Genomic DNA, 72,089 nt, shown 5'->3' with positions numbered 1-72,089 from the left:
CTCTTCTTCACTGCCAAGGTGGATTTCACCAATTAATGGCCAAAAGATGGGCATTGGATTTTGGGATGGAGTGTGTCCAGGGAGGGGAATGGAGCTGGAGAATTCCTGAGGGATCTGGAAGGGCTCAGCCTGGAGAAAAATGGGATCAGGGGGAACTTGTGGCTCTGCACAAGTCCCTGGCAGGAGGGGACATCCGGGGAGATTTGGGATCTTATCCCAGGAACAGGGACAGGAGGAGAGGGAACAGCCTCAGACTGGGCCAGGGCAGGCTCAGGGTGGGTTTTAGGGAAAATTCTCCCCTTAAAAAGATGATCAGGCACAGGCACTGGGCAGTGTGGAGCTGCCATCCCTGGAAGTGCCCCAAAGGCTGGATGTGGCACTTGGGGCTGTGGTTCTGTGGCAGTGCTGGGCTGATGCTTGGACTCGATGACCTTGGAGATGTTTTCCAACCTTTCCAACATTTCCAGTTCCAGCATAGGGGCAGCTGGGCTGCTCATGGACAGCAGCCAGCCTGGGACCTCCTGCACATTCCCTTTAGTATTCCCTGTTTCAGTGCAGGGCAGATTCACCCATCACACCTCTAATTTCTGCACCCCTGCCTCTGCTTTATTGAGTTGGATCAGGTGATGAACGGGCCAAGGCACTGCTGGGTTACCTGGGAAGATGAACTATCAGAATAAATCACACAAGACTACATTTTCTTCATGCAGGAAAAAAAAAAGCCTCTTCTTTATTCACATAACTCATTTCCAATTTTACGGACTCCAGTGGTTCAGAAGCTTTTTTTGCCAATTACTTTATTGGTTAGTAAAAGGTGTTTTATTTGTCTATCAAATCTCTCTATTCTTAAATTGTTTACATATTTTCTTCACGGATAGATTTAAAGTTTATGTAAGTGCTGGTTGTTTTTCAGGAACAGATTGTTATGTTAATGAGCTGCTCACACCAGGATTGCTTTCACATGGGAACTTGCAAAGTGCCACCTTGACAGGCCAGCCACTGATCTAACACAGCAACCCTGATTTTATGAGGCCTTTCTTTTATACTTTTACATAATTTTTTCTACCTTACTGCAACAATGAACCACTCCACAAAAGCCAGGCGTGGAGGATTTCCAGCGTGGTCTGCAAGTTAAAAGCTCCCTTAGAAACCCCTGTGCTCCCAGCAGTAAATGCAGCCCAGACATGCTATTATCTATTTACTTGGCATGTTTTACCAGGTTTTAAAGCCAAAAGAAGTGGATTTAAGAAGAAAATGGCCTTTAGAAGTGCTAGGAATTCAGCATTTCTATTGAACTAGTTAAAAGCAAAGGATTTCTTCCCCGTTGCTTTGCATTTTTGTGGCTTTTTAGACCAAGAGCATCTCAAAGCACCGTGTATAAAATGCTTCAGAATGAAGGTGCTGATGTTTAATTCCTCCTCGTGCTGATGTGAATTATCCTTCAGAGCTAAAGGTGATGAAGTGGCCACCTGTGAATTATAAAGAGAGGAGAAAGCAGAGCTGTTTCCAGCGTGGGTATTACTCCAGGCCAGATTGATGTTGTGTCTGACACTCCTCAGGTTTTTTTGTGCCTCTCCCACAGCACAGATGGGACCTGAGGTACCATGAGCTGAAATGACTTCCCTGATATGACACGAGCAGTCTGGAGCAAAACCAAGAGCTGAACTGAACTGATTTTCCCCTCAGTTTAGTGCCTCAATCCCTAAATCATCCTGTAAAATACGATCCAGGAAAATTGGAAGAATTATTAAATACTTGTTGTTGTTGTTGAAATTATTCGATTTTTGGGAACTAGAAGGAGAAATTGGCCAGAGCAGTTTGTGAATTTTTATTTGCATCCTTCCCAGGGCTCCCTGAGGTCCTGGGTGCATCAAATCCCACGCTCACATGCTCAGTCAGATAATTGAAAGTACAAGCAGGTAATTAAGTTCCAACTTATCCCATTAGTAAGTGCATATCCAGGATCAGATCTATATTCCTGCCTGCCCAAGGCTCAGAGGTTGCCCTGTAGGAATATCTGACTGCATCACACACTAAATAAAGCTTCTGCCACAGCTTTTGCCAACATTTAACTTCCCACTCTCTGTTTGAACCACAACTCTACAGGGCAGCAAAAAATATTGTACATTAATGCCACAGAAATCCATGCCAAAATATTATCTCTATTATATATGTAAATACATGCATTTAAGTGACCCTTTAGAGCAATAGCACTTAAAAGAAATCATGTTTAAAATGCTCCCAAATGGAGACATTAATATTTCTATCCTCCTTGTGCTGCTGATTTCCCCTTCAGCACTGATACTAATGATGAATTAACCCATGAAGAGTGAGTAGGATGGAAGCAGAAAACCTCTTTTCACTGCTTGTGTTTTTTCTATTTTAAAGTTAAAATTCTGGCTAAAAATAGAAATCCCAGATCTGTCATTTTTTTATGCTGAAGGAAGGAGCTGTAGCCAGAAGTAAAAATGCTTGAAGTTCATAGTTCATTGGAACAGGCTCAATCAATTATCCTATTTTAATGGATGAGCCAACAGGATATTTAAAGTGTCCTAAAGTCATTTTAAGAATTTCTACTGTATATTTTACAGCAGCTACCTATTTCCAAGCCATTCTTTCCCCTTGCTGCACTTTCCTTTGAACTCATCCCAGCTGCTGCCCCCCATCAGGCTTTTCCTCCCAGGGTTATTTCACATTCCCATTCCCACAGGAAGATTCCTTGATTCCTTCCCCATTCTCCCAGGGTGGTGTGCTGGGGTTTTTCACCAACAGGATCCATTTTTTTCACTGCTGGGATCCCTTCCTTGAGCTTGATTGCAGCACCAGCCTCGTCACAGGGTTGAGACAGCAGAAAGATGGCAAAAGCTGACGTGCAGCAGCAGCCAAAGATTTCTTTGTTCCAGAGCATTTTGAGAACTTCCTGGCCAGAAGCAGCCAAAGATTTCTTTGTTCCAGAGCATTTTGAGAACTTCCTGGCCAGCAGCAGCCAAAGGTTTCTTTGTTCCAGAGCATTTTGAGAACTTCCTGGCCAGCAGCAGCCAAAGATTTCTTTGTTCCAGAGCATTTTGAGAACTTCCTGGCCAGCAGCAGCCAAAGATTTCTTTGTTCCAGAGCATTTTGAGAACTTCCTGGCCAGCAGCAGCCAAAGGTTTCTTTGTTCCAGAGCATTTTGAGAACTTCCTGGCCAGCAGCAGCCAAAGATTTCTTTGTTCCAGAGCATTTTGAGAACTTCCTGGCCAGCAGCAGCCAAAGATTTCTTTGTTCCAGAGCATTTTGAGAACTTCCTGGCCAGCAGCAGCCAAAGGTTTCTTTGTTCCAGAGCATTTTGAGAACTTCCTGGCCAGCAGCAGCCAAAGATTTCTTTGTTCCAGAGCATTTTGAGAACTTCCTGGCCAGCAGCACGTTGCTAAAGCTCTCGGGCAGCTGTTCCAGCCAGTCACTAAAGGCACAGGTACACCTGCTGCACACAGAGCTGGTTTGCTCTCTAGAACAATCCACAACACTCCTTTATTGAGCTTAAAACCTTCTCCTATCTTGCTGAGCATGTTTTTCTGCACTCTTAAGGTCTGTCTTAGCCAAACCTAAAACTCAAGGTGTTGTTTCATGTCCTTGCTCACTGTATTAATGTGACTTTTTCTGCTTTCAGACTTTGCAGCTGTAGCTAGTTTTAAGTTTTCTTTCTGTTCCTGGGGTCTGCTTTTACAGCTTTCTGGAGATCTTACCTTTACTATTTCCCACAGGTGGTTCCATGGGATGATCCATGGCTGGTGATCCTTCCAGGCTCAGGGACCTGGGGAGGTGGTGTGGAAACCTCAGAGCAGCATTGGAAGGAGCCTCCAAGGAAGCTGAAGAAGGACTGTGGTGATAAAACAATGAGGGATGGCTTCAAAATGAGTGAAAATGGATTTAGATGGGATTTGGGGTAGGAATTTCCCTAGGAGATCCTGGCACAGATTCCCAGAGGAGCTGTGGCTGCCCCTGGGTTCCTGGAAGTTTCCAAGGCCAGGCTGGACAGGGCTTGGAGCACCCTAGGTTGGTGGAATGTGTCCCCTCTGCTATTTATGCACTCTCATTTCATTGTATTTTATTAAAACAAAAAGATTTTTTTTTAATTTTGTTTTTTTTTTAGAAGGCAGGCTTGGCATAATGGCAAGAAAATTCTGTTCTCCTGGGGGCTTATGAAAGTATTATAAAGTCATATTAAGTTTAAAACTGCTGCTCCAATAGGTCATGCAGTTCAAATTTGAAAACGCAGCTTTAATTGTACAAACAAAATGAGGACCAGGCAGAGAAGAAAAGCTCATTCCTGAGACACTGAAAAACTAACTTGATCTTTTAATGATCTCCTCTGACCTGGGCCAAACTAAGATGATTTAGAGCTCAACTTTTCACCTCTTTTCTGAAAATCTCAGACTTTGGTTTGGCAAAGTTGTCCCATGGTGCTTTCAAAGGCATTAATCACTTCTTTCAATGAGAAAGAAAAGACTTGCATTTTGAAAAAAAAAAAAAAGTATTTTTAAATATTTATTTATTTGCCATGTAGAAAGTGTTACCTGCCCTTGCTCTAGGCTGGCATTTTAATTTATTTGTCTCTCTTTCTTTGTCTTTGGACCTTGTAAAATGGGGTTCTTACCCCAGTTTAACTTTTCTTGCTGTAACACTGAGCAAGTAGTACCTGTTTGGAATTAAAGATACTTTTGAATGAGGCAGAATCTAACTTATAATTAAGACTTACTATGGAGCTTCCAACAATGTGAAAATTAAGAGTAAAAAATAGCTCTGTGCTGGCTCAAAGTCATTTTTGAATGTAGTGTTTGTCAGGTCACAGTGTAAAACATCGCAATGGCAACAAGTAATCTTCATTAATAATGCAAATTTGTGTGTGGTTTTCTGAAATGTTATTAATTCCAGGGAGCAGTTTATGCAACTGTGAGCTAACATGCCATGTTTCTTCCTGTGACATTTGGAAAAACCAGGAATTGAATCCCAAGAACAGCTGTCTCCTGGAAAACAAACAGCTGCTTGGCATGAACAGAGGCTCCAGACCCACCTATTATGGATCATAAATATCCCCATTTGTGCACAACTGGCTCACTCCTGCAATTAGCACTCAGGTGGATAATTGCATTGTCCTCCTTGGGATTGCAACAGGGCCACCAGATGAAAATCCAGCTGCTTCCAATCTTTTTAAGGAGACAAACACAAACCTTCAGCCTCACTCCCACTTCTGCACTTGTGGCCGGGATTCCAGGAGGGGTTTAGCATCCAGAGTGGTAAAAATTCTTTATTTGCTTATTTAACCCAGGGCACCAAGGGATGCTGAGCAGTTCTTCTGACACTGAACCCAAATCCACAATTCCTGGAAAATCCTTTAAAGCTTCCCAAGGTGCTGCCTGAGGATTTGGCTTTTCTCACAGGGAGCTGAACCCAGTTCTAGGTTAAGCCTGGGCACTGAAAAGTTGTGAGAAATTAATCATTGTTTGTAGATTGGATATTAGGGAAAACTTCTTCACTGCAAGGGGTGTAAAACATTGCAAGTGGCTTCCAGAGCAGGGATGGAATCATCATCCCTGGAAATGTTCAAAAAAGGTGTGGATGTGGTGCTTGGGGACATGGTTTGGTGGCTTTCTTGGAAGGCTGTCCTACCTTTAATGATTCCATAATTCTATGGAACAGGGCTGCTTTAGGGTGTGGATTTTGACCCTTTTCCCATATTATTTGGGATCTAACAAGAAGCAGAAATCATTTGATGATGATATTGCATTGAGCACACTGGAAAAAAGGGAAATATTCTGTACTTCCTTCCGTCTGTCCATCCCTTCTTTTTACAGAATATTCCTGAAGTGTTCCCTAAGCAAAATTCAGTGTTCAGTTGCACTGTATTTGAAACTGGAAGGGAATGAGACAGAGGAAAGTGTCTTGGAACCAGCCCTAGGCCAGCCTAGGGGCAAAACAATTTAGGATTTGGGCACCATGGTGTGGAAGAGTCTTCCCTGGGAGATCCTCATCCCGACCTGGGCCCTGGAACAAAGATCCCAGGGTGAGTGGTGAGGTCTGCAGCTGGCACAGCTGGAGCTGGGAAGGGCTTTGAACTGCCCTTGAGCAACTGAAAAGAAATGTCAGGAGAACTCCCAGGGAAGAATTCCTTCCCAGTCTCCCACCCATCCCTGTGGAAGCCATTCCCTGTGTCCTGTTCCTCCATCCCTTTCTCCAAGTCCCTGTCCAGCTCTCCTGGAGCCACTTTAGGATCCAGAAAGGGCTCTGAGCTCTCTCTGGAGCCTTCTCTTCCTCAGGATGACTAACCCAAATATTTTCAGCCTATTTTCAGCCCCCTGCTCATGTTCACAGCCTCTTCTGGCCTCGCTCCAGCAGCTCCTTGTCCTTCTGATCCCTGGGGCTCCGGAGCTGGGCACAGCTGGCCTCTCTCCCCTTGGTCAGTGCCCAGGGTGCCTCTGATGGCTGTGTGAAGGGTGGTGGTGGTGATATGAGCTGAATTAGCAGAAGGGGGTTAAAACCCTTGGCTAGCCCAGCTAGGGTGGGCTAAAACATCTTGGAGAGCCCTGGAAGCACCAGGAGATGCTGGACTGGGGAGGGAGGTGGTGACAGCAGCCCAGCACTGCTGGGCACAGAGTCTGGATAAGAAGCACAAAAGATCAGACAGATCATTCCTCCTTCCCTTTAAAACACATCCCTGTGGCAGCACATTTCTCTCTCTCCCAGGATTTTTCATAGAGGTGCACAGAGAGACAGAAAGAGAAAACAATTTCTATTTCTGCTCCTTGTTTTTTCTCACGTGGAATGTGTTTGGAGAATTGTTTACCTGGGGTGATTTCTTGTTTGGATTCTGGTGAGGATTGTTCGAGCCTAGTGGCCAATCCAACCCACCTGGACTTTTGAGAGAGTTTCACAAGTTGTGTTAATTAGAGATATAGTTAGAACGAGTAGGTTTGTAGGTTTTAGTAGCTTCCTTTATATAGTATATTAATGTATTTTAGCGTAATTATAATAAAGAAGTCATTCAGCCTTCTGAACTGAGTCAGACATCCTCATCTCTTCCCATCACCCGCATTTACAACACATCCCAGACTGAGTTGAATGTCCAGAGCTTTTCTCTCACAGTTCCTGTGATGTTCAGGCAGGGTTTGGTGTCACTTCACCTGTCCACAAGATCTTCTGTCATTAACTGCTGCTCACAGGGATTAAAAACCCATTCCAGAGCCACAGCAGGAGTCTGAAAAGACAAAAACACCACATCAAAACAGCTGCTGGAAAAGGCCAGATAAAAATCTGAGCAGCAGTCATTTAAATAATGACCAAGGTCATTATGTTTGGAAAAAGTCACAGAGCTAATGCAAAGTGCTCCGGGCAGATTGCACATCCCAAGGGTTTGGCTTTATGGAATCTCTCCGTGCAACAACTGTCTGTGCCCACAGGATCTCTTCTGCTGGCACATTTTATGGATGGTGGTATAAAATGGGCCCCTGACATTATTTACACAGGCTGTAGCAAACTACAAATGGGAAAAACATCATGGATGGATTTGCTAATTTTTCACTAGGAAGAAAATAGGGAAAAATTGGAATTTCTATGGAAATGCATGGTATTTTGCTAGAGGAACTGTGACATAAAATAGATCTTGAAGGGATTTTGGGGAAAATTAAACTTTTGGTTGCTCCAAGTAATTTCCAACTTGGCCTTGGACATTTTCTAAGGATGGGGCAGCTTTTCTGGACAACCTCCCCACCCTCACAGGGAACAATTCTCTCCCAATATCCCATCTAAACCTAATCTCTGTCACTGTGGGGCCATCACCCTTTGTCCTGGAATGCAGTGCCTTGGTGAAGATCCCTCTCTGATGGAACCCAGGCCTGGTTCAGGGGTTCCATGTGCTGGAAAAATCTCTCCTCCAACCTGAGTTTCCAAAGAAAGGCTCAGCAGTCTCTGTTGTTTGGTCTCAAGGCAGTTTATTGCAAGTTATCTAAAAGATTTTCTTCTGGAGCTGCTGTGGTTTGCTCAGAGCTCAGGCAGAGGCACACACACACCCTGACATCCTCTCTGACCCCGACTGCTTCTTCTCTCCCCGCCAGGGCTGCTGCTGTCTTTTATATGGTACATTACGTGTTACATGTTTACAGTTTTTCCCAATGCCTATTACCTATATTAAATGGTGATTTTCTATCTTTTATATGGTACATTACGTGTTACATGGTTACAGTTTTTCCCCAATGCCTATTACCTATATTAAATGATGCCTTCCTACTCTAAACCAATCTGTGGGTGCCAACATCACCAAGAACATGGAGGTGAGGAAGGAGAAAGAGGAGGAACAGGGCAGGCCCAAATCCCAAATCCATCTTAAAACCTCTGACCCCATGTACAAAGTAAAACCCCCCCTATACAGGTGTTAAAACCCCCCTGTACAACACTAAAAAAAATTTCCCTCTACTTTGTAACTACTTCTACTCTAATATCTAAACTTTTGTGACTTCTTGTTCTTCCTGCAAGGTTGGTAAATCATCCCATGGCTCAAACCCAAAATCCCAGCTGTTTCCAGCTGCCTGCCAGGGTCTCAAATGCTTCTGACCAGGGCCTGGAACATCCAAAAATGTCTGAGGGACATTTTGAGTTCCAACACCTCTCCAGCTCTCTGGATAAAATGGGAACAATAGAAAAGGCGTCCTTAACCTTGGCTCCTGATGGATTTAAAAGGAAAAATTGTCAGGAGAAAAGGCTGGCAAAGAGCAGGATGGGCTGGGGGAGGAAGGACAAAAGGAAGGGGCTGGTCCAGAGCCCGGAGGGGGTTGAGTGAGGGGTGGGAGCCCTTGATGAGCTCGTTGGGGCCATTCCCTCCTCAGGAGCTCCAGGAGGGAGCTGTGGAGTGCTGTTCCTGAAGGACAGAAGGACAAAATGCACATTCCAAGGGCAGCCAGTGCCAAAGAATCCATGTAGGCTGAGCTGGGGGTCAGCCCCCTCCTGTTTGGGCTTCCTGAGGAATCTGATAGGGTTCTGTGCAGGATTAGTACAAGAACATGAGAAATGCTGAGGGTGAGAGCAGTGGGAACCCCGGTGAAGGTCAGTCCCCTCCTGTTTGGGCTTCCTGAGGAATCTGATAGGGTTCTGTGCAGGATAAGTACAAGAGCAAGAGAAATGCTGAGGGTGGGAGCGGCGCCCTCGCCACATTCTCATTGCAGCCCCTGCCTCTCCCCAGAACGGCGAATAAAAAGAACATTTGTTCATGTGAGAAGGACAAACACGGGGAAAACTCTCCGAGGAGCCTGAGTAGGGAGATGTTCAGGCATTTTCTGGCTGTCTGGGCTCCTTCCCATGCGTGTCGGGCAATGGGCACACAAAAAGCCACCAAAACCCCCCAAACAGGAGGGGCTGGTCCAGGAACTTAACACTGAGCTGCTTTTAGAAACCCCAAAGCACGGAATAAAGCGCTGCAGGATGAAAATGAGCCAGGGATCGTTATTGACGGGGATTGCTCCTGAAGGGGATGCTGATTTCTATGAGCTGCTCGCTAAACGAGAACAAGCTCGCGTTAATATCGAGCTGCCCGAGAGAGGTGATCAGCGGGAGGATAAAATTATCATTAGTGTTCTGCTTAATAATTGGAACTACATCATGCATGAGGGTGTGAAGAGGTAGATGCTGGGCTTGGGCTGAGGTTTCTCCTTTCCCTTGAAACTCAGGAAAATATTGATATTTTACCTTTTTTCTGATGTTTGGTTGCTTATTCTTGTATGTGGTTGGGCTTGTGGAGTTTTTTTTAGATGGGTTTTTGCATTCGTGTTAAAATAATGCCTGGAAGGCAGGTTGGGAAAGTGAATTCCTCAGGGAAAAAGCCTAGATTTCCTTGGGTTTCCTGAGTTTTTGGAGAAATCTAAATCTGCAGTCTGACATGGTGCTGTGTCTGTGTGGCGAGGTAGCAGCTGTAGCTGCAGAGACACCTTTTACTTTTGTGTTTTGTTTGCATCTCCTCCCTCTCAACTTCTGCGTGTTTTCTGTCCTTTTACCAAAGGGGTGGAAATTATGGAATATCCCAAGTTGGAAGGGACCTTTCAGAATTTCTCCCATCCTTTGAAAAATGCTTTGAACTCCTCTTGTCTCTCTTACTTGACTTTTTAAAAAGCAACTTTCCAGACCTTTAAGCGTCACCCCCCCAGACTGTTTGACGCTCAGAAAATGACCTGCATAGACTTTATTTTCCAGAAATTCCCAGGGGATTTCCAGCTTTTTAAAGCACTTTACCAGCTCATTGACTGGGACTCGGGTGCTCAATCTCCTGACCCATCACCTCGGCTTCTGCAGAGAAAAGCAGTGAAGAAATCCCCTGCACTTGGAGCGGGTTTAGCAGCCTAAGGAGGATGTGCAGGGTATTTCTGATGTCCCCCAAATCCTCTTAAGTTCCACAGAGATGTCCTTTGCAAGGCTGATGTGAACAACAGCAAAGCACGGGATATAGGATGAAAGCCCACCTTAGAATAAAAGTGGGTATTTGTATTTTAGAGGCTGGGAGGGTCTGGAGGTTACCTTTAATCTTAACCACTGCTGTTAAAACGTTGTCACAGCGGCAGGATTTTGGCGTTTCTTTATTTTTTTCTTTATTTCTCCTATGTGGAGGCAGACTAATGAGTAAGCTGACAACTTCTCCACTGACAGCTGGCTCTATAAATCTGCCTGAGCTTCTACAGCTCCTTTCCTCGGTTTAAGATTTTTTTTTTTTTTTCCTGTTCTCCTGCAAGGGACAACCTGTGAATTTGAGTACAGTGTTGGAAGAGAGGCTCGAGGCGATCTCGCTGATTTATGGCTGTCCGAGCATATGTGAATGTTGGTATTTCTCTCCTGAGCTGTCGAGATTTCTCCTTTATGCTGCCCCATTTATGCATGAAACCTTTGCTCGGTACATGTGCATGACAAAGCAGCCAGGTGGGCTTCAGAGGAGAGGTTTTTGAGAGGTTTTAGGGTCCCTGTGTGCTGGAATAATTTGGAGTGTTGAACTGAGGGGTTTCAGGAAGGTTGTGGCTGGGAGGTGGTGATAAAGGTCATGGTGTTCTCATCTGCTGACAGGCAGAATTATTTACTCAATTTTAACGATGGTAATTGTGAGGTTAATTATAAATCATAGGTGACTTTAGGATGCTGAGGTTTTCCTTCTTGTAGTTCTGTGCTTCTGAAAGTGAGGAGTGTGAAAAACGCCAATCACGTGGTTTCTAAAATTTTAAAAGTTTAATCATAATAAAATGGTTATAAAAATAATAATACAATTAGAGTAATAAAGTTTAGAGTTAGGACAATTATAAGACAATAAAAAGTAAAGAATTACGGATATCCGGATGCTCTGGGACACTAAATCAGGAAAAGCATCCCTTGTGAACAAAGGAATAACCTTAAACCAATACACTTGTTGCATATTCATACATCCTTCACGGTTATTCATACATTCTATTCTAAACAAGAAACTCTGTCTGTTGTATGTCAACTCTTTCCTTTAATCCCCACGGCCTCTTTGAGTCTGAGCTTCTGATAAGAAGCCATAAATTCCTCTCCTTTGGAAGATTTAGGTGTTCCTTGAAGCGAGTATTTAATTCTTAAAAAAGAACTTCTCCTACACACATATTCTCTATTTTAATATTATGTTGGAACCTAAAATTATATTTAACACACTACTTAAGAGAATGAATTCAGCATAACTTTCTAACATTACACATATAATATTCATTACAATATTTGTGAAAAGCCAATCATAAAATATGCATTTTTCACAAGGAGGGAATTACAAAGCGCTCTTGAGAAACTCAGTGAGTGCTTTACAGTGAAACGGCTGAAATACTCAACAGCCAACAGTGGAAATAATAGGAATAGTTTTGTTTATTTTGAACAGAAGAATGGTTTGGCCTTTCCATATGTCAGCTGTGGAACTTGCTGCCTACTGAGGAGTATAATGATGGGATGCTTTGAGCTCCCGTTGTCTCAAGGTTACGTTCAGGACATATTAACCAGCCATCGGTGTCATAACGTCATCCAATGGACAAACTGTGGTCACTGAAATGCACTGGCTTATGACTGTAAAATAATTCCAGTGCAAGTATCATTTACTTTGGGATGATTGTAAAAACTGGCTGGAAATTTGTGAAAAATGCATATTTTACGATTGGCTTTTCGCAAATATTGCAATGAATATTATATGTGTAATGTTAGGAAGTTATTCTGTATTAATTCTCTTACATAGTGTGTTAAATGTAGCTTTAGGTTACAACATCATGTTAAAATAGAAACTCTGTGATATAGAATTTGTTACAAGCTCAAGCAGGAAGATGAGATAATCAAGAAACTTCACACAGAGATGTCAGCGAAGGGGGCCCATAAAAAGTTACAGCCTCCTTATAAAAAAAGACAAACATTCTTCCACCTTCTCTCTGTCTTTGTGGAACCAACAGGATTAAGGAGAAGAATTTGACAAAAACCAGAAAAGTTTTTAATTTGCAAGGAATTTATGCATCATGTCTGACATATATGAATATGCAACAGGCTATTGCTTTTAAGGTTATTCCTTTGTTCACAAGAGATGCTTTTCATGTCTTACTGTCTGAGAGCATCCGGACCTCTGTAATCCTTCGCTTTTTATTGTCTTGTAATTGTCCTAACTCTAAACTTTATTACTCTAACTGTATTCTTATTTTTATAACCATTTTATTATTATTAAACTTTTAAAATTTTGAAAACCAAGTGATTGGCGTTTTTCACAAATTAAACAAATTAAATTTCCCTCAGTACTGTGAGAGATCCGAATGTGCCACTGCGGCTGTTTGAGGATGGGTGCTGGGAGAAACACAGCCCACTCTTTTTACATTTTCAAGAGTTTAAAAAATTTTAATAAGAGATGGGCACACATAAAGCAAAAGTACAGGTCTGGGTGCCTGTCAAGCCAGCACACAGATTTCCCTAGCAGACAGTCCTTTTATATGTTTATAGTCCCTCATCAGAATGACTTCGCAGATTCTTATTTTAGCTTGTTTTTCCTCTAGATCTTCTGCCCGCCTCATGGTTGTGTGTTTCAGCAGTCTGGGATGGTCTTGTGATGTTTTTCCAAGGCCTCTTTGAGCTTGGTTCTTCTTTTGTGGCTCTTCTGTTCTTCGCTTATGCTGTTTTGATTACACAATTTGCAGTAGCAAGCATATCTTAAAATACCTATCTGCCAGCCAGATTCTACTACAGGCCTTGCTTCCCCATTTCAAGTAGCTGTTACAAATTTTTCCATACTTTAAAACAGTTCAAAACTTAAAAATAATTAATTTCAAACAATCACAATCTTATAACTAAAACAAATAAATTGTAGCAGAGAGCCGACTACTACAATACCTACTTACAACAGGTGGGAGCTCTTCAGAGGGAGCAAAGGGGACTTGCTGTATCCCTGCTATGGAAAATACCACTGGGAAAAGCCAGTGTGTCTGATGCCTCAGGTTTGAGCTTTTCTGTTTTTCACATTCTGTGCTGCTTTAGTGTGTGGGTCTGGGTTTCACATTATGGGATGGTGAGCCCTCCTCACAGAGCAGAGACAAAACAATTCCTGCTCCAGCTGGGCACCAAGGACAAATGATCCAAACCTCAGCCCAGGAGCACAAACAGCGTGGGCTGGAGAGAGAAAAACAAGCAGGGTGGGACTGATGGGCTGGAGCTGGAATGGGACAATGAACTCCAAGGTGCCAATGGAGCAGAACTGATCCCAGGGAGAGCCCCGGGAGTGCTCGTGCATTTTGGGACCATTTTGGGTCATTTGGGTGCAGCCCTGGCTGGGCTCTGGTGCTGCCCGAGGTGGATCCATGGATGAGATCCTTGAATAAATCCCTGCTTTGTTCTGGGACTCTGCCCAGCTCTGCTCCAGAGCAGCCTACACAAGGCATCATAAAGGAGACAGAATCCTGCAGCTACACTGGAATAAAGGGGAGAGAGCTCACCGGGTTTTCTCTGGATGTTTCGGAGGGCAAAGGCTCCTTTTATCCCAAACTTTGGCCTCACGTTTCCCTCCTCCTTTCCCTACTCTGGGATACCAGGGAGGTACAGCCTTCCTGAATCACCTCCCCCATATCCCCTTGAAGGTGGCATTTGACCCCAAATTTATAGGCTCAGGCCTGTGCAGACCTTGTCTGTGTCAGGAGCTGAAGTGTCTGGGCTCTGTCAGGAACCTGCTGTCCTAAGCTTTGATACCCCCTGATCCCCCTTTTCTCCAGGCTGAGCCCCTTCCCAGCTCCCCCAGCCCCTCCTGGAGCTCCAAACCCTTCCCGGCTCCCCCAGCCCCTCCTGGAGCTCCAAACCCTTCCCAGCTCCCTCAGCCCCTCCTGGAGCTCCAAACCCTTCCCTGGTCGTGTTCCAGTCTCTCAGTGTCACTGCAGTGATGTGCCCAGAACTGGACACAGCACTGGAGGTGCCTCACCAGTGCCCAGTAACTCACTCTCAAGAAATAAAGCCCTAAAATATTCTGTTCAATTGTTTTACTGGTGTATTTCTGATTTGAATTCCAGCAAAGGCTTGGTTTGTGTTCCTGCTGTCCCTACCAGCCCTGTGACCCTTGCTCAGGCCAACATCCCTCTGCTCAAACAACATCCCGCTGATTCTCAGCATTGCAGTACCCAAAAAAACCCTGCCCTGCTGTCGCAGGCTGTGCCAGCAGCAATAAAAAGCTCGTGAGCCAGAGTTAGGAAGGAATATTTCAGCTTGTGAGCAGTCATGGAGTGCCTAAGTAGCATTTGGCATATTTACACCAACAGGCAATTTCCTTCATGGCTCGAGCGGGAGCATCTTTGTCCAGCAGCTGCAGCCTTTGGGGAAAACACTTCTTCAGCCAGTCCATCATCCCGTGCTTCCTTTGGACAGGAGGAAAATGTGCTTTGTGGTTTTCCCCCTGCTATTCCCAGCCTATTGTGAAAAATGGGTTTAAATCAATATTGAGGAGAAGGAAATGCACTTTGTACAAATGTTCAATTTCGGGATGATGAGGAGAGGGTTTGAAAACAGGGAAAAAGAGCAAAAAGATGGGAGGGCTGGAGTTCCTCCTCCAGACCTCAGTGCTGCCTGTCATATCATCCCCAAAATGCTTCTGAAAATGGATTGCTGTCGAAGACCACCCTAGGTTGCGGGGTGGCTTCGTGTGGTGGAAAAATTTCTCTTTTAACCCATGCTTTTAAAGAAAGGCTCAGCAGTCTTTTGTTGTTCTCTCTCATGCTTGTTTATTGTAAGTTATCTAAAAGATTTTCTCCTGGAGCTGCTGTGGTTTGCTCACAGCTCAGGCAGAGGCACACACACACCCTGACATCCTCTGTTTGCTGTCTTCTTCTTCTCTCCTCTTGCCTTTGGTTGTTGCTATGTTTTATATGGTACATTATGTGTTATATGTTTATAGTTTTTTTCTAATGCTTACTACTTATATTAAATGGTGCTTTTCTACTCTAAACTGCTTTGTGAATGCTAACATTACTAAAAACATGGAGGTAAGGAAGGAGAGAGAGGAAGGACAGGATTGGCCAAAATCTTTCTATCTTAAAACCTCTGACCCTCATGTCCAAAACTAAAACGTCCTGTATAAGCAGTAAAACCTTCCTGTATAGCGCTAAAAAACCCTTCTCTCTACTTTGTGACTACTTCTACTCTAATATCTAAACTTTTGTGACTTCTTGTTCTTCCTGCAAGGCTGGTAACTCATTCCATGGCTCAAACCCAAAATCACAGCTGTTTGCAGCTGTGCCAGGGTCTCAAATGCTTCTGAGATGGGCTCGGAACATCCAGAAATGTCTGAGGGAGATTTTGAGCTCCCAAAGATTGCAGCCTTTTTCCTGGTTATCCACAGCTCCACAAAGTGGAAGAGGAGTGGGGAAGGTCTGAGCCCCTGCAGTGAGTGCTGACAGCAGAGTGTTCCTCATGCCTGGAAAACTCTCCCAACTTCAGCTGAGCTCCATCCTGTAGCCAGGACTTGAAACAGAGTCAAGTTTGGGAAATAAGATGAAAGAGCACTTCAAAAATAAGGAGTATCTGTCTCAGCACACTTCTTTTTGCCCCCTCAGAAATCACCTTAAGTGCAGTTTTCTTCCCCCCCCCCCCCACCCCCCCCCCCACCTCGTCATTGCTCCAGTGAGTAAGTTTGGAGTGGTTTTACTCCTTAAAATGAAACCAGTGAGTGGTTGGGGGTAGCTGTGGTTCAGAGATGTCACAGATGAATTTTCTTGTAGGTTCTGGTGCTACTGTGGCAACAGAAAACCCTGCAGAAGCGAGCGATAAAGGCTGAGAGGCAGACAGCAGTCTAAAGTGTTTTTTCTTCCCTGGTAACACAGGATAACTCCTAAACTCCATATATTGAATTCTTGAGAGTTTTCCTACAGATAGTTTGAATTTATGTCCATGCAATTTGCCACATTTTCCTCTGAGAAAAAAATAAATGCTGATATCTTTTTTGTGTGTGTGTGTGTTAAAGAATATTTAGACAGGTAGAAAACATCCCTGAGGACTGTGTGTGTGTTTGTGGGTTTTGCTGTTTTCCCCTCACTGTAAATTGTTGTCTTTACTGGAAGAGGAAAGTTTTAATGTGTTTTTGAGACACTCATTAACAACAGAAGTGAAAGGAGATGTTGGATTAACAGGACAACACAATAATAAAGGGTTAGCAGTCCTGACCTGGTGAAATGTTCAGACTGAAGGAGCACCAGAGTCACCAAAAGCAGCTGAAAATTCACATTTTCTCTCCATCAAGTAAGAAAGGAAGCAGAAATCTGTGTATCAGCAGCTCCCACTCTGCCCAGGGACAGAGGGCAGGGGAAGAAGCAGATACCCAGGAGAAAATCCACCTTTTTCTGTTATTTATTTGTTTCATTGTGAACGAGAAATAAAAAATCTGTAAGGGGAAAAAAAAATATGGCAAAGTTAGAACTCCCTCTAGAGTCTGCACTTGTCTTATCCAGCTCTGCAGAGAAGGTTCCCCTCAGTGCAGCTGCAGTTCTGGAGTTCTGCAGCAGTGCAGGAAGTTCTCCCCAGCACCTCTGAGGTGTGACAACCTGCAACCCACAAATCCTGCAGTCAGGCAGGCAATTTTTAGTTGTCTATTTAAATATATTTTTGTCTATGTAGTTGTCTATTTAAATATATTTTTATATTTAAAATATCTTTCTGTTTTCCCTGAAAATAGTTAAATGTAGAAGATTAAATTGCTGGAAGCATAATTCATCTTCCTGAAATATTTGAACTTGTTTGGTATCCTGTGTAGAGAAGAGGGGGAAATATTTCTGTGTTTTTCTCATATTAATTATATTTTTTTTTTTTACTTCACAGATGAAAATGTGTAATTTTTGAATGGTATGACTGAAAGCAGCAGGGACAGTTTTCCAAGTGGTAATGTGACTATTATTTAAAAATGATCATGACTATTATTGAAAAAGTTTTGAATCAGCTTAAATCATAAAAAAATAGTCATGTGAACCTCCAAATACTCAGAACTAATATTTTTTTTTTTAAATCTTTTTGCTTTTAGTATCTCCTTTTCCTCTTTCCTAACATCTTCATGATAAGGCCAAGTTGTTTTCTGGCAGCCTCTGCTGACTTGGGAGAAAAAGGTCACGAAGTTAAACCAGAAAAATGGTGGATTATTGGTGCACAGCCAGGAATAGATTTTTCCAGGCCTGGCCTTGCCCTTGTGAACTTGGTTTACACAAGAAAAGTTCATTGCTTGTTGGAAAAGTACCAGGTAGACAAAAGCAAATCCTGATGCCCAAAATTTTCCAGCTTAGTGAAGTGCAGCTTAGTCCTGCATCCAGCAGAAATTCAAACTCTGGAAAGAATCTGTGGCTTTAACTTCACAGCTCACTTTGCTCCATCGAACTTGGCTTTATTCACAGAAGAGCTGCAACTTTTTATGTTGGTGTGACTTTGTGAGAAGTTCTTTTGCTCTGATTTTTAAAAAAAATAGGATTGGGCAGGTGCAGATAATTTTTCCTGCTGCCTTTGACACCTTTATGACCAAACAGCGAATGCAGAGAAACGCAAAAATGGCAAGTTCCATATATCAGGGTGCAGAATTCAAACCTCTGATGGCAAAAAACTTGGTTGGAAGCAATTTCTAAAAGGTCTGGACTGACAGAATCCCAGCATGGGTCAGGGTGGAAGGGACCCCAGGGGCTCACCTGCATCACAATAAAAAAGGGTGAAGTGTGTGAAACTGTTGAATATTTTTGAAAAAGAAACTTGGAATAAACATGTGGAATCTGTGGTATTGATGATTCTGAGATTGTAAAAGTCTCTGTCTGTCAGCCCCCTGCCAAAGCAGAAGCCATAATTGGTCTGTGCTGGTTTCCAGGTTGTTTATTCTGTTTATCTCTCACATGTTCTGCTGCCCTGCCCAGCTCTGTCCTTCAGGAGCACACAGATAATCACAGGATGTGATTCCATGCAGGTGCTTTTATTGGGAGCTCTGGGAATCAGGGGTACAGACCCAAATCTCAACGTATTTTATATTCTATATTATATAACTTACATATTCATTATTAAATTTACATTGTTTAGGAGCACACAGAATCACGGGATGTGATTATCTGCAGGTGCTTTTATTGAGAGCTCTGGGAATCAGGGGTGCACACCCAAATCTGACTCCGACACCGTTTTTGAGCTGAACGTAATTTATATTATATAATTATATAACTTACATAGTAATTATTAAACTTTTATTGTTCTATTGTATACATTGACATGAGTTTCTTGTGGTCTTTCTTAGGCCCCTGACCACATTTTCTCATGATTATTCTTACAATTAAACAGTAATTATATTTAATTACTAAACAATCATCACATCTAACAATTATATCATTTATCATGTACTAGCTACACAGGTTCTAGCAAAGTACAAGGCCTTCATGTACCTAGGGTATTTATTTTTTTTCAGGGCCTACTAAGCTTAATTTTCCTTTTAACCCTAAATCCCCGTGATTTTAAAACCCTTTTACTATCAACTCAGCTTTGTTTTCCAGCTCAGAATCCCAGCCCAGTGGCCTGAAGGAATGGAGCACAGGTGGGAGCAGTGGTGACCTTGGCCATGAGGTGGTTTTGGGGCACTCTGAGGTTTTTCATCCCCTAATAATCTCTGGGTAGTGTGTTATGTATGAAAAATCAACTTAAAACAAAGCAATCTGTTCAGTCTTAAGGTATAACTTCCTCTGTCTATTCAAATCTGATCTGTCAGAAGTGTTGTTTATATTTTAATTTCTGTATTTCTTTATCAGAGAGCAGATCCTCTCAGTCCAGGCTGGGGATTCCAGCCATTATTTCCTTTTGTTAATTCATAATACTCACAGATAAAATTACTCCTTTAATTGGCTTCATCTCAGGGGCTCACAGATCTCTTTTCCTCTTGGTGTGGCATGTTTTGTGTAGACCTTACTACACTGAGTATCCCAGATGTGCTGCACATAGAATTAAATAACCAGTGGAAGTGGAAAGGAAGGTTTGGGGTTGTTAAAAGCAAGAAAAGATTTCAGGAGAGGTGGAGGGAGAGAGGCTGCAGCTGCATTAAATCAGCACGAGCTGAGGAGAGAAGACTGTCAGCAGAGATTTGCAGTAGGCAAACAGAGAGAGTCAAGAGAAAACTGAATTATGGGCTTTTATCTTGGTGTTCTGCTACCAAAATTCATGCAAGCCCATAAAGAACAACCTGAGGAAGGAAATGGATGCTCAGTGTTTTAAATAAACCCTCTCTGCCCTCATTTGATGTATGTGGAATTTTGCTGAAGTGGACTGATGGGTGAGAGAGGAGAAGAAAATCACAATTACCTTCTGAATTAGGAGAGGTGGTGTGTGAGCCATTTCTGGTTTTATATTTGTGTTTCTTGAATGATGTGTTTGTGTGAAGCAAACTTCTGCTGGCCTGAATGGTTCAGGAATGTCAGGAAAGGACCACCCTCAGCTCAGTCCCCATATAAAATTTGGACATCTTGGATTGCTCCTTGCTGGTGCCTCCTTGGGAGAACAGGACAGGTTTTTTGGGATCAGGTCTCTCCTGACTCGCTGTTGGTGTTTCTGGTGGTTTCCTCCCAGCCTCTTGATGTGCATATTTGTGTGTCTCCCAGCTGAATCTTGGTTAAATTAAACTGGCTGGGGGCTTTTTGGGGAAGCTTCTGGTTTTGGTTGGTGGGTTTAGGTTATTTTTGGCCTGGAATTCTGCACTGCTTGGAATCAGAGCTGGTCAGAGTTAGGAGTGTAATTCTGATCAATATTTTGGCCTCAAGTCACACCAGGGGAGGTTCAGGTTGGATATTAGGAAGAATCTCTTCAGTGAAGGAGTGGTTAAACACTGGAATGGGCAGGTGGAAGTGGAAATGTTTAAAATCATTGCTGGAAGAGTTCAAACAATGTCCAAATTTAGTTTTTTGGGACATGGTTTAGGGGGTTTTGGGGGTATTCAGTTGAATGTTGGACTTGGTGGTCCTGAAGGTCCCTGGAGAACCTTGGAGGGTTCCTGGTCTTGAAGAACCCTGGAGTATTCCGTGATTTGCTGCCACAATCAGCCACAGTTACGTTAAATCCTGTTCTGTGTGCTCTTAGCTTTGACTTTTACTCTTTTTCTTCTATTTTTGCACTAAAAGTGGAGTTGCAGACCCTTTTCCAGCAATCCTTTTCCGGGCTCTATTTATAATTCCAGGCTTTCCTCAGGAATCACTTCAGAAGCCCCATTGTTGTCTTTTGTCTTCTGAGCTTAATGAAAACTTTCTTTTCCGAGGGCAAGAAAAGGAGCTCAGCTCGTGAATTTGTGAGTGGGAAGTGCAGCTCCAGAGGTGCCTCCCCCACTGCTGCTGTGTTGGTAAATAACCCTAATCAAGATTGATGCTCAGGAACCTCTTGTAAAGCTGCTGCTTTGTAAACATTTTGATCAAAGCACGCTCTGAAGAGCGCTTTGAAAGTTGTTTTTTGAAGCCCTGTGTGATCATGGTGTTTTATCACCGTGCTTTACAGATGACAAATCACCTCAGCTGCTCACAAGCGACAGAAATCTGATGCCCTTTTTATTTTTTTTTTATTTTTTTTTTTTTACAGAAAAGTTGTTGGAATGTCGTGGTAGGTTTTTTTTTATTTTAATCACTCATCTGGGAAAGTGCTGTAGAAAAGCCTCATTTGAAGGAGAGCACAAATATCTTTCTGCTGATAGAATAAATATGCACTGATAAAAATCTTTATAGACTGAGAGTATTCCCAGGGGGATCCAAATCCTTCTGGTCACAACTGACCTGAGCTGTTTGATCAAGAAACTCAGCCAAAGCTGCCTCAAACTTGTTGTTTCTCACCTGGACGTGGCAGAAAAGATGCAATTAATGATTGTTTGGTGGTCTCCCCCATCTGTTTCCAGATGATATCCAGATAGGAAGAGGAGGAGGGATTTAGAATAAATTATTGGCTCAGCTGCAATAATTTTAGGGTTGTCTGTTTGCAGGTGCTGAGTGGATTTTGAGTGGATTCAAGTGGATTTCACAGGATCACTGAGGTTGGAAAAGACCTCCAAGATCATCCAAGATCAACCAAGACCTCCAAGATCAAATTCCAAGTCCAACATTTGATCAACACCAGTTCCACCAGACCAGGGTCCAGCATTAGGCATTCCTTGGACAGCTCCAGTGATGGGGACTCCAAAATTCCCTTCCAATGCCTGGCCACGCTTTCTGGGAAGAAATCAATCCAGACTTTTTTCCCAGAAAAGTTGTTTGTTGTAGTGAGAATTCCAAACATCAGAGCTTTACTTTTTGAGACCCTTAAAAAAGGCTGGAAAACTTGGAGGAAGTGAATTACTATTGGTTATTTCAGAAAAAAAATTGAAGTAAAATTGGTACTAATGATATATTTCTCCTAATGATAGAATTAGAAGATCCATGTTCCTTACAGAACTCAGGAATCTCTGCCACGGGGGAAAATAGCATTAAGGAAAACCAAAAAAAGCAGGATTTGCCCCACTTTTTATGAATAATGAAGTCTAAACAAATTATTTTTCTCATTACACATGTGATTAATAATCTTAATTTCAGGAAGTTGATCTGTCTGAAGGAAAACAGAGGTCCTGCATCTCCTCTGGAAATACCCAGCAACATTCTCCCCATCCCTCTGCACTCCCAAGTTACAAAATGGAACAAGGAAACTCTTTTAAATGTGAATAAATAATCAGGGAAGGATTAATGCACTAATTGGAATATGAAATGCAGACTATGTTTCCCTGCAAAGGTGGCTCAGTGGGGGATACAGCTGTAAAAAATCAAAAGCAGGGCACTTCATGTCTTGCTTGTTTTGATCTAATTTTGAAAAGCTCAATGAGTTGGAATTTTTGGAATATTTTCTTTCTATTGAGACTTAGCCTAATTATTTTTTTCTCTTTTTCCAAACCCTCCAATGGGATACTATTTTGGTCTTGTGGTTCCTTCATCTGTGAATTAAGAGGAAGGTGAATATACAGATTTTTATTACAATTCTTTATTTGCATCATAAACCACAAATCAGCTTTCTGGTTTATGTTACCAGGCACTTGTATTTTATTCTATTTTACAAAAATCCACCAACTCCTTTGTTCTCATCACCCCAGTACTCAAACCCTTCCAGAATTTGGAAGAATTTTTCTCTGCAGCTTTTTAAGAATTTGTGGCATCTGAAGAGACATTCCCCAAATGTTTTGCACAGAACAGCTGGGTGTTTATAGAAATTTATCCCCACTCTCCTCCCCTTCTCACCAAAAGCATTTCAGTGATTTTAGAGGGACTTTGTAATTAACTGAAAATTAACTAAAAATTAAGTCCCCTCTCTTATTTTTCTTGTTCTGATTGAATTGGGCTAAGGTTGCTTTATCTGTCAAAATTAAATTATTTTAATGTATTTTTATGTAAATTTTGGGAGTTTTTGGTGACATTTTGGAATTTTTAGTTTCTGTGATTGAGAGCAGGAGGAAGAGGACAAACTTCCTAGAATTCCAGTTTTAGGAATGATGGAAATCCAAGTTCTGCTGCAGGATTGGTAATACTAAAGGAGCTTCATTAATATGGTCACTAATTAAACCCTGCAGATCTTTATTTGCACAACTTTATTAAACCAGAAATTCTATAAGCTCAGCCAAACCAACCACTTTATTTTGGGATGAGTTTGTCAGGAGAGGTGACATTCGTGCTCACACTTGTTAGGTGAGTCAGTCTTGTAATTCAGTTTTTTTATTGGTACCCAAGCAGGAATTAAATGCTGATTTTCCAATCATTTGAAGAGAAATGAACACAATATTAATTTTTGTATTATGTCGCTTTCATGAATATTGAATGTAAAAACTTGAGTTTATTGCATGTAATGATACCAAAGGCTTTGGAGTGAATTAAAGCAGAAAGGAGAATGACTTCCTAGAAAATGTGAGCATCATAAATCGAGTTTTACTTCTATTTTATGTGCTTAAATCAGGTCAGGTTCACCCAGATTGATTCAGGCAAATGTAATTGTTTTTTCCTGTGCTTGCCTAATTATAGAAAAAGGAGCTCCTGTTAAGGACTAGCTCTCAACTCCTCAGCTCTTGTGTTGTTTCACATTTAATTTTCTTTTCTTTGCTTAAAACATTCTTCTGCTGTGCTGTCACCACAGCTTTTGAGAGCACTGTCAAACTGAGACTTTGAGATTGCTTCTTTCCATGTTCTCTTCTAGGACCCAATAAAATCCTGAGGAATTCAGAAACGTTTTTATTCTGGGTGCTGTGTGTTTGGGAGTGCTGTGATCCTGGGTTTGTTTTTTAAAGGTGTTGATGCTGCAGCTCCTTGTGGGAGAGAAAAACTGGTGAATAATTGCTCATCCAGTGGCTGTCACAGAAATACCTTGGTATCTACCAGTAAAAATATTGGGACTTTTGGTAGAGCCAAAGAATCACTGAGGTACAGAAAATTGGATTTTTCCTCAGCAATGCCTCATAAATGACCATTGTTGATGTGTGGGGCTGGGGGGAAATTGTTTCAGAAGCTCTATCAGTAAAATATCTAGGTAATATCAGTGTTTCCCAGTAAAAGTATCTCGATTTGTGAAAAAACCCTGGAATCATTGAGGCACAGGTCATTAAATGGAATTTTTCCACAATGATGCCTCAAAAATGACCCTTGACGAAAGGAGCTGGAGGGGCTCTGTGTCAGGAGATCAGTCCCAAACTTCTGAAGTTTAAAATGTCTTTAGGCCTTTCTTGTTTCCTCAGGAGATGGGAAATCAACTTGGAGGCTGCTGAACTATTGAGGCTGCTGAACGACCAAGTTCCACTTTTCCAAGAGGAAAATTAATTATAAATATATAAACAAATAACAAGCAGTGGCAGTACTGCAGCCTGTGAGGTGCAGTTATTGTTAGTCAAATAACTAATAAGTAAAACTTCAGCATGGTAAGTAAAACCAATTCCAAAATATCTTTAAATGACTTTTCAGAGCAGCGTGATGTGTAAAGGGTGTGTTGAATACATGGCAGACAAGCGTCACTTTCGCAAATTCATTCTTCTTTGTTAAGATAACAATTAACATGTCTGTAATGGGCCTGGAACAAGTTCACCACTCAGAAGAACAAAGCAAATTAGAAAAGTGTGTGAGCTTGTTTGATACTGCCTCAAGCAGCAGGGAGTGATCCACAATTCCTACTGAACTGATATTAAATTAAATTTAAAAAAAAGGAAATCTGTGTGAAGCAGCCAAAGCTGACTCCTGTTTCCAAGGAAGAGGCGAGAACAGAATGGAAAGAATCAAATTTGGTTTTAAAATATTTGGTTTCTTTTGTTCAGTGTTCAGATGGGCTTTTTAAATCTATAGTTGAGTTTTAAATGTCTTAAAAAAAACTCCAGTATCACTGGGAAGGTGGAATTTAATAATAATAATAATAATAATAAAACATGTGGAATTTATTCCAGAAGCAGGAATGGATAGATCTGTACTGGGAGGCTGAGCTGTTCCTCTCCCATCCCTGTGTAAATGGAATTAGGCCTAAAGAAACAAAGGAATCAAATCAATGTTTGCTATTTGTGGTGTCACTCCCTGCAAATGCAGCAATGCTGCTGGAAGAATTCTGTAAAAACCACTATTAAATGTCTTTAAGAGAAGAAGAAGAGTGGGATTGGTAAAATGAACTGGGAATAAACATTGGAAATTTAGTGAAATTATAAAAATTTCAAGTCATTTAACTGAAGCATCAGTATTTACTTGGAAGCAGTAGGGTGGTGCCATGACAAACTGGGACTAAGGGATGCTCATCTGGAAATTTTCTGATTAATTCTCTTAATAAGGTAAAGGATTGGTCACTCGGATTTTTGTGTCTTTGAAAATTCCCAGAATTCAGGCCTGAATATAAACAATAGTAAGAGGATAAGATCATAGTGTAAAAAATGAGATTTAAAAACCCCTATGATCTGGAGGGGAAAATATTCCAAGCATGGTTTGGTTTTCCATATTTGCCTTCTGGTTGCTGTTAACTTAAAGTTCTGACTTCTCAGAGCTTGAGGTGACACAAGCTGGGATGGGAGGACTTAATCCAAACTCTGGAAAGGCGCTGCTGATTCGAACTTGGAGTGTGACTTCTCAGATTAGCCACATTAGGAAAGTACAAGACAAAATTCTGGACATTGCAAGGCTTTCTGGGCTGAACAAAATATGGTTTCCCATTTCTGGGTAGAGCTACGAGGAGCAGTTTCTGTGTGAATTTCAGTAAATTCTGTAGAAGGGTGTCTTGGTTTGAAAAGCCAGGCATCTGCTAAAGAAGGCCGGAGCATTTCTTGAAATGGAAAATGCAAACCACTTCTCTCTGAATTATTATAATTGTGAAATCAAGGGGCTCTCAGGCAAAGATGTGGGAGTAGGAATAACAGTTCTGTACTAGGAAAAAATAAAATTAAAATATATTATAGTAATACAAAAGAGCACTGCCAGAGCCAGAGCAGCCCTGTCGCCTGTGGGTCAGGGAGGTGGCTCAGCCCCATCCCAGGGGGGCTCAGCCCTCCTGCAGTGCCAGCTGTGCTTCTGCTGGAGCAGGATCTGCACAAGGGGGGAGTTTTCCTTGGAGCTCCAGGGCTGGGGGAGATGGGCCTGGGCTCCTCTGGGAATGCAGGGGGAAGAAAGCTGCTCCTCTGGGAATGCAGGGGGAAGAAAGCTGCTCCTCTGGGAATGCAGGGGGCAAAGGCTGCTGTGCTGTTCCCAGGTCAGATTGTATCCAGGTAGGAATGTTTGGCTCCTCCCCTGGGCAGAGCATCTCCCCATGGATGATGGAATTTTCTCAGCCGTGCAGGGACACTCACTAGCCATGAACAGAAGAGAATTAATTATTAATGGCCCATGAATGGAAGATAATTAATAATTAATGGCCCATGAACAGAAGATAATTAATAATGAATGACCCATGAGCAGCAGAGATCTCCTGGAGGGAGGATTGGCTGTGGGAGAGATAAGGAAAAGTGCCCAAAGAACAGCAGAGAACTGCCCCAGCTCTGGCAGGTGGGAAATACAATTCACACATCTCACAACCCAGGACAAAAGGGGCTCTGCAGGGGCTGCTCCCAGTGGAGCCTTGGTCCAGCAGCTCCATAACTGGAAATTTCTGGTGGGAGATTCATGGTTCAAATTTAATAAATGTTTTCTCTTTGTGCATTCAGGGTGAACACTTTGGGCTGCAGCAAAGCAGACGAATCCTAATGTGCTCCTAATCTATTTAAACTGGAAGGCCACGTATGGCCTCCATAGAATTCCTTTTTTGTAAATACATTTGTGCTCCAGTCGAGCATTGCAATTTGCTGACAGCTTTGCTTTCTGCATATTGACTTCAATTATTTTTGTGCCAAATCGCGCTGAAACTCCTCAATAGACACATTTCTTCATCTCACCCTACATCTGTTTCTTATCTTTTATGTCAGGCTCCCAGACTGCAGATATTGAACTATAGATTGGGTTCTGTGTTACAGCACTGAACCTCTTTTTAAAATATCATCTCTTCAGAATGGAGGATGCTGTAAATGAACCGAGGAATGTTTGAAATAAAAACAAACAGACAAACAAAACCCACCCACACTGGATGTATAAACTCAGTTTTCTTGTCTGCAGCTTTTGTACATCTAACACAATATTTAATGGTAATCCCATACCCCCAACCTCCTAAACACCATATGGGAAATCAAATTAAATACTCGTTTTTAAAAATGCTTCTCAGTCAAATGCTCTGCTAAAGAAAGTTTATTGCAGTCAAACAAGCAAATCCTGATTTGTGCAGTTTGCCACAGTTTTGCCTGCACTCCCAGCTCTTTGGTATTGAAGTATTAATGCTAAATCCCCTTGATGTAATATAATATAGAATCCATCTTTGGAGCATATTGGAGCTGAACAAAAAAATTATTTGCTCTAATTCACTTTATGGAACCATCTTAGCATCTTGTGTTGCACAAATTGCAGGAGCTGAGGAGTCTGAGCTTGGAGTTAAAATGCCCCAATTGATTTTTCAAGTCTTTAATAATTTCTCACTGTTCTACATCTCGGTAATGAATGGAAGTGACATGAAGAAGTCTGGTTTTGTGCTGGGAGGGGGAGCGGGGATGTGCACACAGAGCAGGATGGGGGCAGACAAGGACTAGCTGGTTTTACATGGCACAGTGAGGTTAAAATGTCTTTTTAAAGTTGTTCTTCTCCTGCAGACCAGCTGGGGAAATGCTGCCTGGATCTTCTGGAGCCCTTGGAGAGTTTCAGCACCAGGGGGATTTGGAGAGGGCTGGGTAGTGGAATAGAGGTGAGATATTTAAAATTTTGAATTTTTTTTGCCTATTAACACCTACTTGACTCTCACCCTTATTTCCTGGGTTTCAGTTCTAAATTTACCTTCAGTAAAGCATTGAATCGTGTAAGGAATGTGAGAGGAAGAGCTCTTTCAATAGGTTTAGCCAAAGGTTGGCCTTCTCCAGGTCCCTCTGCTCTGCCATATCTGGGTGTTTGGAGCCAGTACCTGAGTGTGGTCCTGTGTCCCCAGGCTGGCAGAAAAACCACCCTGACCTTCCCTTCTGGAATTGTGCATCCAGAATGGGCTTTTTGTCCCCTGGGAAGAGCAAACACTTCTGAGGACCTTCAGTTAACAGAATACCAAAATAACAATATTCAGTGTTCCCTAAACTCACTGATGTTTCATGTCCACAGTACAGTTTGAAGAACCCAGGTCTCATTTTCCACAGGAGCCAATGAAAACTCCACAGAACAGGAAAGACAATGTAATAGGAAGAAATAAAATGCTGTGAAAAATTTGTCTAAATTAAGGCTGTAATTGATGTCCTCAGATGTCATGTCTTGAGTAGCTGGCCAAATTTTCTTGTGCCTTTATTGCTAAATGACTGATTACCAGAGAGATGGAACACAGCAAGCACCATATGCTTGGTTTACCTAAAAGCTCATCAATTCCCTGTCTGTTGGGTCTCGCAAACATGAGCTGTGAGCAGATTCCTTCCAGGAAAACAAAGCCCAAGCACAAAGTCATCAGGTTTGAAGTGTTATCCTTTCAGATGTTTTTCAACCCAATTCGTTCCTTGGCTGTGAACACGAGGCAGATGCAGTCCTGAGTCCTGATTAATTGTTTGTCAGAATGCCTCTAGCTGGGCGTGGAGGGATCGTGGGCATCTTGGGATGAGATTGAACTGCTCCCAACAGTCCAGACAAAGCCTGAGAGTGGAAAAATGCTCAGGGGAGAGCATGACTTGATCAGCTGTTCTCTCATGGGCAGCCATGAACATCTCAGGGGTCAGGGACAAACATTTTATAGAATAATGTTTCTTCTATAAAATTTTATTCATTTTTAAACATTTTATAGAATAATAGAATTATTTATAGAATCTATGAAGTGGAGTGTTTATTTTAAATTGGCTGTTCAAGGGCTAGGAGAGGAGAGCGTGGTCACTGTGCTGCTCGTGCTGGGACATGGGAAGGACTGAATTCCCATTCCAAGGATTTCTGCAGCCTTCTGAGGCAAGTCACCCTGGAGGCAGATAACTTGGAGCATGTACAAGGGCTCCAGGCTGTGTGTCAGGTCACTGACAGAGGGCCATGAATCACTCTCTGGGCTGTTTGGACCAGCAATCTGCCCTGTTTGACATCCTTATTCCCAAGGGAATGGCTGTAATTCCTGGCTGGAGCAGTCACCTCTCCCTCCTCGTGGTGTTTGATGAACTCTGCTGCAAATAAAATGGGATTTTGAATCTTAACTCTGTATTTGGGAGCTGGGGTGTGATTCATATCCCAGAGAAGCAGGGAATGAGCCAAAGGAGCAAATTAAGTCTCCTCTGATTTTATAACCCTCCAGTGCAAAGTGTTAACACCATTCAGAGGAGACAATGTGGGGAATTTTCTCTGTGCCAGGTGGAAATCAGATGAAATCTGACTTTCTGGAGTATTGCAGGATATGATGCTACAACATAAATAAACGTAAAGAGAAGTTTCTACCTCTTTCACAGTCCTGTTTTATATTCGTTAAATTCAAGAGGCAAAAACTGTTGCTGCTTTTTTCCTCATTTCAGTCAATAACTTGGGCAAAGTATCCCTCCATCTCCTTTCTCAGTCTCTCTCTGAGCCCAAACTTTATGAAGGATCCAGTCTGCTCTTAAAAACTCCAGCAAGGGTTTCTGTGCTCAGTGCAGGTGCCACAGTGCCACAGATCTGATGACATCTACAGACTTCATCCCCTCACTGATTTCTGTAGCCATTCTTCTGACCAGAGGATATGGAAGAGGGAATAAAATCCCAAATATTCCACTTGCTGCCCTGTTTGTTGAACAAGTGGCCCTGACTCGTGGCAAAGTGAGATTTCTGCAAGGTTTTAGATGTCCTGCAGGGAAGGCTGGCTCTGTCTGTGGCTCACTGAAACTTTTGCAGCTCTCACTCCCAGCTACTCTTCCCACTGTTCCCGAGGTGGATGAGGTGAAATATCTATTCCTCCCCACCCTTTGAAGCTTTTTTTAGTGACAGCCTTGTATTCCTTCTGAATGAATAACTCACTGCCAGGTCAAGCAGAGTGTGGAGTTTGGTGTGTGTGTGTGTGTGTACACAGATAAATCCCAACCTTGGATCCCTGCTTTCAAATCAGCTCTTCAGGAGTTTGGTTCAGTCCTTGCCGAGCTCAGTGGGAATTCTGCCTGGGGGAAAAACTGAGAACCTTCGCTTTGCCTTTGATTTCATTCAAGCTGCTTTTTGAAAACCACCCAGCTGATCCCCCAGCACTGTGAAAGGCACATCTGGGAGTGCTGAGGGCTGTTTGTTCTGTGTGTGATCACCACAAAACAGCTGGGGAAGATCTGAACAGGAGGGAGGTTGAGCCCTTCATCCCTCTCACTGGAATTAGTGCCGGATTTTGGAGCGCATGCAGAACAACTGATCATTGCTTGCTGCTCTCCGCGGAGTGGAGGGGAAATATCTGGACTGTAAAGTCTGAAAATGATGAGTTCAGCCTTGCAGGTTCTGTGTCAATGAGGAGAGAGGAAGGAATGGCTTAGTGGAATTCAGGGATGGGATCACCATCAACAGATTCCCTGTTTGGGTTAACTCGGGACTCCTGGAAGAACCTTTCCTCCCACTTTCCAGCACTGAGGGAACCTCAGGCAGGATTCCTTGTGTGAATATCCAAGAAGAAGCTGAACGGGCTTGTCCAGAGCTTGTTCTGAAATATAAAATAAATGACTTTGCATCAGCAGCATCATTGTCACTCATTCTGGCCCTTTGATAGATTTGGCTGTGGATGTTGGCTGTGGGAGGAGGGGCTCTGCAGGCTCCAGACAGTGCTGGAGAGAGGGGGCTGAGAGGACAGCTCAGCTCAGGTGTTTAATTCAGATGTTCTAGAAAACCCTCAGAGAGATCCTTTTTTTTTCTTGGCAGTGATTGCATAAGAAGTGGGAGTGAGGTGGTGAGTCCTCCTCGGGGTATTAGTCAGAACACAGACTTTGCCTTGAAACATCTCCAGTTGCTACAGCTGTACTTTCAACTTGAAAAAGGAATCATTCGGCTGTGGTGGGACTTGGAGGTCTGGAGATCCTCACTGGCTTTTCTGAATTTTTCTGATGTTAAACATTTCACAGTTCCATGTTACGAATTTCTCTTAATTTTTCACTGTTGGAAAACCTGGTCAATGGGGATTTGTTTTTATCTCTCCCAAAATGACAAATACAAACTTAATTGAAAGGGAAATGATTTTCCAGATTTATAGCTTTCTAAGGCTGAGAGCCTGCATGAGTAACTTTAATTAAATTCATTTTCCTGCAGAGCTGCTCCTTGTTTCAGTTCCTCAAATCCCTACACATGTTGCTCCTCCCAGCTTTTCAATTTGCCCATGAGACATTATTTAAATGCTTGTCAGCTGCCTGAGAGAGCCTGGAGGAACAGGGATAATTTAAAGTATTTCAGAAGAGAGGGGGGGAAAAGTATTGTGGCCTTTCCTAATTTTGTTTTACTTCATATGGACGAGTGTAATACAACACCCAAGTGTCAGGTGATAAATCTAAACCAAGAGCAGTCCTCAGTTATTTTCTCTGTGGCCTTTGTGTGTGTGTAACCAGGAGACCACGCGGTAACGATGAGCCTTTGATTGCTGTTAATTAGGTAATGAGGAGCCTTCAGAAGATTAATCAGATATGTCAGGTTAATGGGGAGTAGCATGGACAGAACCCATGGAGAGGAGATGTTGGGCTGCTGGGAAAGTTCAGCTGGAGACAGAAGGGTGAGTGCATTGTTTTTTACAGAGAATTTTCATAAATGGAGAAAAAGCTGGATCAGGAGTGGTGTGGCTTGAGGGTGTCCTGAGGAGGTGTGGCAGGAGCTGTGATGTGCAACAGAAAACTCTCAGGCACAGAGAAAGGATTGTCTTATCAAAGAGACTGGGTGATGCTTTTGGAGGTTAGAGAAGGACTCGTGGTCTCTGAGCTGTGGATATCAACAGGCAGATGCATGAAGCCTGCATGAAGAAAAGCAGTTTTTGTTCTGGCAAAAAAGGTGTGCCTGGGGCTTTCATTTCAGTCAGCAGAGACCGCTTTTGGATCCAGGGAAAATGCAAGGGTGAGGGACTTTAAAGTTCTTAATATGTGTTTTTGTTTTTCTGTTGAGCTCTTGGGAAACCTGTAATGGTGAAATGGTAAATTTGTCTGTAAAGAAAAAATTTGGCTCGAGGAGAATGAAATCAGCCCCAAAGGCAGGAAAGGGAATTGATTTCCTGAAGCTGAGCCGTGGCCCAGGTCAGCAGGTGTGATGCTGTTCCATCCTGGCAGTGCCCAGGGGAGGTGCTGATGCTCCTGTGCTTAGATGGCATGGGCATTTTGAGCTTGAGGTTCTTCCTGCTGAGCCTTCACTTTAAAACACAAGACTTGTTCTGGTTTGGTGGGAACGTGCTGAGTGCACACATGGCTTGTTCCAAACACCAGTGGAAAAGTTGCCAGAGGAAAGAGTGATCCATGGAGTTGAAAAACTGGCTGTGAGTTCAGGTGTGCAGGAGTTATGGGGAGGATGACTTCCATTTTTTAAAATTTTCCCTTGAAAGGAAGGAAATAATTTTTTTCCTCCTTTGGCCTCTAAAATAGCTTCTCTATCTGATATGAAGATTTGAAGAGAGAGGAACAATCAAGCAGTATGTGGAGAAAACTTTAAAAATAAAGTTAGCTGAGTTGCAGATTAAGTCCCAGGGCAGTTATCAGGTGTGTGATACACACACTGTTTATCTAAGGAAGGACAAAGACACCAAGCTGTGCAGATAAGCTCTGAATTATCATAAACTCCATTTCACATCAGAAACTGGCCTTCTAATTCAAAAGGAAGTATTCATAAGGCATCTTAGTTTCTAATTTGAATATAATGTGATGAAACCTGTTAATAGAAGAGACTGGTGGGATTTCTCTTTTTTGCTGTCACAACAGGTGGCTATGGAACACAGACTTAACAAGGTGGCCCTTCAAAAATGGGAACTTCATGAATTTTAAGAGGAAATTGAAATGCATATGAAGGATAGAGAAAGAGGATCTTACCTTGCATGGGGAAAAAGAAAAGAGTTCATTCCAAAGTCCAGGGAACTTTGTGAGGGAAGTTATGTTGGTTTTGGTCCAAGTGTTATTCTGGTATTGAGGAAAGCTGCAAAATCTGTGTGTTTTTAAGTTATAGGTGGTTGCATTTTGGTCAGGGATGGATATTTCTGTAAGAACATGATCTGAACTCTGTGGTTTGCAGCTGGTAGGACAATTTAGGGTGTATTGGTGGGATGGCAGGCAGTTCAATCCTAAGGAACATAATGAAACTGTGTTTTTGCTCTAAGAATTTACCCTTTGCTTTTATCTAAGCTTTATGATAGACCAAGTGAAAGAGTGAATAACTTGGTGCACAATGAGCATAAACTTTGTTTGGATGAGAAGCACATATTGTAATTCAATTGTGCATCATTAAAAATAGAGACCTTGCTGGAGTCAGGATGTTCTGTTAGCGTTTGATTTTAATAATTTTCTTGCAAAACTTGTGGCTGGTGAAAGCAGCTCTGGGCCTTGCTCTCCGATTCCTGGTACATCTTGTATTGTTTAACGAGGTGATTCATCCTCCAGGTAATGCCCCCATTGTCCTTGTGGAGCTGCCCATTAAACACATGGCACAGCCATTCCTCCCCCTGCTTTTGGGAATAATGATCCTTTTGGCTCTGCTGCATCAGATGGGCAAGGCTTGTGGAATGTCTTTTTAAGTGAGATGGCCAGGTTGGAGCAGTCCAGGGGAAGGAACACTTTTCAAAACAATTTTTTTTTTAGCCAATCTGTGCTTTTGGTTGTTGGGGATGAAATATTGGGTTTTGAAGAGGCTTAATAACTTTGAAGGTGGTTTGGGAATGGTCAATGTGTTGCATGCGAGCACTGAGGAGGAGGGAGCAGCAGAGCAAAACAGAATTTGGGTAAACAAACCATGGGAGGGAGCATCTGCCTTCAGCTCTGTTGGGTTCTTGGTTGAGCCCCAGCCCTGCAGAGCTTGTTCTGTTTGGGCTTTACCCAACACCCACCAGAGTCAGACGAGAACTTCTCCAGGCTTCTTCAGGTCATGTCCAGGAGGGTCTTCCATGGCTTAGCTGCCACTTCCGACCAGCCAGCTCCGAGTTGTGCATCCCACAAAAACCCCACCAGCATATTCCAGCTTTGAGAGTTGCCAGTTATTTTTAAATGACCTGAACAATCACTATGTGGAATAATTTTCCAATTCCTTTTGTTTATTTCATGATTTTTCCCCATTGTTCAGTGGAATGGCTTTGCTGATGTATTTCCATGCCTAAGCTACTTAATGTATCTTGAAATAGTCTAATTTTTTTTGGCATTCCAGAGGATGTGGAATTATATACATTATTCAGGATGTCCCCTGTTATTCCCTAAAGAATATAAAAATAGAAATTAATAAAAAGTGGTTTAAGTGGATCTGGGGTTATGAAGGGGATTAAGGCTGTGTGTGTACACACAGGTTTGTCTGTTCCTCCTTGTGACTTTGCTCTCTCTGATGTAAACAAGCGAGGTGACCTTCCCCTGGCAGAATAAAGACAGAGTAGGGTAGGAAGTGTGGATAATTTATAAGCTTTTCTCTATAGATAAGAATGAATATCTTGTATAAATCACAGTGCTGCAGAAGTCAGGAGGAATTTTCGGTGCTGTGGGGTGATGCGAGCCCCAGACTGTCAGGGCTGGGTCTTGTCAGAAGGTGTGTGTTGGATGAAAAATAAATCTGTCACAACATGAAGATATTGCAACGCATTTTAGTGGGTCTTGGGCCAGAGCAAAGTTTGTGTGGGGGGAAGTGAAGCAGCTCAACGGGAAGCACAGAAATCTGAACTTCCATTTCTTCTGGGATGGTTTCTAAAGCCTCTCTGTATCTCCTGTTGTGCAGATTGATATTTAAATGCTGCACAGGTCTGTAATATTTTGGTTTTAATGCTCAGAGCTGGCATCCAACCCACAGATTTGCAGCTCAGTCTGGGTCTCTCCTGCTCCTGTGGGAGCTGTGAGCAGTGCTGGATGTAGGGAATGGGGAGTGAGGTACAATTTCAGGAAAACCCATCTGAGTCACAGAATGGACTCATGGAGTTGTTCAGGCTGGGAGAGACCTTTGAGCTCATCAAGTCCAACCAACACCACCACCGTGATCACCACTAACCCATGTCCTCCAGTGCCACATCCATGTGTTTTTCCAACAGATCCAGGGAAGGGGATTCCACCGCTTCCCTGGGCAGCCTGATCCTGGCCTCGACAACCCTTTCTGTGAAGAAGATTCTCCAGATTTCCCATCTAAACCTCCCCTGGTGCAACTTGGGGCTCTTTCCTTTTATCCTGTGCTACCTGGGAGATGAGACCGGCACTCAGCTCATTCCAGTCTCTTCCCAGGGAGTTGTAAAATGTGGGAAGGTCTCCTGGAGACTCCTTTTCTCCAGGCTGAACACCCCAAAGTGCCCAAGCTGTGTGAATGCTGTTGGGTGCTGCCAAGGAGAGCAGGCAGTGTGTGAGCTGGGCAGCAAAAGCAGCACGGGAAAGGATGGAACAACACTCTTGGGATGTCTGGGTAAATCTGTTGAAGCCTCACCCGTGTTGTCAGAGGCGGGGGAAGAAATGCAAATTTAAGACAGGCCTATGTGTTGGAACCCGGCCTGGTTCAGGGGTTCTGTGTGGTGGAAAAGTCTCTCCTCCAGCCCAAGCTTCCAAAGAAAGGCTCAGCAGTTTCTGTTGTTGGGTCTCAAGGCAGTTTATTGCAAGTTATCTAAAAGATTTTCTTCTGGGGCTGCTGTGGTTTGCTCAGAGCTCAGGCAGAGGCACACACACACCCTGACATCCTCTCTGACCCCGACTGCTTCTTCTCTCCCCACCCAGGGCTACTGCTCTCTTTTATATGGTACATTACGTGTTACATGTTTAGTTTTTCCCAATGCCTATTACCTATATTAAATGGTGCTTTTCTATCTTTTATATGGTACATTACATGTTACATGTTTACAGTTTTCCCCTAATGCCTATTACCTATATTAAATGGTGCTTTTCTATCTTTTATATGGTACATTACGTGTTACATGTTCACAGTTTTTCCCCAATGCCTATTACCTATATTAAATGGTGCTTTTCTATCTTTTATATGGTACATTATGTGTTACATGGGTACAGTTTTTCCCCAATGCCTATTACCTATATTAAATGGTGCTTTTCTACTCTAAACCAATCTGTGAGTGCCAACATCACCAAGAACATGGAGGCAAGGAAGAAGAAAGAGGAGGAACAGGACCAGCCTACATTCCTCCATCTTAAAACCTCTGACCCCCATGTACAAAGAAAAAAAACCCCTGTACAGGTGTTAAAACTCCCTTGTACAATACTAAAAAATTCTTCCCTCTGCTTTGTAAATACTTCTACTGTAATATCTAAACTTTTGTGACTTCTTGTTCTTCCTGCAAGGCTGGTAAATCATTCCATGGCTCAAATCCAAAATCACAGCTGTTTGCAGCTGCCTGCCAGGGTCTCAAATGCTTCTGATCTGGGCCCGGAACATCCAGAAATGTCTGAGGGACATTTTGAGTTGCAACACTATGAACATGAGCTTTGACAAACTGCTGCTGGGCTGTGTCCTGCAGTTTCCAGAGGTGTAAGTTGTTTTATTGGTATTAGCAGGGAGCCCCTGGGATGTAACTACAGAGCCATGGAGTCCAGAATGTCATTCCAGAATGGCCCAGCATGGCTGGAACCCACTGGTGCTCTTTACTTCTTTGTTCTGACAGAAAATGCTTGGGGCTGTCTCTTGCTCCATGGAATGCAGCTGAAGGAGTTAATAAAATTAACTCCTCAGTCTGGAAGGCAGACTGAAATCTGGAGCCTGAATTGGGTTTGAGGTTGAAGAGAGGTGCGGAGCAAGTCTTGGAGTGCAAATTCACTGCTTGGAGAACAACCGGGTGCAGGAAATGTAAACCTGCAAAAGTGGGGTGGTAAGGATTTCACCAATTTGTGACCAAAATACTTGAGAGTTGATGCATTTATTTTTTTTTTTCAGATGTTCTCTCCACTGCTACCTTAAACAACCCCTTTTGTTCCTGGTGGTGTGTGATGAGCTGTGCTCCAGCAAAAATCTCACAAGCCACAATCCCCATGTTCAGGTTCTGTCATTTGGTGGTTTCGTTCGCAGAAATGTTTTTTGGGGAGGTCTTTGTGCAGCAACTCAGCATCTCAAATGGGGAATCTGTTGCTCCTAATGAATTGGCTTAATTCTGAGCAAATTAACTAATTGGGCAAAGCAGAGTTGGACTTTGAGGTTGTTTTGTACGCACTGAATGTTTTGGGGGTTTTTTGTGTGTTCTGCCACACATTTTTAGACAGAAGAGTATGTTTCTATAAGGGATATAAAGAAAAAAATATAAGGAAAAAAAGCCTGGCAAGACAAGCTGATACAGAACTTACAAATTGTGACCGTTGTAAACAGTGAAATATATTAATACATCAGAAAAATTACGTCCAGGACAAATGTTGTTTGACCAAGCAAATACTAGAGGGATCGTGTCCTAGGAGAACAGAAATTTTGTTGATGGTAGTTCTTATTTTCAGTAGCTGAGTATATACCCTTATTATTTTTTCCAAATAAAGCTTATACATGCTTTTTATAGACTCTAATTTTTCTTGCTTATCCCCAGCAGGGCAAGAATTTAGGGGAAAAAAGAAAGGAGAGAAAATATTGGAGCTTTTCATTAAATTCCTCTTAAATTTTTAGAGAGAAACCTGTTGATAATGTGAGTGGGAGCTCCATATCAACCTTGTTGATAATATGGTTTCAGTATTTTTTACTTAAACATTCAAGATCGATTTTAGTTCAAACAAAATATAAGAAATGAGTTAAAATTTGGCTTTCTGACTGGGAAGAAGAAAATCTGTGCAGAGGTCTTTATCACAAGAGTTAAGAGACTGAAGAATTTGCTCATCTGTGTGCAAGTTTTTTGATATTTCTTATGGCTCCTTCCCAAATCTGACATTAAATATGGTTTGTTGGTTTTATGGCATCTCTGACCTGAACTCAGATTTTATTGCTACTTTGGAAACAAATCCTTCTTTCCAAGGGCTCAGTTCTGTGCTGGATGGTGCAAAAAAACACAATAGATGTCAACTCCGTCTTAAAAGTTGTAGCTTTAGTTTGGGTAGGCACTAACTAGATAATTGCTACCTGCTGTGGAATAGAATGTGTTGTTATTTAATTTATGCAGATTTGGAGGAGAAAAAAAAAGCCTGATGAATAACCTCATTTTCAGGCACAAAATGCACTTTAATTTGAGACTGAGATTTAAAAAATGTGCATTACTCCTCCCCTGTAGCAGTGGTGGGAAGCTCTGGTTTCTATGGGGAAAACAGGAGCTTGGCTTGTGCTTACAGAAAATGTTGCTGTTTCTTGTTTGGGTTATTTTTTTCCCTCTTTTGGTCATATTTTTAATCAGTTGAGCAACAATTTGCCTAAGTTTTTTGCCCTCTACCTTGAGGGCTTTGGGAGGATTCCTCATCCTCACATTTCCCTGCCCTTCCTTTTTGCCTGTCTCCCAGTGGATGTTGCACATTTTTGCTCTCCCTCTGCACAAATTTGACGGGAAGGAAAAGGACCACAGGCATCTTTTTGATTCTCCTCACTCTTATCACTTTATCACTCTATGGAAATCATCTTTTCTTTGTGCTCTGTGTATTTTGAGCCTTAGCCAGCTGTGTTTCTGAGGCAGGGTGTGTTTTATTTATTTATTTATTTATTTAGTGGAGAATTTGAGATGGTGGATAAGGGTCCCTCCTCCTTCTCCCTGTCCACTCCATGAGTGCTTGAGATGTTGTCTTGAAGAAAAATGATGGTGACTTTTGATACTGGTATCATCTAGTGCCTCACTGAGTGTGAAAGTTTTATATCCTTTTACCCTTGTTTGTCCAGCTCTGCCAGCTTTTCCTAAGTGCAGCAAAGCTGACAAAAGTTTCCTTTATCTCATGCTGGTTTCTGTGTGTAGATGAAACACTGCAGACATTTCAGATCATGATCTGCTGCAGAGGTTATTATTTTTCCTAGACACTTGGAAGAGAGAATACAAAGGATAAAGATACATTAAGTTTACCAGAACCAGAGGAAGTTTTATAATATTCATGCTGGGAAGTATCTCTCTCAGCAAAGAGTTGGTGCTACAACCTGTTGAACAATTTAAAATACCTTTTTATTACCTTGTGATACGGTAGCAGCGTTTCCTGTGTGGTTTGGCAGCTGAAATGTTGTGGGAGAAGAATACTGTCACTCCTGGTGATTGTCTTCTGCAAGGCAGAGATCTTCCCTTCTTGGTGGGCTGCTGCTGGCAGAATTACAGCCTAAATCCTGCCAGTCCCAGAAGAAAGGAGGTGGGAAATGCAGGGTGTGCATCCAGTGGTTCAGGGAAGGTTTGTGCCAGGTGAGGAGCTGGGCTCTGTTCTGCTTCACCTGAGACAGAGTGAAATTTAACAGGGTAGAAATCCATTCAGGTTTAGGTGAAATGTGCCACTTTGAGCTTGCTAAATATGCTGTTTAGTCTGGTAAAACTACCCCAGCTAAGGAGAAAAAATGCAAATTTCCACACTAAAAAATAAGAAATAAGAGAGACTCCTCGAACCTTGAAACAGACAGGGCAGAGTGACATAGGAGTTCTTTCTGTACTTTCTGACAAAAACTGAGTACAAGTGTAACTAGCTGTAAGTGTAACCAAAATCAGCACAATGAATAAGCATTAACCTATTGTGAAATTCTGTGCATATGGAAATTAGTTAAGGGTAATAAAAAAGGATCAGGAGTTCTCAGAGGTGCACATGTCCATTGAAGGGCAATGAGTCCCCACATGCATCCAGCACTGTAAAAATAAACATACCATTCCCTTCAAATCTTTATTGGAATTGTGGGGTTTGATTTTTCATCCACGTTTCACATCCTTAACCAAATTGGTGCTGGTACAAGTTCTGTAACACAGCCTCAATTCCCAGCTGTCCTTGCCAGGCTGTGGTTTGGCTCATTCCTCCTCTCACTGAGAAACAATTTCCAAGGATTTTAGAATTTCCCTCATCTGTGGCTGAGGGAAAGAGTTGGCTCCTGCAGCGAGGAAATCTTATTTACATCTAGAAACTGCCCCGTGTGCAGGGGTGGAGGAGCTGAGAGCTCTTCCATCTGGGATGGTGGCATTATCCTGGCACCACGACGCTGGCATCATTTAAGGATGGGATTCCTGGAGCTGCCTGGGGAAGCTGGGATGTGCTCAGGGACATCCCAAAGCTGCTCTGGTGCCACCAAACCGGGATTGCCAACGGGGCAGGACAGTGCCATCACCCCCAAAGGTCTGTGCTGGCTGTCAGCTCCTTGTGTTCCTGCCTGTTCTGGCCTTCCCAGATAAAACAGGAGTGTGGCCTGGGAGCTGCTGAAAATGGCAAGCTGCTGCTTGGGCTGATTAATTTATGAAGCTTGTAAATCATTTTTTGAAATAATTACCCAGGTTGGAAATGATTAAAATTCAATGTCAGCTACTCCTTATAGTCAAGCTTGTGCTCCTTTATGTGGTAGGTGGAATAATTTCTTGTAAGAGCCCATTTAAAAAGCTTTCTTGAAGAGATCAGCAACTGTCATCTTTATTTCTACTATTCTCCTTTTCTAATATGTGTTTCTGCTCCCACTGGGATGTATTTGGACTATGATACCTTGTTGGGAGTGAAATGGGAGATAAAGACTGAGCACAACTGGTTTGTTCCAGGAACTCCTTGAGCTAATTCCAGTAGCTGTAACTCATTAGTACAGCTTAAATTGGGTCTGCTGAGCATCATTTTGTGTGGCTTTAATCCTGTTTTGTTTTTTTGTTTTTTTTTTAATAAAGGACTGTTGAATTCAGAATCATTTTGTCACAAAGCAAGAATTATATGGATGCTAGCAGTCAGCACTCTGAAAATAATCACAAAGATATTTTTTATTAAAATTGTGTGAAGCTGTTTTTTTTTGTGGGATGATGTAGAGGCTTTTTATGAGGGCTTGTGAACTGACCCTTCTCTGGCAGTTCTTGTGTTCTGAAGTCAAACTTGGTTGCAGCAGATGAGCACCTGGCTTGGGAAAAAAGAAAATATCTCAAACTTTGTCATTCATTTGTTTGCAACTTAAGAAAAAAAAAAAAAAGGGTTAGGGTAGGACTTGTATTTTGTTTTTATTTTCTTGAACTATAAGTAGTCTGTTGGAATGGATGCTTTTCACTTAGCACAGAAACAAACACAGAGTGTTTCCCTTTCCTGCCCCAGTCTTTTGGGATAAATTTGCCTCCTGTGTGAGGAGAGCTGCTGGAACATGGGGGAAGGAGCATTCCAGCAGGGTGGCCTGTGGGTCTCAGATTCAGTCAAAGAAAGAAACTGGTAATTTCTAGTCAGGCCAAAGCCTGGGAAAGAGCTGGAGAAGAATGTAAATAATTCTTTATCTCTCTTGTTATTCACACTTTTTATAGTTAAGTTCTATCACTGTGCATCAAGCACTTTGCACCAATGCTGTGGGTTGTTTTCACTTCAGGACCAATGGAGTTGTTCCTCATGAAGCTCTGTATAAAAGAGCAGGGTATTTTGAATAAATCAGAGTTTTACTCTCAGCAGCTTTCTGATCAGAGTCTCCTCATTCCCATCCTACCTCGACAGTGACAGTGGCCCAGCTGAGCTCTGGGACAGATTTGCAGAGCCAGGAGCTGGGGCTGTGTTCTTCATGTGGCTCCTGATTGCAGCTCTCCCTCCTCAGCACCCAGAGCTCAGCCTCCACCTGCTGCTGCTGCATTTTCTGCCCAGCACAGGTATTCCCTTTCCATTTCCTGCTGGGTGGGCGAGAGCCCAGTTCAAAACCCACTCAGATCTCCCAGCAAGCTGGCTGGGGATGTGGGACCTTCCACACTGACCTATAGAACAATTCCCCAGTCTGTTTTCTGGGAAAGGCAGCTTGGAACTTCACTTGCAGCAAATTTCCCCACTCAGCAGAGCTCACAGCATCTCTTATTACCAGAGGAGCTTCACTCTGCCAAGTTTAATGAGAAAGTCCCTGTTGCAGGTTGTCGGGAGAATGCCAAAAGAGCCATCATGGGCGTTGCTGCAGTTCCTCACTCCTCTGAGCAGATGTGGAGCACAAAACTCTCATGGCCAAGCAGTGGGAAATGGTGACTGACTCCCAAGTGCTGTTCCTGGAGAGGAGCTGAGTGAAAGATCTGGTGCAGCTCGAGTTAAGGAACAAGAGAAACCATCCCAGGGAGCTGGGAGCACACACACACATCCTGCTCGCCTGCCAGGGTGGGACAGGAGCTTTTGGGGTGCCTCAGTTTGGTGCTGATTTATTAAAAAACATGGATATTGATCTAGTACTGATATCCAGCTGTGACAGACAAAAACTCTCTAACAGTGTAAAGTTAGGAAGTGTGTGTTTATTGTGTGTGGGATCGCTCCCAAATCCACACCGCAGCCTCCAGGTGATGACAGAGCCCTTTTATCCATACAAGTATTGAATACCCAAAACACAAATACGAATTCATCATTTTGGTACATCCCATTCCTCACTTTGTGTATTTGTCCCTTGAAATGGGTCGGTGTCCCTTCCATGGGAGGGGTCCCAAAATGAGGAAGTCAATGAAGTCTTCCTCCTTCTGACCTTTCCACCTTTCCAATGCCAATCTGACAAATGAACTCTTGGTAGAACTCCCATTCCTTGTCTTCAGTTGGTTTCAGAGCAGAGGAGCTCCACAATTGCCTTATGTTCCTAAAAGCAATTTGTCAATTTATATTCTTCATTATAAACCCAGCTAACTAAACATTGTGCTGACAAGCAATCAATTATTAGTTAACTACTGACTCTTAACTTCATCAAGGCCTACTCATTTATTTTATTAACTCTAGTAAGGCTTATCTCTTACTAAAATCTTAGCTCCTCTTAAAATCTCTAAATTCCTTAAAATTTACGTTTCAGTGCTTGCTGCTGCTCTGTGCATTCCTGGGTGAGGCAGATCACACAGATTGAAGGAATTTGGGCTTTTTATACATAAAAAGAGTAGTACTTGAATAACCAGCATCAGATGGTATCTGGTTGTTCTCCTGTCAAGTGATTTCCTGCTGGAATGGGTAACTGTGAGTAAAATGATTTTCCTTGCCCCCCTGATTAAACTCAAACACTGAAATTCATGCCAACTTCCTTAACAATGGCAAAGAGAAGTACACTTGATCATATTGATGCTTTGAGACTTGTGCTCTTTCCCATTTATTGCGGCCAGAAGTTTCATTAGAAGAGCTGTTCTCAAGCCTGGCTGTTAATCCTTTCTTTATTATTATTTTATTTTTAATAAGGAAGGAAGGAGTGCAGTAGAAGTGCTAGGGATGTTTCAGCAGCACAGCACACAGTTGGCTTCAGGCATGGGTGAATGGGCACTGAGGATTCTGTTTTACCCAAACAGCTTTGGTAGTATTTCTAGGGGTATTTTCAGCTACTAAAAAAAAAAAAAAAAGTTCTATCCAGTGTTCCAGTGTTTTAAATCTCTCCTCTGAGCTTCAAGGAAAGGAATGTTGTCTATGTTTTCTTTAAATCGAGAAAACGTCTTGAATCTCCACAGAGTGGTAGAATTAGGAAGGTTGGAAAAGATTTGAGGTCATCCAGTCCAGCCATGAGCCCAGCACCAGCGCAGTCACCATTAAGCCTTGTTCTCAATTGCCACATCCTCTCAATTTTTGAACATTGTCTGAATGTGCCTTTTGTGGCCTTTAGAGGCAAAAGCCATTTTCTGGCATCTGTTGGTCCTTCTTATTCCAGCCGCTCAACTCTTTTTGCCCTTTTGGTTTCTTGCTGCTGTTGAATAGATTTGGGGGAGTGATTTACTCATTTTCAATATGTCAGTGTGCCCCAGACTCCTGGAATTACTCCACAAACCAATAAAGGAATAGAAAATTCAGAGGCTATAGTGCAGGTTTTGTTGATCAGTTGGCTCACGAGGAGCTGTGGAAATGCTGCTGCTGTGAAATGAATTATTGGGGTCATCATTCATCAGGACCTCCCTGAGTTACTGAGCTTTGTACCTTGGAATAGTTTGGTTTTTTAGGGGGAATGCAAATTGTGATTTGGGGCTGTTCTGTTTTTTACAGCATCCATCACTACCTGTACTAACCATTAAAGATATGTTTTATTTTTTAACAAAACTCCCAAATCCATGAGTGGTGTTTACTGGCCTGCAGTCCTGCTATCATGCTACTGCAGAGGTGTGCACTGCCTTAACATCTTCTGGATTACATTTGGTGACAAATTTACCATTTTGGTAAAAGTCTTTTTAGGACTTTTTGTTTTTAGAGCTGGGTTTTCCAGCTGACATTTCCCTCAGAGCAGTGTGGTAGGCTTCCCTTAGCACTCCTGATAAAGGAGCTTTCTGCAAAGCCTCTTGCAAAACAAAAACCCATTTTCACAATGCTGGGGGGAGGAGGAGAGTGGAAGAATTGACCAAAAAAACCCCCCAGATCCCTTTCCAATCCGTTGGTTTGTGGCACAGCTGAAGTTTACACTAATTAGAAATCATCTGGAGGCTCTGCAGCAGATTGAGTCTTCGGCTGGAAGTGATTCCTGACAGGTGGCTCAGCACAAAGCAACATGACAATTACCTAACCCCCTGTTTGATTTGTGTAAACCCTCATTGCTACTCACATTATTTAATGAACTATGTGCTTCCCCTGGCCTCCCTGCAGCACACAGAGCTCCCTTCCAAATCCACAGCCTGTGCTCCAGGGTTAACCCTTCTGCTCCAAGGTGAGGGAACGTCAGCGGTAACGAGGAGGTGAAAACTGGAATTTAAATGCTGCAGGTTCTTGTGGTAGGAAGATCACAGAATCACTGACTTGTTTGGGTTGGAAAGGACCTTAGGCTGCTCCCATTCCACCCCTGCCATGGGCAGGGACCCCTCCACAACCCCAGGTTGCTCCAAGCCCCGTCCAACCTAGCCTTGGACATTTCCAGGGATGGGGAGGATGTGTGATGCTTTGAAATTTTAATTGTGTAGTCAGGGGCTTCATTTTACCCTCTAGATTGGAGGGGTTTTCTTTAGCTCAGTTATATCTCATTGCAAACTTTTGTTGTGGATTTGAGGAATTAACTCTTTAATGGGTAAGACAAAACTCAAGATGGTCCCTCTGAGATTTTTCCTGGTATTCTTAACAAGTCCAGCACAGATTCTGTGGTGACTGGAACCAGAATCAATCAGAGAGAGGGATAAGGGTTCTGCTCTCCATGAAGGATTTCCTGAGCTTATCAGAACTTGCTGTATCAAATGCCCTCCTGTCCTCCTCAGTGTGGCTGCTCCAGCCCCGAGGGAGGTGTTTCATAAAGTGATTTTGTGTGGAGTACCACAGCTGCAGAAAGGTCTGTGACCCATGGAAGAGTTCCCTCTCACGTAGTTCAGCCTCTGATGTGATTACACTCTTCAGCAAACACATATATTGAAATTCTCTTTCCAAGTGAACTTGGCTGTTTGCTGTTTATTATGAGAGAACCTCTCAGTGAAGCAAATGAAGTTAAAATTTGAATCCACAGGCATGGAGAGAGATCTATTTTGTGCTGTTTGCTTCCCTCCCAGACTTGTATTAATCAGTCATTATTTCTATTTGATTCCTTTTGCAAATAACTTGAACTTTAAATCTTTCAGAAGAAAAAATTAGACTTTGACAATTCCAGAATTATGACTCACGAGTACAAATGATGAACCAGATGAAATAATAATAAGACAGAAAGGTGTTTCTTTAGAAGCAGTTTTGAGCGTTGGGTGGGTTATTGAAATGTTCATGTCATGTTTTATTTGGGTGGTGTTAGATGAACTCAGGAGGCAAAAGGTTTTTTATGGAATGTGTTTGCTGCATCAGCTCCTTGTGAAAAAATGGGTTTGAAGAGATTAGGTAAAAAGGATACTCTCCCAAACAATATCAATTATATAGTTTTATTTTCTATGTCTTAGATGGAATTAACAGGTGTCCAGGGCAAATTTGAAACCACAGAGTGGTTTGGGTTTAAGGGACCCTAAAGCCCACCCAGTGCCACCCCTGCCATGGCAGGGACACCTCCCACTGTCCCAGCCCTGTCCAGCCTGGCCTTGGGCACTTCCAGGAATCCAGGGGCAGCCACAGCTGCTCTGGGAAGTTGTACCAGAAGAATTTCTTCCCAAAATCTAATCCAAACCTTCCCTCCTTCATCTTGAGGCCATTTGAGCCCAGGGCTTACACTGGTGTGGACTATCTTGGGAAAGTTTATCATGAGGGAAGAGTGATGTGAAAATGAGCAGGAGAGGAATTCCAAGGGTAGGAAAGAGGTCTGTGACAATCAGAGGCACAGCTCTGCTTCTCCCAGTGAAAACCCATCCCTGATACAGCCCCACCAGGACGATGGAAGGAGAATATTGGACATCTTTGGGGATCTTTATCAGCTGCTGGTGATTTGAGTCGGGGAAGGGAAGGGGTGTGACAGAGCAGCAGAGAGGGACAGGATGGGCTGACTCTACCCAGAGAGTGTCTGGGCTCCAGGTGAGTCCCTCACCCAGCTGGACCCCAGGTCTGTGTTCTCCTCATGAATTCCAGCAATGTTGCCCTGATTCTTAACATTTTCCAAAACATTCTAAGTTTACATTCTTGTAAAAAACTTTCTCACACAACTTTCTATAAACAATCTATTGTTTTACATTCCTCCATAAAAGCAAAAAAATTTAATATACTAATAATTTATCCAATGTCACTAAAAAAACCAACACATTCACCCTCCAATCCACTATCACCTTTTTAAAAATAAAAGTATAAATATTAAAGTCAAAAAATAAACTTCCACTTTTTCACCTTTACAATGACAACAACCTGTGTCATACTTTCACATATCCTATAGTAACACAGTGATTTTGGCAAAGTTTCCCCCATGTGTGTGAAGGAAAACTGGAACCATTTGAGCTGTGAGCAGGCTCAGGGTGTGCCCGAGCTGTCAGAGGGACACGTGTACTTGGAGAGCCCCAAATTTGTGCATCTGCTCAGCAATATTGTCCGAGCCACCCTTGTGAGGCAGGGAAATTACTCATCCTGCACGCAGGGCCATTTCCAGACCTCTGCCAGACTGGAGCCTGGCAGTGTGCTGGGATGAGCAGCTCCTCAGTTGCTGGCTGATTGTTAAAAAAAAAAAAAAATAAAATACTTTGGTGGCTTAAATTATTTGTCAAATCTAAGTCAAGTTGAATGCCTACAATGAAAAAGTGTTTTATAGTTAAATTAAAGAAACTGCATTTTTAATGTATAGTCTTCCCAATCAGATGAGGCCAATATCCATATATCCATATTTCCCATGGAACTGCAGGAGTTTTAGGGCAACAAATGTTCATAGGTGTGTGGGTACAGAATTTAAATTCTCCATCACCTCTCCTGCTGCAGTGAAGGCTGAATGAATTCACTGAAAGCTGATCTCTTCCAGGGTTGGTTTTTTTCTTTTTTTTTTTTTCTGATGAGTTGCATTGTGGAGGAAATTGCTCTTTGATTTTTGCCCTCTTCAGCAGCTGCTAGAAGTGCCTGCTGAAGTGCCAACAGCGGCTCAAGATCAGGTTCGAGTGCAGCCCTGCTGTTAATCAGGCTCAGTTCATTTCCAGCTATTGGAGTCACTGCAGAAATTCTCTTTGACCTGGGCAGGCTCCAGAGCAACCCAAGCTTGGCTTCATGACTAAAACAACTTAAAAAAAATCCCAAATGGACGCGAAAACTCCGTGGAGTTGCGCAGCTGGCAAATCTGCTTGCATTCGCTTCCACCAAACAAAGGGGTGATTTTCAAGAATAGTGAGGTTTGAGTGGTTGCTCTGAAATTCACACTGTCAGCTGCTCGCACTGGGCTGGATTTTAGGAATCATGAAAAGGTGAGGCCGCCTTCTGCCAGCTGGAATAGGATGGAACTTGTCTGAGCAGGGAAAAAAATCATACTGGCAAAAGGAGAGGTGATTTTATCCTGTGCAAATGGATCAGCAGACGGTGGGAATTTTTTCTTTCAGTTTTTTTTTTTTTTGGGGGGTTTTTTTTTGGTTTTTTTTCTTAGTTTTTTTTAGGGGGTATTTTTAGAGGGCATTTTTAGGGGCTATTTTTAGCTTATTTTGAGCTTATTTTTAGCTTATTTTATTTTTAGCTTATTTTTAGCTTATCTTTGTTCATTTTTAGTTTTTTAGGGTTTTTTTTTAGTTTTTTATTTTATTTTTATTTTATTTCAGTTTAATTTTTATTTTTTATTTTAACACCTTGTTCCTTATTCCTGCTGATGTGAGCTTTGTGTTTGGAGGCTGGGAATGCAGCGCCCAGGGGGAATTTCCTGAGCTCAGGATGCACAGGAGCTGGGCTGGGGCAATGATCTGCAGGAAGATCAGCAGAGAGTCAGTGATCACGCCCTACCCTCGGTGGGGCTCAGAATTCCAAGGAATTCCTGTTGGAATAATAATGGGAAAAATTAATGTTCATTAAGCTTACTTCATAACCCTAAAATGCTACAATTTTCAAGCTCCTTCCTGCAGTTTTTTCCATACATAAAAGCCAAGGATTCTCCAATAAACCCGAGGATTCTCCAGTAAACCCCAGATTTTATTTTCATTAAACACTGGTGGGTGAGCATGTGCTCCTTGCCCAAGTTATGTATTTAAATTGCTCAATATTTTAAATAAAACATTCAGTGTTCTCGGTGAACATCACGGGAGGATGTCTGAGTTATTGTAGCACCACCTGCTAAACTTTTAATTTTGTTTTTTCTCCAATTAACCTACATGGCTACATCTGCTTCTCCCAGGAGAGCATGATCCAGCTGCCAAGAGTGAATATCCCTCTATTTATGGAAGTGATCTTTGACAGGCATTCATAGTTATCAATGAAAGACAAATTTAGGGAGTTCAGTGTCTTTATCCCTGGTGCAGATCAGGGTGAGGAGAGTTCTGCCTGCTTGACTCGCTCTGAAATCGTTGGAGATCTGTAAATTCTGCTCTAATCTTCCTATAGGGAAATGTTTCTGTTAATATCCAAAGCCTATTAAAAAGGGATTTCACATCTTTGGAATTTATTATCGAATCTCCAAGATGTGACACCCATTTTTAATAGGTTTTGAACTTTATAGGCTCTCTGTAAGGGAATAATATTGTGATATGGTTTAAAGCTTGTCAAGTACATTTTCTTCCCCTTTTATAACAGTTGTTTTAAAGTGGTGATTTACCAGCTGTTTTTGTGTTCTCCCTGTCTCACCCCCCTCCCTCCCCGAAGTGAACAGATTTTTATGTAACAAAAATTTCATAAGCACTTGGGATCATGGAAATCACCTAATTCATTGGAGAGATCAGCTATCTCCATAAAAATCTCTCTTTTTTTCTCCCACTCTCCATGCCAGTCCCACGAGCATTCAATGGCACTGGCGTTTTCCTTACTGTGCCTTCATCATAAATTCTGTAATATCAGTAATGCACTTGGAGATACAGTAAATACACTTATTATAGCAACTGCAAGTATGCTTCACCCAGCTTCAGTAATTAGCCATGCTAATTACAGTTGGGATGTGGGCTGGGAGATGGTGTGCTACATTAAAACCAGGGAAATTAAACCAGGGCTGTCTGATAGAACTATTATGTTCTTTTGGGGCCTGCAGACCTTAGTGAGGCATTAGCTAATTAAAAACATGGGGATAGTTCCCGAATAAACTATTAAAGCTAAAGGTTACTTTCACACTTGAGTGGTAGATGTCCAAATGAGGGTTTATTCCCCTTATTACTGGAATATAGATTGAAAAACACTGAACACAAAAAATGGTTTTATAATGGCAGAAATTTGTGATGGTAGAAGGCTTTTCCAAAGGCTTTTCCTGTATGGTCAGTTTTTGATTGACTAAAGGGGCTGGAGTGGAACTTTGGACAAGGTTTGGAGTGACAGGACACAGGGGATGGCTTCAGACTGGCAGAGGGGAGGTTTGGTGTTGGAACCCCGGTCTGGTTCAGGGGTTCCATGTGGTGGAAAAATTTCTCCTCCAACCCGTGCTTCCAAGAAAAACTCAGCAGTCTCTGTTGTTGGGTCTCAAGGCAGTTTATTGCAATTTATCTAAAAGATTTTCTCTTTGAGCTGCTGTGGTTTGCTCAGAGCTCAGGCAGAGGCACACACACACCCTGACATCCTCTCTGACCCCGACTGCTTCTTCTCTCCCACCCAGGGCTGCTGCTCTCTTTTATATGGTACATTACGTGTTACATGGGTACAGTTTCCCCAATGCCTATTACCTATATTAAATGGTGATTTTCTATCTTTTATATGGTACATTACGTGTTACATGTTCACAGTTTTCCCCAATGCCTATTACCTATATTAAATGGTGAGTTTCTATCTTTTATATGGTACATTACGTGTTACATGTTTACAGTTTTTCCCAATGCCTATTACCTATATTAAATGGTGATTTTCTATCTTTTATATGGTACATTACGTGTTACATGGTTACAGTTTTTCCCCAATGCCTATTACCTATATTAAATGGTGCTTTTCTACTCTAAACCAATCTGTGAGTGCCAACATCACCAAGAACATGGAGGTGAGGAAGAAGAAAGAGGAGGAACAGGACCAGCCTACATTCCTCCATCTTAAAACCTCTGACCCCCATGTACAAAGTAAAAACCTCCCTATACAGGTGTTAAAACCCCCTTGTACAATACTAAAAAATTCTCCCCTCTACTTTGTAACTACTTCTACTCTAATATCTAAACTTTTGTGACTTCGTGTTCTAGCTGCAAAGTTGGTAAATCATTCCATGGCTCAAACCCAAACTCACAGCTGTTTGCAGCTGTGCCAGGGTCTCAAATGCTTCTGAGCTGGGCCCGGAACATTCAAAAATGTCTGAGGGACATTTTGAGTTCCAACAGTTTGGGTGGGATATTGAGATGGAATTCTTCCCTGGGAGGGTGGGGAGGGTCTAGAATGGAATTCCCAGAGCAGCTGTGGCTGCCCCTGGATCCCTGGCAGTGTCCAAGGCCAGGTTGGACGGGGCTTGGAGCAGCCTGGGATAGGGAAGGTGTCCCTGCCATGTCAGGGGTGGCACTGAGTGATTTTTATGATCCCTTCCAGCCCAAATCACTCTCTAATTCTCCGAGACACTTTGAAGCATTGTCCCTGTGACCCTGCTCCCCAGCCAGGCCAACACCTGAGAACTCTGAGGTATTTCTGGGGTGGTGCTGCTCTGCAGAGCTCTCTCCTTAGCCCTCCTGAATCCCAAACCACTTATCCTCTATTACCGAGTAAATCCTTTCCTCAGTCACTGGAGCAGGTAAAGAAATCCAGGTCTTTGCAGAGGATTTGAAACCACAGTGCCATTGACTCTTAGCAGAGGGTGGGGATGGTTAAGCTGCAATGTTTGACAGCTCATTCCAGAAGAGAATTCTTGTAAGAATATTCTTTACAGGAAAATGCATCACTGCTGGAACTGTCTCTCTCATATCCAGTTCAAAAGCTTTATGTTTAGAAAACAAAGTGTATGTGCATGTGAAAAAACACCCATCACTTGTTTTTTTAAAATCTTAAAAGTTTATTAGTAATAAAATAATAATAAAATTAGAGTAATAAAAATTTTGGCAATGAGAATTAGGACACTATGAGACAATAAAAAAGCAAAGAATTTCAGATGTCCGGATGTTTTTGGGCACTGAGCTGCCAAAAATCACGCCTTGTGAACAAAGGAATGACCCTTAAAAGCAATAGCTTGTTGTATATTCATATATCTCATGCATGATGCATAAATTCCTTGCAAATTAAGAACTTTTCTGGTTTTTGTCAACTTCTTACCCTTAATCCTGGTGGTTCCATAAAGATGGAGAGAAGGTGGAAGAATGTTTCTTCCACCTTTCTTCAAAAGGACAAGGATATCTTCGAGAAAACCAAAGGGACGTTGCTTTTGGAAGGGGCAGGTAACAATCCGGAGTATTAAGGCGAAGTGTCTGGGGATATCTTGCCAAAAAGACTTTCCAAAAACTTCCCCTTGCATCATTCCAGTCACTATTCTCCTTAGAAAATACACGCTGCAGATTATTTATATTTAAATTTAAAATAGTATAATTAACAGAGATGCTGCATCCACATTGCCAAGAAGTATTTTGTTTAATTAACACTTTCTAATGGCCTTTCCAGCACTGCTGGTGGTGTTGGAGGTCACGTTGCTAATTCTAAGAACAAGTCACCTCCCAGGCAGAAGTTGCAGCTCCCAATTAATCAGCTTTGCAAGGTTTCACCATGGAAGGTTTAATTTTCTCTGACAATAATTATTTTCTGATAGAATTGGAAAACTGGCAGGAGATCAGACTTGTTCTTTGAATGCTTTACAGGGAGGTTGGGAAGCGAGCAGGGAGAGCCAAAGCAGCTTCAGCCATCTCACAAGGTGCTGTTGCCTGCTCAGCAGTGGACACAGTTTTCCACCCTTCCCAAAAATGCATGGAAAAAGCTTTTTGCAAGCCTGGTGTAATATTCAGAAAGCTGACAGCTCATGCCTGGAGAAAAAGAATTTCCATGAGGAGATAGAGCATGAATTTCAGTTGTCTTAATGATGATTTCTCTGGTTGGATACTATGAATGAAGTAGTGTGGTTTGGAAAAGTTTTAGTCAGGACGACTTGCTGGAGAAGCAGAAGTTTAGGGTGGGTTTGGGTTATTCCAGCCAAACCTTGAACACAAAAATCTTCTCTTTGTGGGGGGTTCTGTCTGCAGGTCAGCCAGGATCTCATGAGAAAGTGGAGATATCTTGGTTTGAAAAGCCAGGTGTCTGCTAAGGAAGGCAGGAGCCTCCCCTGAAATGGAAAATGCAAATCCCCTCCCTATGAATTATTATAACTTTGAAATTAAGGGGCTCTCAGGCAAAGATATGAGAGTAGGAATAACAGGTCTTTATTAGGGAAAAATTAAAATACAAATGCAGTAGTACCAAACAGCACTGTCAGAGCCAGAGCAGCCCTGTCCCCTGTGGGTCAGGGAGTGGCTCAGCCCCATCCCAGGGTGGCTCAGCCCTCCTGCAGTGCCAGCTGTGCTTCTGCTGGAGCAGGATCTGCACAAGGGGGGAGTTTTCCTTGGAGCTCCAGGGCTGGGGGAGATGGGCCTGGGCTCCTCTGGGAATGCAGGGGGAAGGAAGCTGCTCCTCTGGGAATGCAGGGGGAAGGAAGCTGCTCCTCTGGGAATGCAGGGGAAGAAAGCTGCTCCTCTGGGAATGCAGGGGGAAGAAAGCTGCTCCTCTGGGAATGCAGGGGGAAGGAAGCTGCTCCCCTGGGAATGCAGGGGGAAGAAAGCTGCTCCTCTGGGAATGCAGGGGCAAAGGCTGCTGTGCTGTTCCCAGGTCAGATTGGATCCAGGTAGGAATGTTTGGCTTCTCCCCTGGGAGGAGCATCTCCCCATGGGATGATGGAATTTTCTCAGCCACTCGCTGGTCATGAGCAGAAGATAATTAATAATGAATGGTCCATGAACTGCAGAGATCTCCCGGAGGGAGGATTGGCTGTGGGAGAGATAAAGAAAAGTGCCCAAAGAACAGCAGAGAACTGCCCCAGCCCTGACAGATGGAAATAGAATAAACCGCCCCAGCCACAGCTTGCATTTGCAAACTGAGACAGGAGCCATGAACAAAAATGGCTAAAGAAAAAAAAAAAAAGCAGGAAAAAAATCATAATATATTTATAACAGAGTTGCTGAAAAGGGTGAGTGTTATTTCTGAGCTCCAAGCTGGCTGCTTTATTTTCTTTCCCTCTGTTGTTGTTTGTTTGTTTGAGGAGATAAGAAAGCAGAGACTGAGGAGGAGAAGAACTTTGTTTGAAAAAGAGAAATAGTGTAGGAATAGGGATCTGAAGTGCAGCTCTCCTCACACTCTGTTTGAATTGGAGTTTGTGGATTTCTACAAGGAGCTGTGGATTTTTTTAGTAATTCCCTGTTATTGTCATTCTTATGTTTAGCAAATGGATGTTAAGAAAAGCAAAAAGCTGAAATAAACTTCAGTTTAGGGTTTGAGCCACAAAAGCTGCACAAAAGCCTGTGACTCTGAGACAAGCTCATCATCTTGCTTTAAAATAATTTTTGTAATTAAAATATCCTAAAATTAGCAAAAAAAACTAAAATATATTGTAGCTGACTCAGCATTATGAAGCAGAAACTTCTTTGGTGTCATCTGAGGGATTCTTTTAAGACAAATCCCTTTAGTAACTAGCATTAATTCTGTTCAAGGCCTGCTGCTGCCCATCCTTCAGAAAGATGGGGTGGATATTGAATGACAAATACAGAATTCTGGAATTGGTCACTTTATTTTAATTACAAGGTGCTAAAGGATGAGAGTGCTGCTCTTAAAACCAAAAATCCACCAAACAAAAGGAAACCCCAACCCACAGGACAGAGGGTTATGTTTGAGGTGGCGAGGAAATATTTTGTTTGTCATTTAGGAATCTAAAAGCTTTAGGCTCAAAGTCAACTTGCAGCAAATGCAGGTGATCATTAAGAAAAAACAAATCACAAACGGAGCCACTCAAAAAGCCTTCCAGGGCTTTTCTCCCCTCCTTGCTTTTATTTGTTTTGTGCAGCTGAGAGGTTTTATGGCAGTTTTAATCCAAACCCATCATCCAGGTACAGAAGAGGAATCAAAATCTGGCAGGGGTGGAGAAGAACTGGGAGGCCAGATGGCAGGAAACATAAAACTACAGAAAACAAGCAAAGAGAGAGCTTAAAAGAGATTATGTCTTATGTCCATAAACAAACTGGCAGAGGAAAGAGCCAGACTTCAAAAGTAGAGTGGTGTTTCTTCAGAGAAGGTGGACATTGCTTAAAACCCCTCATTTTCTGTCTCTTTAAAGGCAAGCATCAAAAGGCACCACTAAATCTGCATTTCTGAAGGTGAATGGATAGCACAAGCTGAAACAGAAATGAGATCATGATGGGAAACGCAATCCAAAATGAAAGCAGCACAAAATTGTGGAAATATTGGTGAAATTTGACAATATTTTGGTGGAGGCAGTTGATTTAATGGAAGATGCAATCAACAGGCCAGGAAGGAGCACGTTCAGGATGTTCCAGGGATCTCTGAACTTCCCATCTTGAGGTCTGAGCTGGGAAGACTCCAGCACCAAGAGGCTGAGGAGGAGGATTCTCCCCAGAGCTGTGAACCCCTAAACATCCAGCAATGTATTCAGAACTGGGCATTCCTAGTGGGGGGCCAGACCTTTTCCAAATAACCCCCAGCAACTGCTAGATGCCGAGTCATTCACCTGAATGTGACAAAATGATCCCAGGAGTGTGGAATTATCACGTAGCTGATAAACAGGAAGAGTGGAACTTCTTCAGAAGATAAATAATTAGTTTAGGATAAAAGGTTTTTTTTTTTTATTTGAGTGGAAGTGGATCATGATGGAAGAAATTCAGTAGTTCCAGAAGAAATTGTCTGACATAAGTAGAATAGTGGCTGGAATTTGACAGGGACAATCATTGCTTCTAAAACTGTGTTAGACTGAGAAAAAAATGAAGTGGACAGGAGACTGGATTGCAAATGTCAGGGAACTGGGAGGTGGGACCAAGGGAAGGGAATGAACAGTAATTTCCTTGCTCACTTTAATTTTACTGCTCTGAAATGTTCAAGAGACACCTGGAGCTCCGGGGACTTGGGTAACAATAAGTCCTTTGGAATTCTGCTGAAGTGGGGAGCAAGGAAAGAGGGAAAACCCAAATGTTTTTAGTATTTACAGCCTGTAGTTGCCATGGGTTTAGACCAGTGCAAAGCTCTTTTACTGTGGATATGCAGCATGATTTGCAGTGTTCAGCTTATCTCATCTTTATTATATCAAAATAATTTGGACTCTGGGTGCTGAGGGTCTCTGGAGGGAAATCAGCCCTTTATAGACACTCCTGGATTTTGCGTCTTCAAAAAAATTTCTTTGTGGAGGTGGCCCTGTCCTTCTGCAAAAGGTGCTGAGCCCTGTTCTTATCTCCTGACAAAGGAAATGGATTTTGGGGGAAATGGGCCATTGGATGTTGGAAGGTTTGGTTTTGTTTGTTGGTGGAAGAGGATGAGTTGGGGAAAGCTGAGGAAGGAATTGGCACCACAGCAGGTTTTGATTTCATTGGCACAAAGGCACCCTGTTCTTTTTCTTGTTCCTGGTTTTTGTGATGTTATTCCTTGGAGCACAGGAGGAGGAGGAGGCTGCAGGAGGAGTTCCATGGGGATTTGTTCTGCTGATGCAGGGGATGGTTGAGAAATGTTGGCTCGGGAGCTGTAGAACCCCAGGGTAGTCTCACCACTGAAAACCCAGGGATTTGTTCAGCCCTGGGAATTTGTCATAAGAGGAGAGATGAGGAAATGTTAAGCTGAGAACAAGCCAGAGGAATAACAAACAGAGGAAAATTACTGTTCTTTAAAAGCCAAACCAAACCACCAGGTGGGATTTGTTCTCCAGGTTTTGCAGCCAGGTGGAAACATGATGCCTCTGCCAAAAAAAAACCAACTCCAAGCTGCTGATAAAGAAAAATCAGTCCTAATAAAACATTCAATTGACAGGTGGGGGAAAAAAAAAGTCTCAGCAACTGGTTAAAATGGGAATGTTCCTGTAGAATTCAAGGATGCTGGTGTTAAATACAAATTCTGGGCTGATCATTAAATACAGAATAGAACACTGACTGCGATTTACTCATCAGAATTGGGATCTGACACATTCAAACACTGTGATAAGAAGATTGTTCTTTTCTCCAAGGCAACATCTCTACTTCCCATAAAAAAACTTGAAACCAACCTGATTTGTCAGGTGTAATTCCTGCTGTAAAATTTGTCAGGTGTAATTCCTGGTGTACAATTATTCTTCAGGTGTAATTCCTGGTGTACAATTATTTGTCAGGTGTAATTCTTGGTGTACTATTTGTCAGGTGTAATTCCTGGTGTACAATTACTTGTCAGGTGTAATTCTTGGTGTACAATTTGTCAGGTGTAATTCCTGGTGTAAAACATGGGGGTCAATAATGCAGCTTGAAGGAGGTGCAGGATTTAATTTTGCAAATCTTAAGCAGGATTTAAAAATTATAGAAGGATTATGTAACATGGAAGCAGGAAATTAAACCTCTGGGGAGGAATCAGAAGCCAGGGGGTTAAACCCTGATGGATTTTAGGAAGTGAAAAGGGGCCTGAGGAGCCAAACAGTCAGAACTGTCCGAGTGTTTAGTGTGGAGTTTGGATCAATGCATTACTGCAATGAGGAAAGCTGTGTGTGTACGTGGATTGGCTTGCTAAGGTCCCACAAAATATAATTTTTGGGAGGCATCAGACCATAAAATTGGAAAATTGATGTTGCAACTTCTTTCAGAGAACGTGAGCTTGTGTGAGGAAATCGGGTGTTTCTGTGGGGCTGCTTTGGAACACAGAACTCACGACCTGCACTTCTTTAGTGGGAGAAGAATTAAAGTTCCTTGGGCCAAATCAAGGAAAAAGGATGTGCCTGTTCCTGCTGTGCTCCCAGCAGTGCTGGGGGAATCACCTGGTTCAGCTCCCAGGCAAATCAGGAGAATTTAACTCCATCATAATGTGAATAAAATGCAGGGGTGCAAATACTTGCCTTGCCTTTAATTCCCACTAGGTCTTAGGTCACTGGGTAGGTTCTCTTAATAACTTTGTCTTAATAAGATTTAACTTAGGAATGAACAATTATTATGTATTAAAATATATATATTATAACAATTATATGAGACTAGTTGCCATAGATATAAATATAATAGAATATAGTTAGGTATATTAGGGGGGAAAAAACGTCTTCCCTGTTAGGGTAGGGAGGGGCTGGAATGATGGATATTTAGGAATTACTGGACTAGTTATTCAAACTTGTGATATATATACAAGGAAAAAAGTAAGAGGAAAAATCTCCAAGTTGGATCATGTTTTGTTAACCTAATGCTGTATTAGATCCACATTACAGGAAGTTCATTTGTTTAAAATGCAGTTATTAAGTTTGACTCCATGTAATGAAAAATAGATTATTAGCTCTGCCTTAAAGCAGCTTGAAATACATGGATTAATCTTGTCACTTCCTCCTCCCCTTCTCATTGTAATTTTTAATGTGTCTGTGAATATCTTGTATTTATTTTAAATAATTTGATAGGATGTAGCAGTCAGCTGCTCTTTCTTGATTTTCAAACTCCTTTTAATTTCTGAGATGCACCCCTGACTTTCCTCTCTCTAATGGTCACTGGGAAATGTCTGTGCTGGCTGGAACTCCTGGGGAGGTCACTTTGGCATAAAAAAATGTGCTTTAGTTGATGCCTTAGGAGTTTAGCTTTTCTATTTTCCATATATTTGTAATCCTGCAGTTCTTTAACGTGTAACTCTGAACTCCATCTGATGCCTGGTGCAGGCTGCCCTGGAGCAGAGGCTGGGCAGGGTCCCAGAATAAAGCAGGGATTTATTCAAGGATCTCCTCCATGGATCCACCCTGGGCAGCACCAGAGCCCAGCCAGGGCTGCACCCAAATGACCCAAAATGGTCCCAAAATGAACCCAAATGACCCAAAATGGTCCCAAAATGCACGAGCGCTCCCAGGGCTCTCCCTGGGATCAGTTCTGCTCCATTGGCACCTTGGAGTTCATTGTCCCATTCCAGCTCCAGCCCATCAGTCCCACCCTGCTTGTTTTTCTCTCTCCAGCCCACGCTGTTTGTGCTCCTGGGCTGAGGTTTGGATCATTTGTCCTTGGTGCCCAGCTGGAGCAGGAATTGTTTTGTCTCTGCTCTGTGAGGAGAGCTCAGCATCCCATAATGTGAAACCCAGACCCACACACTGAAGCAAGCAAAGAATCTGAGAAATAGAAAAGCTCAAACCTAGGCATCACACACCCCGTGCCAGCTGCTGCTGTCCCAGTTTGGGCAGACACAGCAATTCCTCTCCAGGCCTGGCAATCAAGGACCCCTCAGTGCCTCAGGGCAGAGATGGAAACAAAAGTGAGCTGGGGGAGCAAACTGGGGGTCAATGACTTCATCACCTGAAGCTGGAATTGGAGGACTAACCCCCAATATGTAAATGGACCAAACTCAAAAAAGTGTGAAACCCATGGTCCATTTTGGGTGCAGCCCCTGGGGGTTTGGTCTGCCCTGAATGTACCTGAAGGCCCTTCACAGAATGACCAGGTTGGAAGAGACCTTCAGGATCATCGAGTCCAACCCAGCCCCAACCCCTCAACTCAACCCTGGCACCCAGAGCCACATCCAGGCTTTGTTAAACACACCCAGGGATGGTGACTCCACCACCTCCCTGGGCAGCCATTCCAGAACTTTATCACTTTATTCCAGTACTTTATCACTCTTCAATAAATAGAACTGCTTTTTATTCCCTTAACTCTGTCTGGCTTCTGCTTTTAGGTAGCCCCAAAATTCCCAAAATGAACCATTGAATGCTTCATCTAAGAGAAGCAGGAGCGGGCTGCAAACTTGATTTTCCCTTCAGGGTGATCTCCAAAGGGTGGATTCAGCCCTGTTTTGGGACCTGAAAAAAGGGGGGAAATCCAATATTTTAGTGCAAGTTCCCCTGTGGTTACAAAGGTGGTGTCTGGGAACACCTTGTGAGCTTTAATGTGGCTCTGAGAGCTCCCAGCAGTTTCTGGTGTGATAAATGAGAAGAACACATCAAAGCAGGCAGGTGGGAATGTTTTATTCCCACAGGTTTTCCCTGGCTGGGCAGTCCAACATCCCAGATGCCAGATGGGTGGAAAATCCCAGTCAATCACAGAGGCTGTGCCTTAGATTTGTAAATCTGTTTTCCATTTGGACATTTCCATTAAGCATTTTGCTCACATCATTGTCAGGCCGTACCCATCTGGAACTAATTTGAAAATCAGAGGTTAATGGTCACAAAAGATGACTTGGACCAATTAACTGGAATATTTATAAGTTCTGTCTCTGTGTGAGCCTCGATTATAAATATTATTTTCACTTTTCTAGCACTGGCAATAATAGCAATGTTTTAGCTATTAAATTATTAGCATAATTTGCATTACAGACACACACACAAGCAAAATTTTGGGGAGATTGCTGTTTGTCAAAGGATGCCTATTCTCTAAAGCAGATTCTTTTCAACTTGTAAGGAAAAATACAGATTATTTGAGGCACATCAAAGCTGTTGTAATCTCTGTGTATGGGGATTTACTCTCCTTTAAAGTTCTTGCACTGGAACTCCCTGACTTTGTTGGGAACTCTGACTGTTTGGATGTTTATAATAACAAAACCACGAATCATTTGCTCTTTTTTCGAGTTTCATTTGCAAGATCTGAAGCAGCAAATTAATTGGATGTAGGGATTGGTTTAAAAGTCAATGTCACGGTGACAACTGGGAATTTGTAAAACTTTCCCAAGTGCCCTCTTGCTGAAAGTTGGGAAGTTTTCCCTCCTCTGTCATGAGAAAGAAAGGAATTGAGAAGGATGGAAGAGGAAATCCTCTCTCCTGTCTCCAACACCTGCTCTGCTTGACCCAAATTTGCTTTTCTGCTGCCATGGCTGGAAACACACGTGTGGAATTTTGTGTTTTTCCCTGTTCAGGCTGTGTGGGGAAGGAGGGGTTGGTTCATCACTGAGCCTCTTAGGACGTTGCTCTCCAGGAAACAGGAATTTGACTGGACTCTCACATTTTGTAGCTGCTAAAATGTGGAAAAGAAAATGTCTCAGCTCTGGGCTGGGTTCTGTGATTAATAAAAAGTAAGATTGCAGGTTGTTTACTGGAGGAGTGAAGAAATTTTAGTAAATGGGTTATTATGACACTTTGAGGGAAAGTGTTAAGGCCAGGAGAAATCCTTCAAGTGAGTGTTGATATTTTCACTTCACCTGGCTGATAAAACAGTGCAGCAGTCTTTTTATATTCCTTCCACAAACAGAACATTTAATTGTGTTCAAGGAGAAAAATATCCTATGGATGTGTTGCTTTTCATTCTCTTAGAGTGCAAACAAAATATATCCTACTGGAAGAAAGTTAATCTTCATTTTTAACCCAAATTTTTGGGATGTGAAAAGGCTGTTCAGTGCTTTGGGAAGGGCAGGAGGGGTATTTTATTCCAAATTATCCCAGTTTAAGGTCCTTCTGCTGCCTTTTCTTTGCGCTGATGACTGCCAAGATGCATGAATGTAATTATCACGAATTCATGGGATCATTTAGGTTGGAAAAGACCCTTAAGATGGAGTCCAACAAAAACCCAAACTTGCCAAGTGCAGCACTAAACCACGTCCCCCAGTGCCACATCCAAGTGAGGCCATTAATAATTAAATATTCTCATAACTTCTGATAAAGACTTGCAAAACTTTTGCACTTCTAACCAAATTATGAACATCTTGTGTTTGTATGTTTGGGTGGTTTTTTTTTTTTTTTTTTTTTTTGGCAGTATCAGTATTTAGGAGGGATTTTTGGGTATCACTTTAATGTTATGATGAATTATCAAAACTGACTTTTTCTGAGTTATTAAAATGTTGAAATCCACAGAGCAGGCAGCAGAGAAAGGTTCATGAGTAACAAGGAAAAGCTGAATATTTTGTGTCAGACACAAGCACCAGGATGGATTTTTACACTCCTTGTCATGTAAATCTGGGTGAACACTGGAAAATTTCCATTAACTGTGTGGGAGACATGATCAAGAACGAAGAATTCCAAACCTCTTTTTTTAATTTCTAGATATTCTGAGATATTTTGAACGTCTGTATGGTGATGATTTTTTTTTTTTTTTTTGGCATGTGTGTGTTGGTTTGTTGTATTGGGTTTTGCTTGTTTTGTTTTTAATTTAATTTTATTTTTATTTTCACTTTTCCAGCCTAATAAGTTAATCATAGTATGTGGCTCTGATTCGTTGGTTTGGTTTCAATCCTCCAAGGATGATTCTTGTTCACAGTCACAGAGTTTGAAACACTCATTTTTGTTGACAAAATCTTAGTCCAGCATCATGTTTGTGTACAGGTGGAGCTTCATAGACTTGGCTTGAAGGGGTTGTGACAACTCCAGTAGAAAAATCATCATTTACGAGGAGGGAGTGGGAATATTTTGGAAGTTCAAAGCACATCATTTGTTCCCGAGTGTCACCTCCTGTCTCCATCTGTGCCACGCTGGTGACAAAAACAAGGAAAGCTTCTCCTGATCCTTTTGTTGCTGTAATTGTGCCTCGTGGCAGGTGACACTTTGGCTGTTATTTGTCTTTAGATGGTGGCTTCCACTTCGAGCAGGGAGGAAACAAGATCAGATCAGAATTCCTTGATTTTCTGTGTGCTGTTATTTCTCCCTAGGGGACAGAATCTTGGTGTAATTGCTAAAATATTTGGCTTTAAAGATGTGTGGTTTATTCAGGATCCTTCATTATGATTGTGCCACTTGTGTCCATGAATTAAGATTTAATTCTTTAGGAAAATCAATGTAACACCCACCAGGACTTTTGCTTTTCCTCATATGTACACACTTTTTTACCTAAATGCAGTGCCACTGGTTTCATATGCAAATGTCGGCCTTTGGTGGAAGTATTAAATTAATTTTTAATTTAATTTTTTCACTGAAAAGAATTTGGTGGGGAACCAGCATGTGTATCCCTGCTGCTGTTCCCCTCACAACCAGAGCAACTGCGCATACTGTAAAGCTGGAAATTCTGATTTACATAGAGATTTCATGTTAAAATAATGCTTAAAAAACAGCTGGGCTTCTGCCCTTCAGTTTGGCTGTGCAGATTATGAAGAAAGGACAAAGCAGATTAGATTAAATATTTCAATTTGAATTATAATCCACGCTCTTGCTTTATATTGAAAAGAAAACCACGGGGTGGTAAATTTTGAGCAAGTCAAAGAAATATTCCAGTCATTTTAGCCAAGCGAGTCAAAGTTTTGTGTTAAATTCAAATTTCTTGAGCTGGAAAAGTGATTTTCCTGCTAAATAGCCAAATCTCATTTCCTCAGATTTTAACTCCCAACTTCCTTAGTTGTTACTAGCAAAAAATTTTTGAATTATCAAATTGAGAGAAATCACTTTTACCAAACACCTTAAAAGTCTTTGGTGACTTCATAAAAAAAAAAAAAAAAAAAAAAAAAAGTTGAAACAGTGGTGGAGAGTCTTGATAATCTTTTTTAGCAGATTTCCAGAGTGGAAAAAAGAATGTGTGCCAACACTGAAATCTTGAGACTCCAAAACCCTCAACCCTCATTTTAATACTGGTCCAATTTGAGTTGGTAAATCCACTGGGATGTACCAAACCCTATAGTTACAGAAAAGGCCTAAAAATTAAAACCAACCAAACCCAGAACTCCAAAAATGCAACTGAAGAACTCGACAAAATGTTTCTGGTCACAAACTTCTTGCTGTACTCTGTTGATTTATGAAGAGATGAGGGAAAAACAAATAGCATTAGAAATCAGGTAATCATAAATTGTCATGGCTGGAGAAGACCTTCAGGATCAAATCCCACACCCACCATGTCCATAAATTGTCAGGGCTGGAGAAGACCTTTAGGATCAAGTCTAGCACCCACCATGTCCATAAAATGTCAGGGTTGGAGAAGAACTTCAGGATCAAATCCCACACCCACCATGTCCAGCACTAAACCATCTCCTCAAATGCCATTTTAACTCTTTTTAATGCCATTAGGCAAACTGTGTACCACCAGAAACCGTGGATGCAGTTTTTCCTTATTTTAGCGTTTCCAACGCTTTTTCCCTTAATCCAGAATAAAGATGCAGAGCTGGGGGGAGGGAGGAGTTGTGCCATGGCATTTGCTCCCCACTCCTCCTCTTCCTCGCTCCTGCTGGAGCAGCAGCTGGGGAGAGCAGCAGGGAAGGAGGGGGTGGATGCTGCAGGGAGCAGAAGGAGCTCTGAGCTGGGTGAGCATCCAGCAGCTCGGGTTGGAGTAGCAGAGCTATTTTTAACTCAAAGAAATACATTTATTTCATAAAAAAAGGAAAAAAAAAAATGCTTTTTAATTTTATTTTTTTAAGCTGCCTGTCCCAGGTAGGATTTCAGCCAAGCTCTAGGGGTTGGAGGTATTTAGCCTTTGGAAATGGCAGCTGGAATGCAGTGACCTCAAGGAACCTTCTCTTCTCTCTTCCCGTAAAAAGCATTCACAACAAACCCAAAAAAGCCACCTCAGCAGTTTCCCCTCTTTATCTAAATGGTTCCATCAGCCCCAGTAGGAGTGATTTTTTTTATATATATATTTTTTTTAGTTCCATGCAGCTGCTGTGATATTACAAGGAATCCATGGAATAAGCCATTAGCATTTGTGTAAGAGTGGCCATTGACTTCAGCAAGAGTTCTAAAGCAGGCTCCTGGTGCTTTATGAGGTAATCCTGAGGCTGTTTGAGGACAAAAACGTGCACAGAAATGCAGAGAATATCTGGGTTTATGGTTGTGGGAGCAGGTAAGCATTGAGGAATTCTCTTCCTCAGAAGCAGCAAAATCAGAGGTCTTGGAGGATGACACCGTGAGACAATGGGGAGGGGTTACAATGGAAAACTGATCTGCCTTTGAGAAGTCTTTACCTGAGTGATCACTTTGTGCAGGGAGTTGTCCCCCGTGGATATCATTTATCTTTCTGGTGGAACCTGCAGCCACATTTTGGAAGCCTGTTCCTGTTTGACCACGGATGTTGGGGTTTGTCACAGCCTGGCGTCCCCAGCAGCGCCACTGCCAGCTGTCACCCTCACCTTGTGGTGGGCAGCAAGCCCCAGCCTGCTGGAGGAGGGGGATGGATTCATTCTTCTCTGGGAGAAATGCTCCAGCAGATGGGCAGGATGAATGGGATTAGTCACTGGGAACAAAGAGCGCTGATGAGTCGAGTGTGTTTATTTGCACGGGCGTGGATGTAGCGCCGCCGGTTGTGGTTGTACAATTCCGAGTGTTGTCAGCTCAGGAAGAACAAACTGAGGCTGTAATTTTGCTGGAGAGATCAGTGAAAAGAAACATTGATTAAAATAATACTGTGGGGATCCTGGTGTTCCTGCTGCAGGTCAGAGAGAGACGGAGCCCTCTGAGTCAGGATCAGAGAATGCTGCTGTGGTTTGGGTGGGAAGAGAGCTTAAAAATCACCCATTCCATGGGCAGGGGCACCTTCCACCATCCCAGGGTGACCCAAGCCCTGTCCAGCCTGGCTTGGACACTTCCAGGGATCCAGGACAGCCACAGCTTCTCTGGGAATTCCATTCCAGCGACAAACCCACATTCCCAGGGAACAATTCCTTCCCAATGTCCCATCCCAGCCCATCAGTTTAAAGCCATTCCCCACTGTCTTGTCACTGCATGTCCTTGTCATGATCTTCCATCATCCTTTAACAAGGATGTTAAGCAGTGCCGGGCTGCACCAGAGAGAGATTTCCTAAATGACAAATGACAGCCAGCCTTGCTGTGTGACACATGTGACAGCCCAGCCCCAGTGTCCCCAGCACCCTCCCTTTGTGCCCTGGGACTCTTCTCCACTCTGACAACTCCTCTGTGGTGGTTCAGGAACATTGCAGAGCTGTTTTAAGCACAGGATTTGTTTGTTTGCTATTGATTTTTGTTGCTGCTTTTAAGCTTTGGGAACTGGCTTAATACCTGTGTTTTGTTTTTTTTTGTTTTGTTTTGTTTTGTTTTTAGTTGGAGGGCGTTTTCCCAAGCCTGGTGAAATTTAGTAAAAAATAGGAAAAAATGGATCTGGAATAGGACTTAGGCCTCCAGTGTGTTCTGCCTCAAAGGTGCAAAAACCTTTTGCATTTTTTTGTAACAATGGTTAAAAAGTGATGATTCTCATTATGGGGCATCAGCCCAGGTTTTTCAAAGCAGCTGTGACTGTCCCTGGATCCCTGGAAGTGTCCAAGGCCAGGTTGGATATTTGGCTTGGAGAACCTTCGGATGGCGGAAGATGTCCCTGCCCATGGAATGGTTAAAAAATGATCTTTAATGTCCCTTCCAACCCAAATCCTTGTGGGATTCTGTGCATCTTCTGAATATAAATTGGGACAAATATGCTCTGTGGGAAGTCTGGGCTAAATTCCTGATGAATGTATTATTTCAAAATCATCATGTTCTGATTTTTTTTGCCTGATTTTTGTTTTTTTTTCATCCCAGAAAGAAAATTTCTCATGTCACCTGTCACCAGACCCTTGCCCCCTTTGTCCCTTGGTAACTTACACCCCTTTGTGTTCCACCAGGCTGTTTGGCCTCTAATTAGGCAGCTCAAATAATGAAGTTAGTGAGCATGAGAGGGTTGGGTGCAGCTTGTGCAGTGCCAATCAATGCACAGACTGACAGAATGATTTTTCCCTCCTCCTACCCTGTACAGCTAAAGCCCAGAAATTTCTAAATTAGGCTGTGGCTTTTTGATGTGAAGTGCCAGTGAGTTTTCTCCCAGGTTGTTCCATAATTTTTAACATAGACATTATTTTCATATCTCAGAATATTCATAGCCCAGGTTATTCCATATTTTTTTTAACCTAGCCATTATTTTCATTATTTTCATTTCATTATTTTCCCAGAATATCTTGAGCTGGAAGGGACCCACAGGGATCATCCAGCCCAGCCTGTGTCCTTGTACAGACACCCCAAAATCCCACCACCTGGCCATCCCTGGGAATGTTGTCCAAACTCTCCTGGAGTTCTGGCAGCCTTGGGACTGGGACCATTCCCTGGGGAGCCTTTCCCTCCCCTGGCAATTTCCTTCCTTTTTTGTTTTTTTTTTCTTTTTTTCCCCTTCCTTTCTTCTAAAACTGATTTTCTTCAGTCTGAGAAGAAAATATTGGTCATAGTCAGCTCAAATGGCTTCTGGTTGTTCCTCATGACTTGCCTTTGTTTCTCTGGCCCTGAGGGGAGGGCACTGTGTGGTAGCAGCAAAGTTTTAATCCCCAATTTGTTAAACCAGTGTATTTATACTTCCCACCCATCCCCAGGTGATTTATGTGTCACCCAGGGAATGTCATGGCTCTGCCCTGGTTAGATCATGAATTCCACCAGGCTGGCACTGATCTTGCACAGGATGCTCAGAAAATATTTCCTTATCAAGGAAATAAGAAATATGACTTCTCCTTGTCTCCAGCACAGGAGCTGGTGGAATTTAAAACTCCATGGGCCATGGAGCTGCAGCTGTGCAAATGTGACCCACACAGAGCAGAAATCATCCAAATCCTGAGTGTCAGAATCTGTGGTGTTTAAATGATACCGAGACTGTAGAAAGTCTCTGTCTGTCAGCCCCCTGCCAAAGCAGAAGCCATAATTGGTCTGTGCTGGTTTCCAGGTTGTTTATTCTGTTTATCTCTAACATGTTCTGCTGCCCTGCCCAGCTCTGTCCTGCAGGGCAGCGTGTGGGGCTCTGCCCTCAGTGGGATGTGACAAACATTAAATACCAGAAACTCCCTGGGCTGCATTTACAAGAACGTGCCAATATCTGTCACCTACGTTGGACAGTGTGTCCCCAGCCTGAACCAACAGAAAAATGCCAACACCACAGTGAGACATGGAGGGCATGAAGAAGGAGAAAAAGGACAAGGCACACCCAATTTCCTCCAGCTTGTCCCCTTTGGACCCCTCATCTAGAATCCTAAAATTTTACTTTTGCACCCATGCCACACTTAATTATTACTTATATCAAACACTCAGAGCTTGTAATTGATCCTGTAAGACTGAAAACTCTTTTCCATGGGCAGAGATCACAGCCAGTGTCTCTGGGGGCTCTGTCCAGGGGGGTTCCTGACCCCTGCCAGGGTCCCAGGGCAGCCAGAGGGAAGCCCTGGATTCCCACACCTGGGGAAAAGCCCATGTGCAGCACTGGAATTTCAGAGTGAGGACAGTGCTCCGGGGGCAGTTTGCTGCCTTTCACTGCAGCTCAGCTCCTGTGGCCCCGCAAAGGCACTTTAGGATAATTTTCTGGTAATGCTTCAGAAACAAGGGGATTATTGCACCAACTGAAAGAATTAGAGTGAAGGGCTCTTTTCTGTTGGTGGCCTGACTTAAACAAAAGGGAAAGGAGATCCTGGAATAGCAGTGATATGTTCTATTTAACTGCATTTTAAATGAGCTGCACTCTTCAGTCACTTCAGGACTTGTTCAGAACATTTTTATATGTATATCTATATATATGTATCTTTATATATGTATATATATAGTACCACCTTTGAAAGAAGCACAGTATTTCCTCTCATAATATTAAATGTAAATGTGCTGTTTGGCTCAGCTGGAACATTTTCTTAGTTCATCCAGTCTCAAAATGTGATTTAGAATATTGATGCCAATAGCCTTTCTGATCTATAAAGTTTTTTTCATTTGTTTTTGCTAAGAGGCTTAACTACTGCCAAGTTTTAGGTATGAATTTCTGGCATCAAAGAACATAAAAATCCTCTCTTGCTTAAGGATGATTTTAAAAGGCCAAAAGGGATTTAAAAAGTTGGTTTCCCCCGGAATTATGGTAGCCCATTGTCTGAAATAATTTCCTGTGAGCTTGCTTAGAAAGGAAAATAAACTTAACCTTCATTACAGCAAATGATAAGTGCACAATCCCCTCTGACATCTCCATGGAACTGCAGAGCAGGCAAAGGGGATGCTGAATTTGGGGTTGGTGGGCAGCAGGCCCTGAAGCTCCTCCACATCTCCTGATCCTCTCCCAGCCACGAGCAGGGCTTGGCAGGAGACGGCAGCAGCTCTAAATCCGAGCCAGACCTGCTGGGTCCCAGGCTGAGCTGCAGATCCCTCAGGTTTCCCTGGCTCCACGGGCACTCCTGGGTGTGCTCACACAGACAAAATTCCAGGAGGGATGAGGGAATGTGGGCTCTGAGGAGGGAAGGAGGTTTTGCACCACCTAGACTTTGGCTGTACCCGGCTCCAGGCAGGTGCTGGATTCCACCAGCTGGGGCTGGCAGCACAAACTCATTTCTTGTGTGATTTTGGACTCGTGATTGACTCATTTGTGATTCTGGGCATGACTGGGGCCTCTCCTGCCCGGAGCCTTTGAGCACAGATGAAGGTCAAGGTGGGCATTCAGCTGCAGAGGAAGGATTTCACTTTTTCAAATCCAAGCAGCTGTACCCCCTCACCTGGATTATTGCTCACACCACAGATGCTGAGGCTCCTGTTACTCCCAGTGCAGGATAAAGGTGCTTTCCATGCACACTTTATCCTCTGTGGTGCTCTCTGAGAGCCTCTCAGCTGAGAGGAATTGATGCTGAAGTTTGTGCTTCTCCTAAAAGTCATGGAGGCCTTTTGCTCCAGGCCAGAGATCAGAGAAAACCAACAGTGAATCAAAGCTGACAGGTGAGAAGAAATGATCTCCCATTCTCCACATCTGTAAGAATTCTCTGTAGAAGTGAATTCAACTGAATGCCAGCAGCCAGACTTTGTTTCTTCAAAAGCCTTGTTCAGAGCCTGCAAAATGCTGTTCACAATCTTCTTCTTCCCACTTGCCCGTCAGCTACGTTAGTTTATTATTATTTACCATAATGTAATTCTAACTCCAATTAACTTATAATTAATAAGCACTTGACATTCTCAGACTACTTCAGAATTAATCCTCTCAACGCGCCTCTAAGTAGTTGTTGTTGGTAAAGATGAGAGAACCAATTTTCAGATTATTCCCCTTTATTGAAATGAAATCTATCACGAGGGGGAGGAAGAAGAAAATGCAGTGAGGGAAATCCGACCTCAGGAGGTGAAGCAGTGGGAATCAAAGTGCTTTGGTGTGGGAACCCAGGACATCCCTCTGGCTGCCCTGGCTGGCTCCAGACCCTGGCACAATGTCAAAAACAGCTGTGGCTTTGATTTTAGCCTGTGGAAAAAACTGACAACTCTGTGTGAAGAGTTTGAGTTAATGTCACAAAGGTGAAAAAGTAGAATTTTGGGGTTTTTTAGAATGAGGAGGCAAGATGGAGGAATTTGGGTGTGTCTTGTCCTTCTTCTTCTTGCCCTCCATGTCTTGCTGTGATATTGACACTTTTCTGTTGGTTTAGACACACTGTCTAATTCCCTTCCTCCCCACCATGAAACATCCTGGAAATACATATTTTTCTCATGTCTATGAAGAAAAGACCAAACCACACAAATCATTGCATATTTTAACCGAAGTGGGTAATTTTCCAATTTTTTTGGTCAGCCTGCAATTGACAAATCAGTTTTTCACAGAGCCCTAACTTGAGAGACCAATTCATCACTTGGACATAATAGGAGGGAAAAAAATTCCCTCTAATAAATCAATTTTAACGGGTCAAAACTGTAATCCTTTCACTTTTTCTTTCCCTGGAGATACTCAATGCAGCTGCTATTTAAAAAACAAACAAGCAGCTCGCTATTGACTTCAGTCAGGACTAGATAAGACACAGTCTATGCATGAGCAAGAAAAATCTTGCAGGAGATGAAGAATATAAGGGGAGTAGATTATCAGCCATGCAGAGTTATTTCTCCCTTTAAATAAAAACAGATTAGCATGCCAGCTTCCAAATCAATAACTCGAGTTTAACTTTCTCCCAAAGTTCACTCAGAAAACCTTTCAGATTTTTTTTGCTGTCGTGCCAAGATAAAATGTGAAAGCACCAGCATTTGGTTTCTAGCGAAACAGTGCTTTTATCTTTATTTTGTAGGATTTAAAGTGTTTGTATCCTTCAGAATAACGGATACTTAATTGATGAGTTTTACCTGAAATCCATAGATGTCATAGGGGTTTTGTTGTAATTCTTTCTCATGAAGAACCCGAAATATCTGTGGCGTCTTAAATCAACTTCAAAAATCACCCTCTTCTCAATTAATACTCAGTTAAATTATTCTAAGCTTTAATAACAAATCCACTGAATTTGGAATGCATATGTTTATAGCAGCACCTAAAGCTGAGTTTAATGCCTGGTCAGTTGTTGCTTCAGGCACTTTGGATGTGGAGAGCTTCAATTAAAAAAATAAAAAAAAAAGAAATCCCAAACTCTGTTAACAAAAGTAAGTTAAAAAAACTTCTTACTGGAGCCCTAAAATAGGAGTTCTTTAATTGTGACTGAGTCTCTCATTGCTGATTTATCTTCTTATTACCTTAAGTGACTTACAAACCAAAGCAAGAACAACATCAGCAAAAAAACCCAAAAATCCAGCTCATAAAAAGACCCAAACAAAAAACCAAAAAGAAAGTTAAAGATTTATTTTCAGAGTTTCACTTCCTAGGTAGAGCTAAATCTGCACTTTTTAAAAGTCCAGATGAGTAACGAGCTGAAGGTCTAAGTGGAAGCTGCTAGAAAAGTAAATAAATGAAACAAGCTCAAGTCCTTTAATTGTTAAATCTTCTCTTTTTTTTCTTTCCTTGGTTCACTAAATCACTTTTATGGCTGGTAAAGATGCAGAAATTTACATGCTTTTCCAAAAATAAATGGGCAGGGGTAAAGCAGGAGTGAAATTTCCTTTGGTCCTTTTCTTCTCTTCATAGTCAGTTGATCTGATGAAATAATTTGAAATACTGATTTGTAAGAACCCTCAACTTATCCTAGGGAAAACAAATTAATAGTGGGATGGCAAGAAGTGAAATAATGGGGATGGCATCGATTTCTTGAGTAATGTAACCCTTGCACTGCTCTATTTTTGGTTACAAAAAACCCTTTCAAAAGAGGAGAATCTGCAAAAAACCCACCCGCAGAGCCCTTGGGGTGGGACACAGAAATAATTCCATGGAAGGGCCTCAATCCTGTGGATCCCTGGGGAATCGGGGAGGAATTAGCTCAGATTTCTCAGGGCTGCTCCTGAATTTCCTGAGAAGGTCACATTGGGAACTTCCATAAAAATTTCAAGCCTCTCTGTAACTTTTCCATGTTTAATTCATTTTTTGGTCTCTTGCATTTCTTTTCTTTATGCCGGGTGCTAAACCTTTCAACTGATATTATAAAATCTGGTCTGAAATGAGTGTTCTGAGGTGGGAGCCAATGGGAGCTCGTGGCTGAGATTTGGAAAGATCAGCATTTAATAGTTGTGCCTATTATCAGCTTTGATGTGGGCACCGGAAAAATAAAGCTGTCTTTCTCATTGGACATTAAGTTCAGCTTAATGCAACACAGCAGGAGTCTTAAAATTGCAGTGTTTGGCACAAGAGGTCAGGGAGAAACTTAAAAAAAAAAAAAA

This window comes from Lonchura striata, chromosome 9, assembly GCF_050655825.1.
Source record: "Lonchura striata isolate lonStrDom1 chromosome 9, ASM5065582v1, whole genome shotgun sequence".
NCBI classification, from domain to species: domain Eukaryota; kingdom Metazoa; phylum Chordata; class Aves; order Passeriformes; family Estrildidae; genus Lonchura; species Lonchura striata.
The sequence above is the reverse complement of the archived record's forward strand: the minus strand, read 5'-3'. Positions refer to the sequence as shown.